Here is a 72,089-nt window from a genome sequence, read left to right as displayed (position 1 = left end):
TTTTGTAGGACAGTCAAAGCCATTTTAGGATGGTAAGAGTCATGTCACAAGCTCATCTGAAAACCATCTCTGGTGGTCAGGGAATGGTATGATTCACACTTGAAGTTCTCTGTTTTTAAAAAGGGATGAAACTGCCTTGACTTCAGGAGTACTGGAGGTGTTAGGAGCTGCCTGGCATTTTGACTGTTTTTTGAGAAGAATATGTATGTGTGACTGCCTGGGGGAAAAAAAAATCGCACACAACAGAACCTGAAGCGAGTAACATTGGGTGATATATTGCCCCTTACTGTCAGTCATATCATATGCAGTGTAAACAGAATGAAGTAATTTGCCACTTTCCTGGGTTCCATTATATATATGTGTTTATTTAATCAGAACTAAATGATATTACATGAAGTTCCCCTTGCCCTCCTGAGGAATCCAGATTCAACACTTCCAGCGCTGTTCAGTGCTGGAGAGCGAAGAAAAGTGTAACCATAGTGATGGAATGGAAATGATTTTCTTTGTTCAGAGGCTTCAATATCCAACAGACATTACAGTTTTCAAGGTCAAAAATATATTAGGATGAGATAAAAATTAAAGAAAAATGTGCTGGCTTAGCTACAAAAGCTAATTTAGTTTATGCATTATAAATTATGTTAAAATGACTAAAATGAGATTTCTCAGCAAGAACTAAATGTGTGGTTTCACAAAACTAATTTTCAAAGATGAACATGATTAGAGAATTTAGCTTTAAAAGCTTTTCAGGCCATCAGAGAAAATAGCAAAGCTATCAATTATCAGACTTTAGTGGTGCCTCTGTCAGAAATATAATGGTATTTTTAGCATTCTGCTCAGCGTTTACTAAATTAAGAATGTCTACAAACAAATCAATTAATTGGGACATTATTTAATTAAGTAAAACATGTGATCTGCCAAAGAACCTTAAGTAGACGATTATTACAAACATCCCAGTAACCTTCCTCTTCTGTTGAGGGAAATAGAAGGCCGTGCAATAAAGGGAAGATGGAAGCCACAGAGAAATGAAATGTTGATCAAACAAGCAAACACAGCCTTCATGCTTTTCTGTTTCATGCTGCATATTTATATAATTCTAAAAAGTGCTTGTTTTGAAAGTCTGTGATTTCCTTGGAGAAGGTCAATGCTACCTGCCAATCATCCCAGTCCCATTAGGTGGGGACATGGCACTGGTTTTCTTGCAACACTGCATATATAAACATAAAGAATCTGTATTCTCCTTCATGGTACACTTAAGTCTCTGGGCACTAGGAAGTTTCTGGGTTCCTGATATTTATTTACATGTTACTAGAAAACAAAGCAGTTCAGATTCGTAAAGATTTGTTTTGGACCAACTATAGGCCAGGCATATAGGATGTGAAAGCTGGACAATGATTAAGGAAGACGAAGAAATGATGCCTTTAAATTAGGGTGTTGGCAAAGAATATTGAATATACCGTGGACTGCCAAAAGAATGAATAAATCTGCCTTGGAAGAAGTATAGCCAGAATGCTCCTAAGAAGCAAGGATGGCAAGACTTTGTCTCACACACTTTGGACATGTCATCAGGAGGGATCAGTCCCTGGAGAAGGACATCATTCTTGGTGAAGTAGATGGTCAACAAGAAAGAGGAAGACCCTCAACAAGATAGATTGACACAGTGGCTACAGCAATGGGCTCAAGCATAACAATGATTATAAGGATGGTGCAGGACCAGGAAGTGTTTGGTTCTGTAGTACATAGGGTCACTATGAGTCGGAATTGACTCAGCGGCACCTAAAAGTAACACGGGCCAGTCACTTTCAAATAAAACATCATATTTAACCTTTTAACAATCCTATGAGATAGCTGTCTTGATCCTAATTTTATAAATGAGGAGACTGATGTTCAAGGAGGCTAAGTACTTTGCTTGTATTCACGCACCTGATACATTGCAGAGCTAGGGTTTAAACCCATAGTGATATGGCACCAAGTCCAGAACTCTTTCCACCATTTCAGGATCTTCTTTTCTCCTGGAAAACTAGTTCAGACTAGCCTGGATGTAAGAGGAGCTGCACCAATAAAACAGCCACCTCGTTGGCCAACAGATTCATCAGAAATATATTGTCTCAAAAGAGCATTAGCAATGATTTGGTTAAGGAAAAGGCAAAGTCTTATCATTAATAAGTACCTCTTGTACAAGCCAAAGTAACTAATTGCCTGACTATCTTAAGCTTCATGGAAAAGCTGAGACTGCCTTTTCACCTACTAGCAACCCAGAATAGAGTTCCATCCTCCTTTGAAATAATTACAAGTATGGACCAAGAATAAGTTAGATGAAGTGTGATGGGGATCAAGTGAGGTGATGCTGGGAGTGAGTGTTCAGTAGCAATGTTGTAACCTGTTAAACCAAAACCAAACCCATTGCCCTTGAGTTGACTGCAACTCCTGGTGAACCCATGCATTACAGAGTAGCCTACTCCATACGGTTTTCTTGGCTGTAATCTTTGTAATCTGCAGGCCTCTCTTCCATGGCACTGCTGGGTAGATTTGAACTGCCAACTTTTAGTTTAGTAGTCAATCACAGTGTAACTTGTTAGAAGCTTTAAAATTTGATTTCTTGCTCGCCTCTTTCTCTTTTTTTTTTAAAGAATTGGCATTATTGCTTTTTGTGAATAAGGATTATTTTTTCACACATATGAGAATGGTGAATGTCTGTATTGGGGAACATCTCATTAACTATATAAAACATCCTTGAAATAATTTTCAGAAATAATTTCATCTGAGCAATTATGATTGGCCCTACCCAGGCGAATCTTATTGTCTAGGCCAAGTGAGTCTTCTAGTCCCCTTTGTTCTTTCTTTGTTCCCGTCCCCGTCTCAGATCCAGGTGCATTTCTGATATGATTATGCAGCTTGAAGAAGCTAAAGCGCTTTCTTACCTTGCGGGGTTTATCTTCCTGAAATTTTCTCAAACAAGACATGGATATAAGTCTGCAGGTCTTTGAGACTTGATTACCTGAGAATTGTATAGACAACTTGAGAACAGAGTCCCTTCAAATTCTTGTCTCACTAAATACTACTGTTTAGTCAAAGTTTCATTATTGCTAAAACCTGTTACTAGTTATTCTTCACATTTTTATTACTAAGTAACAGGTTAAACTTTTAATAGAATGCCATGTGGGAAAATGGTGATATTTCCACTCCATTCTAAAAATAAAAAAAGTATGTTGATCATCAAACTGGAGAGGAAACATCTTATTGCTCAAATGTTACCTGGCGACTAAGGTGGATGCTGAGAGTCCTGGCTAGGGCTACAGGGAGGGACACAGATGGACTTCACTCTTGGCTTGGGATTGATGGCATGTGAGCAAAGTCCTTTGCTATAATTAGAGCAATTTGTATGCAGTGGGGGGAAAAACAACCCCTTAAATATCAGTGTGGGATTCAACAGCAAAATATGTCTAGACATATAAAACCTTCCAAACTGAAAGAAGTTCTTAAAAAATGATTCATTTTCACATCTTCCACCTGCTGCCTGATTCTTCACGATACTGGTTTGTGAGAGAAATAACTTCTTCCAAATAACAGTACTGAGATGTGTTGCTAATAAGATACATGGTTTTTAACCTGCAGCTTTTATTGAGCACCAACCATGTGCTAGGTGTGTTTAGACAAATCAGAAAAACTGTGTTTGTCTTCATAATCCAAAGTTTATAAAAACTCTTCCTTTTGTCATTCATATTAATCTGACTTTAGAATCAGCTAAACTTGAACAGTATTTGATCTTTTTTTGAAGCAGGAAATTATGACTTTGGAAATTTGATTATTTATGTAAGGATATACATTTATTATGATAAAATTAAAGGTGCTTTTCTCTGATCTCTCTTTGATCTGGACACTTTAAAGACAATGTTATAGACATTTTCCTACATCAGTTGCTGTTTTAGCTGCAATAAACAGAACACCTGCCTACTAGTGCCTGAAGTGAACAGGAGTTTGTTCTCCTCCCACAGCAAGAAGTCTGCAGGTAGGTGAATACACTTGTTGTTTGAGCAACTGAACGATGTCCGGAGCAGCACCTCTGTAATTTTCTTTACCTTTTCCTAATGGTCACAAAATAGCTGCTGCTGCTCCAACATCATGTCCATATCCAGGCATAATGATGAAGGATAGGTGGGGTGCCCAAGATATATGCTTCTTTTTACCATAAAGCAAAGTTTTCCGGATCCTCCAGCAAACTTCCACTTTATAAATCATTGGCAAAAACTCAGGAACCTGGCTGTTTCTAGCTTCAGGAGAATCTGGGATAGTAAGTATTTAGGAGTTTGGGGCTGGGTCTTAGATTAACTATGCAATAGTGCCTGCCACCTCTGGCAACTAAATTTGTATTTAATGACTAGGGTTAATATGGTGAATAAGCGAAATCAGCTGAAGTTTGAAGCTTTGTTAAAAAGGAAAAGGAAATGGACTTAAAGTCAAATCATCTGGGTTTAAATCTCAGCTCTATAGATCCTATGTTGTGATCCTAAACAAGTCACTTACTTTTATAAGCTTCAGTTTCCTCATCTCTAACTGGAGATAAGAATTCCTTTTTCACATGGGTGTGGTGAGGATTAAGGAAACCCTGGTGGCATGGTGGGTAAGAGCTACAGCTGCTAACCAAAAGGTTAGCAGTTGGAGACTGCCAGGCGCTCCTTGGAAACCCTATGGGGCAGTTCTACTCTGTCCTTTAGGGTCACTATGGGTTGGAATCAATTCAACGGCAACAGGTTTGTTTTTTGTTTTTTTTTTTTTTTTGGTGAGGATTAAATAAGGTAAGATGTCTTAGAGTATCAAGCACATATTTGAATACATACAAATTTACCAAATTGTTCATTTATTCATTCATTCCTTCATCCATACATTCAGAAGTAATGAGAAGAGGGCACCACTGATCAGGTTTTTATCTATAAGACAAGAGTTGCTCATTTCAGGGTCCTGTTCCTGACTAAGAAACTAGCAGTTGTGTGTGTGTGTGTATGTGAATGTGTATGTTTGCTCCAGACTGGATGGTAGTGATGGGGCAGGAGATGGGAGGAGAAAGGAAACCAACACTTGCTGACCATCTCCTGTCCTATCCATCTCTTATCCTCATATCATTTTTACCTGATGAACCAGGCATTTCTTTTCTTCCAAGTTAAACTAGGCTATTAAGCTAATACTCTCATATTCCTAAACTGCATTTATTATATGACTTTTCTAGCTCGTTCACTCTTCTGTTTCTTGGGAACGCATTATAAGTCCCTGGGAGCTGGACAGAAAGATAGTTTTGACAAATACTGCTCCAGGTTGCACACCAAATCTTTCCCTCCTTTCTACCTCCAACTAATATTCCACAAACACTTTGGCACCCAGTTATATCTCCTCTGAGAGTATATTTCTTTCCCTATCTAGAACTCCTCCATCCAATTCTATCTAGGGATGAAATATAGTCATTACTCAAAGTCTAATTTGGAGTCTGAACCTTAGGAGCTGTTGTCCTCTTCTTCAACTATTGTCTCTTTCCTGCGGTTTATTGTGCCATCTTTGCTGCTCTGCTGGTCTGCTCATATGTGGCCAACATGGGGTACCCAAATTTGCTGTGGGTTTATTCTTTCAGCTTGATCTGAGAACCTTGCCATACACAAGTTAGATAACACTGTGTCATGCACAATGCTTTCTAAATGTGAACGTGACTATACGAACATAAATACATCTTCTGAACAGGGAAACGTAACCACTCTTTTTTTCTCTTTGTTTCTCCCTCTATTCATCTATCCATCCTTCTCTCCCTTCTTCTATCCTTGTCTGTCTCTGTTGTTCACTCCTGCTCTAGCTTCTGCTCTCACTCCCTCTCCTTCTCTCTCTGCCTCCCTCATATCTGGGTAACCGGCAGCCTCCAAACTATAACTGCATTATTGACAAGGGGAGCACCCCGATAGGTGACTATTAGTCTGAGTATAACCAACTGATATGTTACAAACTGAGAATTCAACACTCCTGAAGGATTGTACATGGAATCAAATCAGTCATTGAATGGTTACTGGCGTTGCTGTAATAAGTCTTGGTCAACAGATGGAAATAGGCTTGACGAAGTTGAGGAGGGCTAAGTTCTAATTCCAGGCTTTCCCCTAGAGGGAGCTGATGGTCAGGCTTGAGGAAACCAACAGTTAGATTGGTCAAAAACTGTGAGGAAGCTTTAAATGTAGACAGTATCACAGGACTGGGTGGGGCTGAGCAATTTATTCTAAACCCGTGGACTTAAAAGACAGCAAAAACTCAGAATAATATCAGAGAAACAACTGCTATGTACCTCACCTTAATAGTATTAGCTAATGCTATAGAAAATATTACAGTGTAAACATTTTAATTTTAGCCCCGGAAACTAATTCAAAGATGTTATGAACATTCAGCCAGTCATCCATTCATCTATCTACTTCCCATTAGATATTTCTTGAGTTCACATCATGTGCCCGATGCTATGCCAGATTTTTGGGATACAGAATTAAAAAAAGACATTTTTCCTAACCTCAAGAAACTCACTATCTAATGGGGAAAATAGATATAGAAGCAGATATTTACAAATCAGTGCAAAAATGCAAATTTAAAGATATGTACATAACACAATAGTAGGGATGAAACCATGTGGGTGATTAGAATGAAAGATTAAAGTGTACACATGGTCAAATTACCTACAGGCTATCTTAGGAAACTAGGGAACAGGCTGACAGAACAAGAAGAGGATGGTCACGAAAACCTTGAATCAGGGGCTCTGCATCACCTAACAATTAAGTACTTTGCCTGATAATGCAAGGCTCTTCAGCTAACTGTACAATCTCATCTCCCATTGGTGGCTCCCAGAACACGCCATGTTGTTTTATCCATTCATTTCTTTGTATATGCGCTTTCCTTCACTTGATATCCTCTCTTCTTTCATTCTGCCCTTTTTTGTCCACCTGGAAAATTTTAACTTCCTCACACATGAGTTTGAATAATTAATTTTCTTTGTGAAGATAGTCTTTATTTTCTCTCTTTCATGCCTTCTTTATAATTTATAATAACACTTTCCCACCTCAATAATAAATAGCACCTGTTACACTATTCCGAGCCCTGGTGGTACAGTGGTTAAGAACTCAGCTGCTAACCAAGAGGTCAACAGTTCAAATCCGCCAGCTGCTCCTTGGAAACCCTATGGAACAGTTCTACTCTGTCCTATAGGGTCCCTATGAGTCGGAATTGACTTGACGGCAACGAGTTTATTACACTATTCAGTATTTTTCTCCAAAAGGTAGTTATCTGTACCCCATCCCTAGTTCTAGCCTTCCAGTGGCTTGCTCTTTGGATACAATCCAAACTCTTCACCATGCCCCCCAAAAATTAACACCATCTGGCCCTGACCAGTCTTTGACATTACTGCCTGATACTGTTTTTGTTACTCCTTATGTTCCAACAAGAAGTCCGGGTAGCACAACTATTAAACAGTTGGCTGCTAACCGAAAGGTTGGCGGTTCGAACCCACCCAGAGGCTCTGCAAGAGAAAGACCTGGCAATCTGCTTCCATAAAGATTACAGCCAAGAAAACTCTATGTGGCAGTTCTACTCTATCACATGGTGTCGCTATGTGTCATAATCAACTCGATGGCACACAACATGCTCCAACAATGTTCTCCTTAGTTTCAGTTCCTCGAACACACCAAGAGTTTTTTTGCTGTTCCCACTGTCTCTAGAACATGCTTCCCTAGGATTTTAGATTAACTGTCTTGCCACCATTATTGAGTGTCAACTCAGTTATCACCTATTCAGAGATGTCTTCTCTTACTACCCAATCTAAAATGGCAACTCCCTCCCCACTCACCATCACATCACTTTTTCCTATTTTCATCTTGATAGTTCTCTGTATCTGAATTTATCTTGTTCATTTATTGGTTTACTGTGTGTGTACACCTCTTGATTAAGTAGCAAATAGTACTGCTGTATTTTCTGAATCTAGAACAGTGTCTAGTAAAAAGTAGGCACAACATATATTTGTTGAGTTGATGAAATAATTAATAGACCTGTGTTCTCTATTGGAGTACATGCTGCTTGGGTGAAGGAATAGTCACTTTTTGTCTATGTATTCCATATACCTGGTACAGTCCTTTATAGGTATTAGAAACTTGGTAAATATTTATTGAATGAACGAATGGAGGCCGACAGAGTTTTTGCAGATGACTCCAGGGCTGGAGTTAAGGTGTTAATACTGCAGTTCTTTCTGGAACATGAGCTAGCTGCTGAGCTAGGGTGATTTCAGAGTGATTGATGCTCCAATTGGAGCATGACCACTGACCTGAGACTGCAACCATGTCTGCCTCAGTTGACAAATTAGGCTTGCCAGCCCCGAGCACAAGAACAGGTTTGCAAACTCAGATGGCCAGGGGAGGAGAAGACAGCCACCATGCAGCCCTTTTTTCTCCCACACTGACGGTTTCCGCAGTCATTACAGTATTGACATAAAACCTGTAGGAATCTCTAAAAGTGAAGTTATGAAGATTTTTTTGTACACTATCTTGAGAAATGGTACTCAAATTTGGAGGGTAGGACCTAAGTTAAACCTGGCAAAAGTCAAATGAGTGGTATCAGAATTCCCGAATACCTGACAAGAGTTGTTCACTGTGTTTAGGACACAGTTTGGTGTCCTATAAAAGCAAATAGTCAATATTTTAGTGTCCCCAATTCATACGTTCATCTCTTCTTTTTAAAAATAAATGACTTCTAATATGTACAATGTGTTAACCTTGGTGAAGAGTTTGCCTGTGACCACATGGAAATTTTAAGATGCAATTGAACCACAAGTTACAAGATCCAGTAAAAATAGAAAATTTGAAAGATGGAAGATATTGTTTACCTTACTCAGACTAGATTGTGTTGAAACTGAGTGTTGATGCTGTTGAATAATAATATGAGAAGCTTCTTGCTTCATGTATGTATAAATTACTCTGAACAAAGCTTATAGGAAAACAAATATCATCTTGAGCTCAGTCTTTAAAAAAAATACAAAACTTTTAGCTATAAGAGTGATTTTTTTTGTTAAAATTAATAACAATAAAAATGGGAAATAAAAATGTTTCAAAATAGATTTGCCCAAAGAGATTTCCTGTGTATTGATTCTGATTTTTAACACAAATCATATAATCTGTGTGCCAAGTTGTGTTGAAGAGCCTTAATTTAAGGATATTGGAATGAAATAACTAAATTAGTTGGTGATAGAAGGAAGAATGATTTAGCAGCAGATTTCTGGGAATAGGAAGCTTCACTGTTTAGCTTTCATTTCTACAAAGGCCTAGGTGCGGAGTGAGTGGTATGGAGGTCATGTTCTTTCTAAAATACCCTCACTTGAAAAGAATGTAGTGAACATTCTTTCAAATTAATCATACATTTTGATCTATAAAGTCCTTGGAGATATTTTGAAATATTTTATAAATCTGAGTGAATCAATTAATACGGACCCTAATTTATTAAGACATTGTCTTGAGACTTTTGGAAGGTAAGAACATGGAATCCTTGCCCTCAGGAAGCTCATAATCTATTGATTCAGAAAGAATATTTCCAAATAAAAGGTGGTAGTAGCCTGCTCAAAAAATGGGTCAATCATGAAATGATAGAGGAATTCAGAAAGAATGGCTGACATTTCTAGATCTCATGCTGAGCAAAATTTAGGAATTAGTACAACTTGCCTTTCCTTTAAACTTTTCATACATATTGCCAGTTGGAGTAGAAATATCGGAAGTAAGGAGCATATGTTTAAACTTTTTGAATGATTTGAGATATATAATGTTTCCATGTAGATATGATTTTTAAGTAATAGGATTGATTTTTTCTTCCACAAGAAAACTGTGTATTATAAGGATAGTGAAGTTAAGAAAAACCTTCTGAAAGCAGACCCCTGCCCCCCAACACTACATGTTTCAATGGCTTCTTGTACTCCTCCCCTATCAGCTTATACATTGTGAGTGTGTATCTCCTTCACTTGAACATAAACTGCATGAAGTCTTGTTTGTCTTGTTCTAATAGAGTATTTGACAGCATAGGTGGTAAATAAGTATTCATTGAATTAAGAAACTTTTTTTTCCCTCCACTGTGACATGCCTGACTTAGAATACTTGGTAGCTCCAACTACACTGGCTTCTCTTTGGTTCCTTGAACATACCAATTTCTTTCCTGCCTCAGGCTTTTCCAAATACCTTCCCTCTGCTGAGAAAACTCTCCCTGTTAATTCTCTATAGGAGTTCTGGTGGCGCAATGATTAAGCATTCAGCTGCTAACCGAAAGGTTGGCAGTTCAAACCTACCAGCCGCTTCTCAGTGGGAGAAAGACGTGGCAGTCTTTTTCTGTAAAGATTTACAGCCTTGGAAACCCTATAAGGAAATTCTACTCTGCCCTATAGGGTCCCTATGAGTCGGAATCGACTTGACAGCCATGGGTTTGCAAGGGGTTTTCTCATTCTCTAGCTGTGTCCTCTTGTACCATCACTACCTTAGAGAGGCCATCTGTGACCACCTTGGCTAAAGCAGATCCTTTCTGCTGCTCTCTAACCCATTTCCTGTTTATTTTCCCCGTCATAGCATATATGTCTTATTATTTAATTACTTTTATTTCTCCCTGCTCTAGTGTAATCTTCACGATGGCAGCCATATGTCTTATTGTCCACGCTGCACCTACAGTGCCTTGCACAGTGCTAAGTATCAAGAAACGAATAAATATTGGTTAAAGGAATAAATAATGTGAAGGATATCTCATTAGTAACATTCAGTCTCAGGATAGAGTGTATATCTGTATGTTGTGTCTGTTGTTATGTGCTGTTGAGTCGATTGCAACTCATAGTGACACTGTAGGACAATCGGTTAGCAGATGAGTGCTTAACCACTGTGCCTCCCTCTTCTGTCCGTTCCCTCCCTCCCTCCCTTCTGTTTCTTGAGCTAAGAATGTTGAAATCCTGTATCAGTCTCATTTCCCAGAATATTATACTTCCCATACATTGTTTTTTCTGCTCGTGCAAGATTGTTGTGTAGTAAAAATTGTGTCCCACTTGGCTCTCCAACTTTACCCATTCTAAGAAAATATCCTGAGTGTGCCCTTGCGCACAGGAATGGGAGGCTTGGGGAACACTTTGTTTCCAATGACCATTTCAGGGATATCTTCCTCTTATAATGAGGATGCGGATCCTAATGATGATTGTGACAGCAATAACATGTAGATGATCACATAGCCCACATTTCCCCAAATGACATCATCCTGAGGCCAGCAGGCTCACAAAAATAGCAATGAGTGTTCTGACTCAATGCCCTGCATCAGTATTGCTAGACCCTCAGTCCAAACCTCTTAATGATGGTCCTCAGGGTGTCATCGCCAAGTCTCATTTGCTCTTGATTGGTCATGACAATTCCCTTCTTCACCCTCACATTGGTGACCATTTTTTCTGTCCTGCCAACACATTAGCTCCAAGAGCAGTTCCTACTTATTATCACCTGTTTGGACATTACTCACTCCAGAATTTACGATGTCGGCCGTTTCTTCTCCCCTAGAATCCCCTGTGACTTGCTAAGGTGGGGAATACCCAGGGGCGGATTACCCAGTAAGCAAGGTAACCACAGATTTACTTGCGTTTACTTACTAATCTGTAATGAACAATTGCACTTTTTTTTTTTTTTAAACCACATTAAAGATTCTGCTTCTAGGTATGGCTGGCATGTGTCTCTCTCCCAACCCCACAGCACCTTCATACAGAATCAAAGCCTCTCTTCAAATTTACAATCCCTGACAGGGACGGATTACCCAGTAAGCAAGGTAAGCACAGGTTTACTTGTGCTTACTTACTAATCTGTAGTGAACAATTTCCCATGTTTTTCACCACACAAGTAAGCCCACGCTTACCTTGCTTATTGGGTAATTTGCCCCTGAGAATACCCCACCAACTTTTACATGTTACGTTCCATGACCATAAAGAAACGCAGCCCTGAATTTTGCTCTCTGTTTCTTAAAATGATTCTAGTGTTTCAGATCTCTAATTTAATTCTTTGCCCTCTCTCCCTAGGCCCTGGCACAAATTTCCTTTAGGACTGGTCTAGAATAGATCTTTGCTACTCCAAATGTGGTTCCTGGACCAGTAGTATAGGCATCACTGGAGAACTTATTAGAAAGGCAGACTCTCAGGCTCCACCACAGTCTTACTGAATCAGAATCTGCATTTTAGGAGATTCCAGGTGATTTTGAGCACATTGAAGTCTGAGAAGCACTGATAGATGATTGGATCAATATTTCCTGCATCCTCCCCCCATGATTGTCACTAAAGTAGCTTGTTGGTCCCCACTCTCTCTTGTCTCAGTGGTTATGGCATAATTGAGCTTCTTAGTGGCTAAAAGGTCTTAGTCCTCTGGACAGCCATAAGCCCCCTGTGATGCCTGCCTAATAGGCTTTCCAGATACACAAAACTTCCCTAAGTATGCAATAGATGTTTTATGAGACCTTGCACTGGCGCTTCAGTCACATAAGTATACCAAATAAGAGAAATAATAGCAACTATAATAACATGGAGCCCTGGCAGCACAGTGGTTAAGAGCTCGGCTGCTAACGAAAAAGCTGGCAGTTCAAATCCACCAGAAACTCCTTGGAAACCCTATGGGGTAGTTCTACTCTGTCCTATAGGGTTGCTATGAGTTGGAACCAACTCGATGGCATCAGACAACAAGCAACAACATAATGACACAGCCTTAAACGTCTATTATAATTTTCTCTTTTCAAAGCATTTTATTTGGCTGTATTCGTTTTGTTCCCTAAACAGCTCAGTGAAGTGGGTGGCACTGGTATAATTATACCAGTTTTGCAGATGAAGAACTGAGGCTCAGAGAGATGAAACTTAGTTCCCAGATAACACAGCTGGAACACCTTTTGACTTATTTTCGCCTTTCACTACTCAAACTAAGTCAAGTAAAAAAAGAACAGAGAGAAAATGAGAAAGCAATGACAAAATGTGGCGGCTGTCTTGGAGATTTGTTTAGGCATCAAGAACTTTGTATATGTTTTACGGCCCCAAGAACGTGCCTTCATGCGTTGAAGCCATTTAATGCTAAAATATTTTATTAAACAGAAGAAATTAACTGAGAAAAATATTTAGAGTGAGGTATGCTGTTAGAAAACAAACGAAAGTAATATTGCCAACATTTTGACAGGCTTACTTTGGCTAAAGCAGTCACTATATACTTCTATTATCTTTGAAATGTTAAAGGAATGCCAGCTTTGTATTTGCATCTCTTCAATTTATGAACTCCGATGAATTTTAGTTCAAATGGTACTGGTTTGGAATGAAATTTCATGTGTCAGCTTTGGAATGAAAACTCAGATATATTCCAAACACAGCTTTACTTTTTAGCAGTGAGGTAAACTTTGATCAGAAAGCAAGGCATTCTTTTAAACTTTTATCTGCAATACACATATGAAGAACTGTTTTTATTTTTAAATGTTTTTTACCATGTTTTGTACTTGCTCAGGGAGAAATTGATTTTGCACCTTTGGAAACGATTAAACATTTTTTTTTTTAAGTTTTCTTCAGAACACTGGTTGCTTTTTTGTGTCAAATGTAATAAACCTCTTCCTATTGCTGGAGCTTGCCTGACTGCTCGGGGCAGCCAGAGATGCTCTTGGCCATGGAAAATTAGGAGCCAAAGGACCAGCTGGGTACGGGCTCAGCTCGGAGATGTTTCTTACTAAGTTTTCTCTGTTCTGGACACCCCGATGTGAGTACCTACAGTTACGCTATCCCTGGGCTAGATCTGACTGCCTGCATTGCCAATAAACCTGCACTCTTTTCTGCTTTTCGAGTCGCCTTGGCTCCTGTTTCGATCCTTTCTCTTAGCTCCTTCGGCAGCATTTTGGTCCTCGGCTTTCCCAGAAAGAATGACTCTTTTTTCTTTTTAAAACTTTCTTTTCTATTACCTTCCTTCCTCGCCTCCTCCTTTTTCTTTCTTTCTTTCTTTCTTTTTTTTTAATAACAATCCACTATCTCTTCTTTTAGTTTCTCTGTGGTCAGTATTTTTATGTAGATGAAGCACTGATATTTTCTCATGAGATCACAGAGATCTTCATGATATTAATTCACAATCTGGGAACAATCCCTGGAGAAATCTTCCGATATTCTAGGGCGCCGCATAGTTATTTCAATGACATCCCAAGCTTGTACATTGTCTGCCTGAAACCTGTTTTTAACCTGGGCTAACCACGTCTGGAGCCCCAGGGTGGTGCAGATGGTTAATGTACTCGACTGCTGACCCAAAGGTTGGAGGTTTAAGTCCACCCAGAGGCACCTTAGAAGAATGTCCTGGTGATCTACTTCTGAAAAATCAGCCTTTGAAAAGTCTATGAAGCACAGTTCTTCTGTTCTGACACCCATGGGGTCACCATGAGTTGGAGTCAACTCGAGGGCAACTGGTTGTTTAACCCACCTCTGGACCAGGTGGCTAGCATCCAATAATAGAGAGGTCCAATAGAGAGGTTCATGGTCCTCCAGAAATATCCATGTCCTAATCCCCAGAATCTGTGAATATGTTATGTTACATGGCAAAGGGGAGTTAAGGTTGTAGATGTAATTAAGGTTGCTAACCAGCTGACTGTAATTTAGAGAAATTAGCTTCGATTATCCAGGTGTGCCCAATATCATCACAATGCTCACTAAGAGTGGAAGCTGTAGGCAGAAGAGTCAGATAAGCAAGATAGAAAAACCAGCCAGAGAGATGCGGCAGAAGGAGAGATGAAGCAGCAGAGGAGGTTAGAGATAGTCAATTCAAAGCATTGATGACTTTGAAGGCACAGGAAGGGGACATGAATCAAGGAGACATGAGCTGAGAACAACTCTGGGTCAACAGGCAGCAAGGAAACCGGGACCTCAGTTCTACAACTGCATGAAAATAAATTGTGGTATTGGTGAAGAATATTGAATATACCATGGACTGCTAGAAGAGCAAAGTACAACCGGAATGTTTCTTAGAAGTGAGGATGGCAAAACTCTGTCTCATGCACTTTGGACATGTTATCATGAGGGACCAGTCCCTGGAGAAGGACGTCATGCTTGGTAAAGCAGCGGGTCAGCGAAAAAGAGGAAAATCCTCAACGAGATAGATTGACATAGTGGCTGCAACAATGGGTTTAAACATAGCAACGATTGTGGTTCAGGACTGGGCAGTATTTCGTTCTGTTGTACAGAGGGTCAGTATGAGTCAGAACTGACTCAACATCACCCAACAACACCACCAACAACAACAAATTCTGCTAACAACCTGAATGAGTTTGAGAGTGGATTCTTCTCTACAGCTTCCAGTAAGGAGCACAACCCTGCAGATACCTTGATTTTAGCCTAGTGAGACCTGGGTCAGACTTCAGACCCACAGAAACTATGAGATAATACACATTTGTGTTGTTTTGAACTGCTAAATTTGTGGTAACTGTTACGGCAGCAATAGAAAACTAATATACTATGAAATTGGAGGTGGGCAAAAATATGCTGATTCGAAGGGCTAATACAGTTACCATGATTGAGGATTAACCTGGCTCTAAACTTCTTGGCAGCCAAGGCAGCAAGGGAAGCATAATGAACAACAATTTTATTTACCAGATAAGAACTCAGAAGAGTCCCATGACAATTGCTTTAACAGGGATCAGCAATATTTCCTAACAGACCTCTTTGCCTTCCTCCCTAAGTTCAGTCCTTATATTTATTGCACACAGAATGATCTTTTAACAATCAGACCTAATTATGTTATTTCCTGCTTGCTATCCTCCAGTAGCTCCCCGTCACTTACAGGATGAATTTCAAGCTGAACATACACTTGAGAGTATGGCCACATCTATTCCTACAGACATACTTCTAATGCTATCATGATTAAATAAGAAAAAAAAAAGAAAGAAAAAAAATGAATATATAAGCATTAAATAAAGAGTTTAGAAAGGGTAAAAAAAAAACATAGGAAATAAGATCGCTATAAAAATAAAGTTAGATATCAATAAATTAGGGAACACAAAACAGAATTTCTCAAGAAATCTAAAATTTAGTACTTTGGGGAAAAAAACTTCATCTATTAAATGGCTTAATTGATGAATAAACTTTTCAATAAAAACGAATGAGGCAAAGCACAAATACTGTATATAATACTAGGACTCAAAATGCTTATAAAAACACATGTATCAACACTTTTCAGAGAAAATAAGAAGTATCAAAATGATGGTAGATGAGGTAGCAAATTTGAATGGGTACAAAATCATGAAGAAATGGAAGGGAAAAAAGTTTCAGGCCATATGGTTTTATGAACATATCTCCTAACTTAGGGACCAATTAATTTCCATATTTTTAAACTAATTTCCATATTTTTTAACATTAGAAGATAAAAAAGATTTGCTGTATACCTGTTCTTTAATACCAATATTCACCGTGATAAAGATGTCCTCCTCCTACGCAAACATGTGGAACTATAGATAATCTCATTTATAAGTAAACACAAAACTAAGACCTAACTGAAATATTAGCAAATCACATGTTGTTCCTGTTCTTAGGTACGGTTGAGTCAGTTCTAACATATATGTCAAGAAGAATAATTATTCTGACATATATTTAAAGGAAAATAGATTGTGACCAAATGGGACTTATTATAATACCATAATAACTGATACAGTGTTGTACAGGTATAAGAACAATGGAACAAAATAACAACCTAGAAATAAATTAAAAAATATACAAGAAATTGGCAAATAATATAGGTGATAAAAGAAACCAGTGAGAGGAGGATAGTTATTCAAGAAATAGTGCATGCCATTGGTTAGTGATTTGGCACAATACAAATTTTGATCCTTATTTCATGCTTTATGTCAAAAGCAGATAAAGAGTTACATGACAAAAGAAGGAAGAGCATAAGGAAAGGAGAGAAGGAAAGAGAAAGAGAGGTGATAGATGGATAAAGGGATCAAGAGAGGAGGGGGGAGAGAGAAAAACTGTAGGAAGGTGAGAAGGAAGGATATATAGAGAGAATACAGAAAAAACTAGTAAATTTCCATGCAATTGTAGTATGGGTGAAATATCTCTCTGGGGAATAGGGAAGGACATTATAAGCATGAAAGCAATGATGGAAAGCACAAAGAAAAATATCAGTTGATTTAACTCCATGAACATAAACATTTTTGTACATACAAATCCATCAGTAAACAAATTTAAATATCAAGCAACAAAGTTTTTTGTTTTTTGTTTTTAAAGTGCCACAAATACAAAACTGGGTTAACATCCTTAATGTATGAAATATAGATTCACATAGAAAAACAGGCAAATCACAGAAGTAAATTGATCCAAGTATTAGGAGAATACTTTCTTGATAGCTTCTGGACTAGGCTGAAAAAGTAGGGTCTAGGCAAGAACATCTTGGAACTATGATATCAAACCCCAAATAAGAAAGAATTAGAAATTAAAAAACTTTACAAAAGGTCTCAAACAAGACAAAACAGAAAGACCCCTTATAAAATGTTTTTGGAGGAAAATTATATCTAATGTTTATTTTTAATTAAGGTATGCTCAGGTGAAAAATCTGAGCGTGAGAAGAAAAATTTGGTTACTTCTAGATACTCTTCCTCATGAAAAACAAGCTCATAGATTTTTAAACTATAAAGCATAATTTATACATGTTTCTAAATTATTACATAATTATTTTTCTTGACATAGGAAAAGCCCAAATCATCATCTAGGGTGATCTCAGGTTAATTGGCTTGAGCCTCACTAAGAAACACACAGAATCCGTGTAACCAGAGGGTGGGAGGGGCTGTAGTTGAGAATATGGTCTTCAGCAGCTGTTCACCCTGGGCTGGTGATTTAAAATCTGCAAACCTCATATTTCTTCATCTGAAACATCGACGAATACGGTTGTTGAGAGAATCGAAGTACCTAATCCACGGTAGAGTGCTTAGCATAGTACTTGACACTTAGTACGTACCCAATAAACGCTTATCGTTATCATTCTGAACACACGGGAAAAAATTCATCAAGAAATACAACTTGACCCTACTTTTTGAATAGTTATTGAAAGGAGGCAATGTAAAGCTGGCTGGGAGACTTTGAGACTCAGTTTTTTACGGAATGAAGTCTCACCTTGGCTGAGTCATGTTACCTCTGTAGTCAATCATTAGTTTCCTTCGGTTTAAAACGAGAATACCACCTGCCGTGCTCCCTCCTAGAGCATGTGCAAGTGCTTTGTAAACAGTAAGACAGCGTCAGTGAAATTTTCCGCTGCTGATGTGCCGCCACCATTACTGTTGCTAGTATTCCTCTTTTACTGTATCACTGGCACCATTTCCCAACCTATGATGGTAATTCACACAGTGACGTCGGAAAACGTTCATTCAGCATCTCACTAGTGTGTGGTCCAGTAAAGGGGTAGTAGGGTTTAGAATGAGACGTAAGATAGACTCTGATGGCAAGCAGAGATGGTTATCTACCAGATTAGAGAAGGAAGAGATTGGACTTGGGAAGACCAGTCTCAAGGACATTACAGTAACACAGGTAGGAGGTAATGAGGGCCTGCTGTAGGATGGTGACAATGGGAAAGGAGATGTTTATGTTGAGTTTTACCTGAACCCTGTGATACTGGAAAATAGCAATGGTTAAAAAATCCCTCCCCCTCCACTTTGTGTTCAGGAAAATGGTTTACTGCAAATAACCACCCTTCCCACGTAATTTAGATAAGATTAGCGGGTGCCCCCTTGTTTACCTATGATAAGACCAGATGTAAAAAACTCATTACTGTTGAGTCGATTTGGACTCATAGCAACCCTATAGGACAGAGTAGAACTGCCCCATAGGGTTTCCAAGGCTGTAATCTTTATGGAAATAGACTGCCACATCTTTCTCCCATGGAGTGGCTGGTGGGTTTGAACCACAGACCGTTCATTTAGCAGCCAAGCGCTTAACCACTATGCCACCAGGGCCCCTGTGACCAGACGCAGACCCTCCACATTCCCATTCCTTGCCTCATAAATAAGTGATTAAATTACTTGTCCCCATTGATTAATCAAAGTGTTTATTAACCAAATTTTGGTTAAGCTTCTCTCCTTTCACCGTCAGTTGGAGCCAACATACCACCCCACTTTAAGGGCCCCTCTTGGAGAATAGGCTGAACTTAGGGTAAAACATTCTGCTTTGCTATCCAGTGATGATACCCCTTTATCCCGCTTCTCCACACCTGGGTTTTTTTATAGCCTTATTTACTCTCAGTCTCTGTAAAAGAAAACATTTTTTCTCTAATTCTTTGAGACACTTGCTGATCTTATGGTCAGAATATTCTTTCTATCATAGCAGATATTTCCCCCCCATTGGAGTAGTCCTTTCTCCCCTTTCTTTTTTGAAGAAAGCTTATCCCTATCAAAGTCTGAATTTGCTTTTTGTTAGACAGAGATGAAGGAAGTGGCTGAGCCCGTCTGGCATAGTCTGAGCACTGCGGGTGGCTGGTGAGGGCTGTGCTTACACTGCCGCTACCTAAGGCCGTTTCTGGTGCTGGAGCTTAGAGCATCCTCATTCAGTGAATTCCCCTCAACTCCAGATCCTGGGACAGAGATGATGGTGATAGCAATAATGACCATGATGCTGTCAGCAGATATTAATGGAATGTTCATCATGTGCCAGGCACAAGTTTTACTTTACTTATATTAGCTCTTCCTAGCCATCTGCTATTGTAAGTGCTATTATTACCTCAATTTTACAGATGAGTAAATGGAGGCGAAGAAATGTTAAATAACTGAACCAAGAATACACAGCTAGTAAGTGGTAGATTTGGGACTCAAACCCAGGCAGTCTGGCTCCAGAGTCCACACTCTTAACCATTGTTCCATGGTGACACTAATGATGAGGATATTAAGAACAAATATTGAGGGCTTCCTTTTTTGATGCCCTGTGCTGAAGACCATACATGAACTCTTCACTTTATTGATCAAGTGATGGCAGCTTGATCACATAAGCTCTTTCAGCAAGGCCTCCAGTTGTATATTCAAGCATTAAACCAGGCCAGCGCTCCTGAATGCAGCTACAATTCCTCTGAGTGCATGGTCCACATCCAGAGCATGGAGCATTCAGGGGTGGAAATGGGTCTTGCAGAAAAGCATGTCCCTATTCTCTGAAGCTCTGTCTGCTGCCAAGAGCCTTTCAGGTCTCATTCACATTTACTCCATCCACAAGGAAGCCCGCCAGTGCCTTGACCCGGTATTGTAACATCCTTAAACCAAGAGTCATAAACCTTACGCCTGTGCATGCCTTATGCCCACTGCTAGCATGGGGCACTGGAGCATGTTATGCAACTTATCACTATTAGTAGTAATATCCTTTCCCATGCACTGTTTCTTTTAGTTTTCCCTTATTTATTTTTTTATTGAATCTTGGCTAATTCACTCTCTTTGGCAGGTTAATTAATTTATCTGAGCCTTAGTTTCCTCATGTATAAAATGAGGATAATAGTTGTCGTGAGGCTTAAATGAGATATCGATGAAATACAGTACTTACAACAGTCTTGACCCAGAGTAAGTAGCCAATGGATGTTAACATCTTCATTTTTAACAACCTCACTCTATGTAGAAGGTATCAATAGCACTTTGGTGTAACTGAAAAACTTGAATAAATATAAGGATTTTCCCAAAGAGCTATCTTATATAGAAAAAAATCAAGGAAGATGGGGTTCTTTTTCCCATCTGATTTCATATACTTTAGGGCTAAGGATAATTTAGGAACACAGATTGGTAGGGAATTAACCAGACTTCTGAAACATAATCTAGATTTCTAGAGGAAAATTATTGCATATTTCCATCCAAAAGGCTTGAGGGAGCTATATTTATTGAGATATTAATTATTTCAACTTTGCCCATCCCCATCATTAACACTTTGGTTTTACTTTTACAGGAGAAAGGAGGTTGAATTTTGGGCGGTGCTTTTGGTGAGTTAGGAACTTGGAGAAGAGTGAAAGGGTGGAGGAAGTGTTCCAGAAGACTGAATAGACTTTCAACCAAAATAGTCTCTATGAGAATGCCAACGTAGAGAAAAATTCCCAGGCAAGAGAACAAAATCAATTAAAGGATTTAAAATGCAGATGGTTTAAGAGCAGTGGTCCATGGACCTCAAGGTACAAATATCTGACAAGCAGTGGGAGTTGGAGTCAGGTGTTAGAACCTTTGAACACTGGCTCCTAAGTGTGTGAAAGGGACTCTCTTGTGCACCTGGGACTACTTGGCCAGTTGGCTCCAAGCTGCCCCTAAGGGTGTTCCCTTAAGTGTCAGGACCGAGGCGAGGTCTACCGGAGGGTAGTGGCTGATCTGCCCCAGCCCTTTTAAACCCTCATGTCTGCCCTGAGGTCACAAAGACAGAGCCATCTAAAGGTACAGGTGTCACCTCAACTTTCTGATGTCCTCTCTATTAACCGGCTTATCATGACCCCCTTTACACTCAGTTCAACACTTTCCAATCTTCTCAGGTTTCACTCCATTAATCTGATAAGTATTTTGACTTCACTTTGCCCTTGGACCTATAACTTCTTTCGACGGCAGATTGGCATCTCCTCAGGCCACACGTGCCTTTGTCTGTCCCGGTAGAAAAACCAGTTTCCGGTGAGCTGATTCCAACTCCTGGTGACCCCATGTGTGTCAGAATAAAACTGTGCTCCATAGGGTTTTCAATGGCTGATTTTTCAGAAGATTGCCAGACATTTCTTCAGAGGCACCTCTGGGTGGACTCAAACTTCCAACTTTTTGGTTAGCTGCTGAGCCCAGTAGCCATTTGCACCACCCAGGGACCCCCAGGGGTCATGATAACTTGGTGTAAATAACTGCTGGATGCCCCTATAGGGTTTGTTCTGGCTCCACACAAAGGACCAGAATGGGTAGAAACTATTAATCACTTTCGGTAAAGTTTGTGGAGGCTTTGATAACCCTGTGGCATTAGGAGGGGCATCAAGCAGAGCTGTTAAGTTGCTTTTCTTTACTCACCTGCTCCAAACAGATCAACCCTCCATCCTTGCCATCTAGGTACAATTGCTCCAGCTCTTTGCATATCTATATAGCTGGTCATGTGCATTTTTGAATTGCATTAATGTTAAAAAATTCAAATGAACAAATCCAGCGAAGCAAAGACTTTCTAAACTGGGCTGAGAAGTAATTTGAAAAGTGAATACAAATGATTCTGCTATATTTTTTTGTTAATACATAATATGCTCAGCCTGAAATAATTTTTAGCTTCCCAGGGAACACAGAGATTGATTGATTTTATGAATCCAAAAGCAACACCAGTTAAATTTGGTAAAAGCAGACATTCTTATGAAAGAGGAACAAAGAAAACAGAAGTCAAATGAGAAAACAGCCCCAGATATTAACATATGAAGAAATAAAAAAGAGGCTTCTCTGCTTCCAACTTTCCTTGAAAGTTTTGGAGTTGAGAGCAAATGAAAAATTCTCAGCTCTTTTATGTCACTTGATTACCTTTTCATATCTAAAACAAAGAAAATACTTGAGAGTAGAGAAGATACTGGGAAATGAAAAGAGTTTCCATGCAGCATTTTCTATTTTTAAGTGCAAATCTCTCAGACTCGAAAAGAAGTATATAAACGTGGATCAATAGCTCTGATATTTACCTTTCCTTGTGGAAAAGATTACCGCAATCTACAATATCCGATTAGTTGTCTACATAGTAACCTCTATGGTTGCCAATGCTGAGAGAGCTGCATGTAATTCTATGCAGGAGTGACTTTTTACAGAAAGCAAAAACAAAAAGCTTCCTACACCCTGGAAAATATCCTTAGCTTTGTCTTTCTGAAAATAGCATATGAAGATGATTGCACAGTGACAAAAGTGTCCCTTGATTTCACTCAAATATAAGACATGTAAAAATTGAGCTAAAAGATTACATGGCCTAATAAAACGATTGATAAACACAAACCAATGGGAGTACATACAAAGGAGAATGGACTATAACAACCCTAGAAGATTGTTTAATATAATGTCAAAAGCTACCAATATAAAAGACTCCAATTTACTCCTGTCTCCAGATGCTGGAAAAGCTTTTGACAGTTAATTGGAGGCTTTTATTTTTGACATCGAAAAGCATGAGCTCGCTGCAAGAATTCATTTCATGGGCAGAAACATTATCTGATCATCCAAAAGCCAAAATTAAGGCTAATGTGTATAATTGGAGACCCCCCCCCCCTCCACCTTTTCTTCTGACAAGGAATCAGCCACAAGGCCATCCACATTTTCCCCTATTATTTGGTTCATCAATAGAATCTCTGGCAGGCAAGATGAAGGAATAAAAATGGGTAACTTAAGGCCCACAATTTTATTGTGAGTAGACAATGTGGCTCAATTCTGCGTTGCAGGTAGACTTGTGAAATGCACTTCTGGGGAGTGAAGTGGGAGATGAATCGCCTCTCCTAGTGGAGGGGCCTATTTGGTTTTAGCTCAAGAGGTATTTTCCTCTTAGGAAAATTATTGCTGAATAAAAATGTGTATTACAAGTGGTGCCTTCTTTCTCTCTAAGAGCAGTAACAGATCCTTATTTTAGCCTATTTCTTCCTATCTTACCCAACCTTTTTCCAAAGAAATATCTCTATGGAGCAGGAGAGCAGAGCTGCCAGTAACAACTAGGCAGTGTTACTTCTTCTACTCCTTTTTTTCTTTCTCAGCAGAAATATAAAGAACTCAGATTACCTGATGAGCCATTGGATAAAATGAGAAAAGTAGGTTCTTCTATACAAACATAAAACACATATCTTCAGCAAATTAAAAAGCGGTGTTGTCTTAGTCATCTAGAGCTGCTCTAACAGAAATACCACAAGTGGATGACTTCAACCAAGAGAACTTTATTCTCTCACAGTCCAGTAGGCTACAAGTCCAAATTCAGGGTGTCATCTCCAGGGGAACACTTTCTCTCTGTCGGCTCTGGAGGAAGGTCCTTGTGATGCATCAGTCTTCCCTTGGGCTGGGAACCTCGGATCCAAAGGACACACTTTGCTCCAGGCACTGCTTTCTTGGCGGTGTGAGGTTCCCGTGTGTCTCTGCTCACTTCTCTCTTTTATATCTCCAAAGAGATTGGCTTAAGACACTATCCAATCTTGTAGATGTCATCAGTATAACCTCACCATAGAGATAGAGTTTACAACAGATAAGGAAATCACATCAGATTACACAATCATACAATACTGGGAATCATGACCTAGCCAAGTTGACAGATATTTTTGGGGGACACAATCCAATCCATGACAGGTGTGGTAGGGAACTGATTTAAAACTAGTTTCCTCTCACTATACACATATGGGAAGTCTAGTGCACTGCATATTTCTCATCCTCCTCTTTCTTTTCTTAAACAGCTTTATTGAGCCATAGGAGTCCCTGGGTGGTGCAAATGGTTAAGTGCTAGGCTACTAACCAAGGAGTTGGTGGTTTGAATTCACCCAGAGGTGCCTCAGAAGAAAGGCCTGTGATCTAGTTCTGAAAGGTCACAGTCATTGAAAACCCCATGGAACGCAGTTTGACTTTGAAACACATGGGTTCACCATGAGTCAGAATAGGTTCAACAACAACTTTTTTCTTTGTTTTGGTTTTATTGAGTGGTAGTTTATGTATCATGTGATTAATCTATTTAAATTGTACACCCCAACAGAGATTCACAACCGAGTTGTGATTATGGTGATTAAGTGATTATAATGAAACCATCCATGATTATGGTGACACCACTACCATAATCAATTTTAAAATATTTTCGTCAACTGAAAAAGAAATCCCATGTCCATTACCAGTCATGCTCCGTTTTTTCCCAACCCCTTAAGTCCTAGGCAACCATTTATCCACTTTGTTTTCTATAGATTTATCTATTCTGGACATTTCATATAAATGAAATCATAACAGTAAATATGTGGCCTTTTGTGATGGCTTTTTTCACTTACTATCTTTTCAAGGCTTACCATGCTGTAGCATGTATCAGTAATTCATTCCTTTTTACGGATGAATGATATTCCACTGTATGGGTATAAACCAAAAAACCCAAATCCATTGCTGTCGAGTCAATTCCAGCTTATAGTGACCCTATAAGACAGAGTAGAACTGCCCCATATGGCTTCCAGGAGCAGCTGGTGGATTTGAACTGCTGACCTTTTGGTTAACAGCTGAACTCTTATGGATATAGCACATTTTATTTATTCTTTAGCTGATGGGCATTTGGGTTGTCTCCAATTTATGGCTATTTTGAAGTTTTTGTGTGGACATATGTTTTCATTACCCTCACATATATATCTAGGAATAGAATTGATAGTCATATGGTTACTCTTACATTCCCACCAGCAATGTGTAAGAGTTCCCATTTCTCCATATCCTCACCAACTCTTGTTATAATCTATTGTTTTAATTATTGCTATCCAGGAAGATGTGAATTGGTACCTGATTGTGGTTTTGATTTTCATTTCCCTGATGCTCATGATGTCAGTCATCTTTTCATGTGCTTATTGGCCATTTGTATATCTTCTTTGGAGAAATGACAATTGAGACTCTTGCTCATTTAGTTGGATTGTTTGTGTTTTTATTATTGAATTTTATGTAGATACTTTTATCAAGTTGAGGAAGTTCCTTTCTATTACTAGTTTATTGAGTGATTTTTATCATGAAGGGGTGTTGAATTTTGTCAAATGCTTTTTCTGTGTCTGTTGAGAGTTCTTGTCATTTATAGATATGGTATATTACATTAAATTGATTTTCAGATGTTAAACCAACTGTGATGGTTAAGATTGTGTGTCAGCTTGGCTGGGCCATGATTATCAGTGGTTTGGCAGTTGTATGATGTTGTGATGGGATCTGCTGTGAGTAGCCAATCAGCTGAAACAGAGTTTCCTTGGGTGTGTGGACTGCATTGAATATAAGTGGATATTTTGGCAAGGATTGTGGCTTTTGCTCATGCTGGATCCTGCAGATGTCTCCTGTTTTTCTGACCTCCAGCTCTTAGGACTTGAGCTAGCAGCTTACCTGTGATCTTGCCTGCCGATCTCGGGATTCGTAGATCTTCACAGCCTGTGAGCAACAGCCCTGCTTCCTGACCTGCCTATCTTGGGTTTGCCAGCCCCTGCAGCTACGTTAATCAGCAGAAGTCTCCAGTCAGACCCATGGACTTGGGACGGGCCAGTCTTTACAACCTCATGAGCCATTTCCTTAATATAAATCTCTCTCTTACATTTATATGATTTACTGGTTTTGCTTCTCTAGAGAACTCAGCCTAAGACAACAACCTTGCATTTCCAGGGTAAATGTGACTTCATCAAGATGTGTAATCTTTTTTATAAGTTGCTGGATTCAGTTTTCTAGTAGTTTGTGGAGGATTTTTGTGCCTATATTCACAAGAATATTGGTCTGGGTTTTTTCTTGTGATATCTTTGGTTTTGGAATCAGGGTAATACTGGCCTCATAGAATCAGTTGGCAAGTGTTCCTTCCTCTTCTATATATTAGAAGTGTTAAGATTATCATTAATTCTTTAAATGTTTGGTAGATTTTACCAGTGAAACTATCTCGGCCTGGTCTTACTTGTTCTAGGTTGTCTCAGTCATCTAGTGCTGCTCCAACAGAAATACCACAAGTGGATGGCTTTACAAAGAGAAATTTATTCTCTCACAGTCCAGTAGGCTACAAGTCCAAATTCAGGGCATCAGCTTTGTCCGTTGGCTCTGGAGGAAAGTCCATGTCATCAGTCTTCCTTTGGTCTGGGAGCTTCTCTGCACAGGAACCTCAGGTCCAAAGTACGCGCTCTGCTCCCAGCACTGCTTTCTTGGTGGTATGAGGTTCCCATGTATCTCTGCTTGCTTCTCTCTTTTATATCTCAAAAGAGATTGCATTAAGACACTAATCTTGTCAACCTCATCAGTATAAACTCATCACAGTGATAGAATTTACAACACATGAGGAGATCACATATAATCTCATCATAGTGGTAGAGTTTACAACACATAAGGAAATCACATCAGATAACACAGTCATACAATACTGGGAATCATGACCTAGCCAAGTTGCTACACACATTTTTGGGGGACACAATTCAATCCATGACATAGGTGTGTTCTGATTTTCTATTTCTTCTTGAGTCAGTTTTAGTAGTTTATGTCTTTCTGGGAATTTGTCCATATTTTCTAAGTTATCTGATATGTTGGCATTCATGATATTCCCAAATAATCTTTTTTATGTCAGTAAAGTCAGTAGTAATGTCTTTTGTTACGTTCCTGATTTTAGTAATTTGTTTAATCTCTCTTTTTATCTTGGTCATTCTAGCTAATGTTTTGTCAAATTTGTTAATTTTTTTTGAGGAACCAACTTTTGGATTACTTGATTTCTCTGCTGTTTTTCTATTCTTAATTTCATTAATTTCCACAGGTTATTATTATTTCTTGAAAAAAGTTTTGTGGTCAAATAGATTTGGAAAATATGGGGTTAAACACAATTTCTTTAGCACAAGATCTCTTGGAATCTTTAATGTACAAAGGTAAAGGGTGAAAATCCAACAGGAGAATATGGAATCCAGCATATTTTCCAGGAGCATATATTAATCAGTGTGTCAGTAGAATTTTCATAAAACCAAACCAAACTATGTTAAATTAAACCAAACCAGATCAAACAAAAGCTCAGTGTTATATGTCCCTAATTCAGCACAGTTTACTCTAGAAGTATTATGTAATAAAGGCTTATATCAATAGCTCTCTCTAGAGAGACTTCCACTTATTTGTCTTAGAAAGGAAACCAAGTAAGCCAAAAAATCCCATCAATTTCTGCAGTATCAGATTAGGTGCTATGAGTAGGGAGGTTAAAGAATGACTGTTTGTAGTGTTAAAGTACGAGTGTGGCCCTCAAGGAGTTTCCAGTCTAACAAGACTTGTACCAAGTGTCTTACTTTTGTTTTAAAACGATAATAAGACCACTTATAACAATCTTTCTTTTAATCAGACGAGAAAACAGAGGCACAGATGGGTTGCTGATGAGTTCCAGTTCATGCAAAGAGTAATGTCAATTGGGAATAGAACAGATTCATTTGGGTACACTTCCATCACCTTAGTTGATTGACCTGACTTCCCCTCTTACCAAGTGGATGTAAATAAGAGATTAACTGTTGGAAAGGGAAAAGTGAGTAGGTGGGAGCTAAGCATTTTGGAATATCAAAATAATTGGATCCCAAATGAATTAAGATGTGTGGGAGTCCAAATTATACCCGACCTACCAAGCCTGCATAAAGCTAATTTAAAAATAATTTAAGTGAGCTAAATAGAATGACTGTCTCATGCTAATCGGAAGAATGCAAAAAAAAAAAAAAAAAAAGAAAGAAAATCACAATGAATACGCTGAAAAGAATTTTATTCACATCAAATCATAATTATTAAACTTGTATTTCAACAAGGTGGAAAAGTTTGGAATCCACTTGAAGTATAAAAATGCCAGTCATCTCTAACTTAATATGAAATACCTTATAGGTATTACTGAACAGTGAGTAAATCTGTTGGTTTGGTTCATTTTAATGACCAACAAGTATTTCTGAAGGTTACTCTAGTTCTTGTCAAGGAGTGTGTGTGTACACATAAAATTGTTTGAGAATTCTAGTGCCACCTTCTCTTTATTAAACTTGAATGTAGAAGGAGAAGGTCCAGTTTCTCTTTTGGCTTTCTCTCTCCCTTTCTCTACTTGTCTCTCAACTTTAAGGCTCTCTCTTGTGCCCTCTAGCAGCCCAGCAAGTCGTTCTTTTGCTCTATCTAAAGCCCCAACTCCATGCTCTTCTCTCTCCTTAAGAGGTCTGTGATCCAATATTACTTTTTGCTCAACCTTGAGCAAGTTGTTACACATCCTACATGGCAGAATCCCCATAAGAATGCCTCCCTTTTGGGATTGTAGTAAATAATTGACACATGCAATTGAAGACAGCATATGATTTTTTTTGTGACCTTCATTTGGGAGAAAAGGGGAAGAACCAGGATAGAACAAAATTATAATCTGGCTTTCTCTTGTAATTCCTGGATATCTTGCTCAGACAGTGAAATGGTAGGGCCTTCTTTCCCTATAGGTCTTCCATGGCTTAATTTCTCCAGAATTCCCTAGTTGAGAGGTCAATCTACTTCTGAAGAGATCAAAACAACTGGCTACCTATCATACTCTTGATGCTGCAGTGGCCTCTCCTGACTCTTCTTCAACTATTGAGTGTTACCTAAGAACTCGCAGGCTCTGGGCTTCAAAAAGAAAGCCAACTGGGGAGAGGGATTCAAAGCAACAACCAACCTCTCCCTGTTCTTCTCTTGGGCAGGCAGTGGGATTAGTGAGTGAACCAGTAAATGGATAAGAAAAAGGATATTCTGTGACTCTCAACACCTGAAAGTATAAGATGCTCCTGCCTCAGAAACAACTCCAGATCCTAGGTAAGGAATCTGGCAGAGCAGCCCTCTTCTCTGCCGATTTCTGTGTTCTCCTCCTCTCAGTGGTTCCAAAAATGATTCGCTTGCCTTAAATAAAAGCAACATTAGTTATATTCATTTATGTTAATTGTCTGACGTTTATGCCCAGTGAACTTATGACACTATAATGATTATTCATATCATTAAGTATGAGTTGGATTAAAAAAACACAAAATAATAAATGCTGGAGAGGTTGTGGAGAGACTGGAACACTGATACACTGTTGATGGGAATGTAAAATGGTAAAACCACTTTGGAAATCAATTTCGTTCTTCCTTAACAAGCTAGAAATAAAAGTACTGTACAATCCAGCTATCCCACTCCTTGGAATATATCCTAGAGAAATAAGAGCTGTCACACAAATATATATATGCATACCCATGTTCATTGCAGCACTGTTCACAATAGCAAAAAGATGAAAACAACCTGGATACCCATCAACCGACTAATGGATAAACAAATTATGGTATAGCCACACAATGGAATACTACACAACGATAAAGAACAACGATGAAGCTGTGAAACATCCTATAACATGGAGGAAGCTGGAACTTAGTATGCTGAGTGAATTTAGTCAGTCACAGAAGGACAAATACTGTATAAGACCACTATTATAAGAACTCAAGAAAAGGTTTAAACACAGAAGAAAACATTTTTCGATGGTTACGGGGTGGGGGGGAGGGTTATTTACTAACTAGGTAGTAGATAAGAATTATCTTGGGTGAAGGGAAGGACAGCACACACTACAGGGGAAGTCAGCACAACTGGACTAAACCAAAGCTAAGAAGTTTCCTGAATACAATCAAACACGTTGAGAGATAGTGTAGCAGGGGTAGGGGTCTGGGGACCATGCTTTCAGGGGACATCTAGGTCAATTGGCATAACAAAGCTTATTAAGAAAACGTTCTGCATCCTACTTTGGTGAGTGGCGTCTGGGGTCTTAAAAGCTTGCAAGTGGCCATCTAAGATGCATCAACTGGTCCCAACCACCTGCAGTAAAGGAGAATGAAGAACACCAAAGACACAAGGAAAGTATTAGCCCAAGAGACAGAAAAGGCTACATAAAGCAGGGACTTCATCAGCCTGAAACCAGAAGAACTAGATGGTGCTTGGCTACCACCAATGACTGCCCTGACAAGGAACACAACAGAGAGTTCCTGATGGAGCAGGAGAAAGGTGGGTTGCAGAACTCAAATTCTAGTAAGACCAGACTTAATGGTCTGAGACTGGAGGGTCCCCGGAATTCTCTATCATGGCCCCAGTTCTCATCCATGGCCCCTGGATTCTCTATCAGCCGAGAACTAAAACAATTTCCAAGGCCAACTCTTCAGACAGGGATTGGACTGGACTGTGGGACATAAAGTGATACTTGTGAGGAGTGTGCCTCTTAGCTCAAGTAGATACAAGAGACTAAATGGGCAGCTTCTGTCTGGAGGTGAGATGGGAAGGCAGAGAGGGTTAGGAGCTGGTTAGACGGACATGGGGAATCGGGTGGAAAGGAGGAGGGTGCTGTTACAGTCTGGGGTGAGCAATCAGGGTCACATAACAATGTATGTACAAATTTTTGTATGGGAGACTAACTTGAAATGTAAACTTCATTTAAACTACAACAATAAAAAAAGAGAAAAAAGTATGGGTTGGATTAATTTTGTTATTACATATGATAATAACACTGAGTTTTATTTAAATGAAGTTAATGGTATTTCTAATCAAATGTGATCGTTTATGTTTTAAAATTTTGAGGAAATTTCCAGAGAAGTTGGTAATATTTAAAATTGTTGCAATGAAATGCTGAATGCAATTATGACTAAACTATTGAACTAATTCATTCATTCTTTCTCTTATGAACTAAGCTAACATTTATTCAGTGTCTGGCACTGTATTAGGAGATAGCAACCCAGAGATGAAACCCATGGCTCTACCTTCTAGGAACTGATAGTCTAGGATGGGAGACATATAAGTTAGCAGACACTTATAATACTATATGACAGGTTATTAAATAAGGACGTGTGAGGGGCCCTAACCCAGACAGAGTGGTGGGACTGCAAGAGAGGAGGGAGGTTTCCTGGAACAGGTGACAATGGAGCTGAATGTTAGAGGACATGTAAGAGATAACCAGGTGGAGAAATGTGGAAAGGGAGATCCAGACATGGAGCAGCATCAACACGAACATAGAAGCAAGAAAGGGCATGGCACGTTTAGAGAACTGCATGAGATTGGTGGGATTATAGACTAGTAAGTGGTAGGGAGAGTGGAAGCGATGATGTTCTTGAGACAGGCAGTGGTGATATCATAGAGGACTTTGGATGTCTCATCCTTAGTAGGGAAGAACAATCTATATAACAGGTTTTTCAGTTTCTTGGGCAGATGATAGTATGTTCTAGAAAGCTTTCCATTGCAATAAGCTTCCACTGTATGGCTAGCCTTGCACTAAGCCCTGTGATGAATATACTTGCCTTTATATATTTATATTTTTCCTTACAAGGATGTCTCAAATGAAACCATTACCTGAGCATGGCTATCTGATGTATAATGTAAAATTTAGGAAGTTATAACTGAGAAAGAGTAAACATTCCTTTAGTAAATGTTCTATATTTTTAAGCAAAAGCTCGTATTTATATCTCTATTTTTCTCTTGCGCTCTCTTTCATTAATCTATCTATTTCAATCTATAAATTTGAAATACACCTATGGGCTTTACTGAAATTCCATAGTGTCTTTTCAATATGAAGCAGCTGTGAAATATTTAGTTCTTGTAGTTCTGCTTTTTAGTCAACTGGTTAAAGTATAAAATCTCCAAAGTGCAGGAGGAAAGATGGGAGACCTTAAATCACTGTCGTATATGGAGTCTCTAAGATGGACTGAGATTCTTAGAAATTAGGAAGAAATGACCTTTTACTGCAGCCACATGGTGGTGAGGAGGCAGGACCCCTTGTTTGATAGGTTCCACTATGCTTTTTCCTGCTATCACGATTCTGCTTTTGATTTTGGTGGCTGGGCAATCTGGCGATGAGGTCACTGGACACCACACATCTGGAAACTGGTTTGCTAACCTAGAACCAAAAACCAAACCCATTGTCATCGAGACGATTCCGACTCACAGCAACCCTATAGAACAGAGTAGAACTGCCCCATAGTGTTTCCAAGCAGTGGCTGGTGAATTCAAACTGCCCTTAACTACTGTGCCACCAGGGGTCCTTGCTAGCCTAGAGGGTTAGGGAAATCTCATCCTAGTTGTGAACCTTTCAAGTTCTGTAATATTGTTGAGTAATTGTTTATTGAGGATCTTCTTTACAGAAGATGATTTATACAAGTTATTTATAAACTTCATTACAACATTTTAGGAACACTCTTTTGTAGGTGAGGAAACCATGGCCAGGAGAAGCAAAGTAATGCAAAGTAATGGTCTGTCTTATCCTGAAGACAATGATATTTCTCCCATGTCACGCAGACTCTCACAAGGAAAGCTGATTCTCTACAGGTCGAACGGCCTTTCTATACTCTGCTAAAGACTTTGCATTTTTTTTTTCTTTTAAGTAACTATTTTTTTAAATTGAGATGTAATTGACACATCACAAATTTCACCCTTTTAAATTGTACAATTCAGTGGATTTTAGTATATTCCCAAGGTGGTACAACTATCCCAAAACCAGTCAATTCTGACTCATGGCGACCGTATGTGTTTCAGAATAGAACTGCACTCCATAGTGTTTTCAATGGCTATGACCTTTTGGAAGTAGATCTCCAGGCCTTTCTTCTGAGGCACCTCTGAGTAGATTCAAACTGCCAAACTTTGGGTTAGTGTCTGAACACCTAACTGTTTGCATCACCCACGGACTCTGTACTACCATCACCATTATCTAATTCCAGGACATTTTTATCACCTCATAAAGAAGCCCTGTTCCATTAGCAATCACTGCCATCCCTCGTCCCCCTAGTCCCAGGCAACCACGGATCTACTTTCTGTCTCTATGGATCTGCCTATTCTGGATGTTTCATTTAAATGGAATCATACAATATATGGCTTTTTCTGTTTAGCTTCTTTCAATTAGCACAATGTTTTCAAGATTTCACCCATGTTGTAGCCTGTATCAGTACTTCATCCCTTTTTATAGCTGAATAATATTCCATTGCATGGATATACCACATTTTTGTTTACTCATTCATTAGTTGATGGAAATTTGGGTTATTTCTAGTTTTCGGCTCTTATGAGTAGTGCTGCTCTGGATTTGTGGTTTTGGACTGCACCAGGAACCTACCATCATAGGGTATATCATGCTGCATCATAATTACCTGGTGCCTGTTCTCTTTCTCCTGTTGTTCTATAAACTCTATTAGGGCAAGAAGCATATTGGTCTTGTTTACTATTATATCTCGCATAGTCTATCCTTGGAAGGAACTTTTGAATGAATAAATGAAGGCAGGTGGTTCTGCAGCTCTAGGTAAGGACTTTGAATTGCTCATCTAGCTTGTTTCATGTCACTGAATTAAGAGCTGTATCCTTCTGTTAAGAGTACCGGTTTGAGGGCTAGGATTCTGCTCTAGATTTTTCCTGACATTTTTTATTGTTGGGGGTGGACATTACATTGATATAGCAGCCTCATAATTTGGTTGAGTTGAGTGTTATCAGCTATCAACACAAGTCAGAGAAAAGCTTGATTTGTTTTGATAGTTCATGCTGGGAGCATTTGGGATATTTATTAGTCAGGGAAGTAGACCATGATCCCACGTTTGTCTATCGTCTTGCCAATTAAACCTGCCTGCCTGGGCATGTGTCACTGTCCCACAATGGGATTCTCCCCATGTGGCATACTGGAAAAATCTATTGATGTTAAATTTATTTTCTGTTTCGCTTGTCTCACTCCCTCTTTGCCTAACTCTTCCTTGCTCCTTTCTGAACTCATTCAGGCAGATTTTCTGCGTTTAGTGCAAAATGCTGCCTACTTCCCAATTCTTTTAAAGATAAGAGGGTTTAATCAGGGCAAAATCATCTTGTTTATTTGTTGCTTCAAATAAAGCCCCGGTTGTTGGGGGCTGCCTTTCTTGTGGGATACCTTGCTCAGTTCCTTAGACCTATTTCTCAAGAGCTCCGGAGGTGAGCACTGAGGAGGCCTGTAGTGGCAACTCCAAATGTGGGAAGTGCTCTGGCAGCCTCTGCTTCCCCCTCCCTCCTGCATCTGCCTCCTCCTTAGCCTAGTGAGAATGACAGGAAGGGAGAAGGGAGCTGCCAGGTTTCCTGTATGCCTGTCTGTGGGAGGGAAACCAAGAGGGCTGGCAGCCACGAACTAAGTGGGCTCCGTTCCATCTATCTTTTCTGATTAAAGTGGAGCAGATTCAGGCTGCTGCCTGCGAGCTGTGGTGGGAGCCATCGCTCAGAGACAATTCCTGGAATGACTGTTCTAGACATTGCACCCATTTCTGTCCCTGAAGCAATTTACAGGCTGAGGGGTTGAGAAGTCTAGAGCTGTCTGGAGTGTATGCTTGGTATTTGGATGATAATTTCTGTGTACTATTTTATAAATTTCAAACAAAATACTGCAAAAGTATAAATAAAGATGCCGTTACAAGTATAAAGAGTTTTTGGTCTGGGATCCTGTGACTTCAGTTTCTATGCGATTATACTGCTGCAGCGATTTCCCAGTTGAGGGAAGATGGGTTTGGCTTCTAAGCAGTTGTCACTAAAGGCTAGACTTTAAAGATCCAATGCAGGCATTGTGTTATTTAAACTTTTATACCTGATTATTGCTACAGATTCTAGATCATTCTGCGTGGTTCTATACATATTTGTCTTGTTTTACATGAATTCTTGCTCTTCCAGTCCAATCTAGGGGAGGACGGTGAAGAATCTGGCTAGCAATCACCATGACAATAAAATCATGCTTTGGATCTGAATCTCCACAATGGAATTTCTGGAAGCCATGTCTTTCTGGGAGTATCCAGGCATAGCTTACTAGCTCTTTTTGGAGCAAATGAATTTTTGCCAGAGGCTCTGGGGTTAATCTTTGCTCAGCCACTGAAGCCATTAAGGGCTACCGCCTTTACTGCTGCTCATTTCATAAGGATGTTGCTGCCATACACATGAGCAGCATTGCTCTTCCTGTTGCTGGGGATGGTGGACCTCATGTTCCCCCATCACTGTTGTTGCTTCCATGGTCACTGAAGCAACAAAGGGTGCTCCAATAAAATTTTTCTTTTTTCATTTTCTTCTCTATTACTCAGAGGGCTCCTATTGTTAGTTTTTTGTTTGTTTGTTTGTTTGTTTTTGATTAAGCTTTTAGGTTAGCTTCTCACTTTCTTGAAAAACTTGAAATAAATTCTTCTGGGGTATATCAGAGAATATTTCAGAGGCAATATTGTGTTGCATCTCAAAGTAGCCTTCTCTAGTAATCAGGATCCCAGGCAAGATACCAGGCACTTCAACTCCCTTGTATAGCTATATAAGTTCTTTCATCCTTTTTGAATATCTTAATCTCTCAGCATTAGCCACATCAAATTCCTTGTTACTATTCTTCCTAAGGGGGAAGAAAAGACTATCACCATTACCTCTACCAGTTGCCATCAAGTCAATTCTGACTTATGGTGACCCCATGTGTGTCAGAGTAGAACTGTGCTCTACAGGGTTTTCAATAGCTGATCTTTTGGAAGTAGTTTTCCAGGCCTTTCTTGGACTCAAACTGTCAACCTTTCAGTTAGCACCTGGGTAAGTTAACTATTTGTACCACCCAGAGACTCTCAGGTATTCATAAATAGGATTGTTGTGGCTTTACTTGGGGTACTGTTAGTCAAAATAAACTATCATATGCTGTGATAAGAAACCGATACCATTGCCGTTCACTCGATTCCGACTCATAGTGACCTTACAGGACAGAGTAGAACTTCCCCATAGGGTTTCCAAGGAGTGGCTGGTGGATACAAACTGCTGGGCTTTTGGTTAGCAGCCGAGTTCTTAACCATTGAGCCACCAGAACTCCTATGATAACAAGCAACCCTAAAATTTCAGTTGTGCAAACAGAAAAAAAAAAAAAAGGTTTATTTCACATTCATACTACATATCCAAAGATAAAGGGATTGTAGTTATTTATGGCTCAGGCTAATAGAGATTTGATCACCTCCTGATGTCTCCATCTGTCCATGACGTCCGGCGTTTGCTGCAGTTGTGGAAGAGAACAGGGGAACACCACTCACAATGCTTCTACTGGGTAGTGATGCACGTCACGTCTGTTCACATTCATGGGCCAAAGTAAGTCACATAGCCCCATCTGACTTCTAATTTCAAAAGAGAAGACTAGGGATCTTGGTGATTTTTGGAAGTAAAAAAATGAGGGCTTAGCCATCAAGTAGCTTGGGAAGAGGTTTGAGTGAGTTGGGAGTTATACTGATATGTCCAGAATTCCTGAAGTTGATGTTCTCTTTATGGTGTATAATGTTTCTTTCAAGGGCCTAAGGAAACTGAAATCAATAGGCACTTCTTTAACTAAATGATGCTCTCACACGACTATAGCTATTTGGAGGTTCACCCCTTACAAAGAGCGTGAAATGCCAGAGGAGTGGCTAGAGGGGTACAACTCAGCCTCTGGGCCCACTCTGCTGCCAGGAAGGATTGCCGGAGGGCGGGCGTGGGAATCATCCAATGCACGCAAGGTCCTACTTTTTGCATCTGCCTGGAGATGTACCATCTGCCCATAGAAGGCCAGCAGTCTCTGTGGGCTTGAAGCAAGAGTCTGTGATGAACAGGAAGCCAATCCTCAGCCACTTAGACAGTGAGAGTTCGTGAGAAAACTATGACACATCTTCTATAACTTGCTTTGAGTAAAACCAAGATGTAGGAAAAATGCAACTTTTAAAATGGTATGGAATATTCAATCCTTGCCTTATACTTCTCAAAGCACTTTTCTTATTATATACTCTCTTAACTTGGTTCTCAAAAAGTATAATATCCAATTTTGGCCTCCTTGCCTGCTTTACTTATCTCTTTAGCACTTACCACCAGCTAACATTCTAATTTTACTTACTTACTTTGCTAATGGTCTGTATCCCCCACTACATAGAATTCAACCTTCCTGAGGGCATGCTTCCACAATGCTACAGCCTCAGAACTGGGAATGGTTCCCGGCATAGTGTCGGCTCTCATCAAGTATTTAGTATAAATGAGTAATAGCGATTTTTCTATTGAAGCAAGTTTCATAGAACAATGATGCATAGTGATACCTCAAGGAGAGATGTTTTCTTATTGCATTCTTGTTCTTTAAATAAAACAGAGATCCTTGACTTCATGGAACTTTAAATTCCAGGAGGTGGGGGTGGAGGAGCTAGTGAATAAACATAATTATGTAATATTTTGTAAAGTAATAAATGTTAAAAAAATAAAGATGAATGGTGGCTTTAATATATATAATATAGCATAGAGCATAGTATAACATACACAAATATCTATATATTTACACAAATAAATATATATACATAGTATAACATACACTTATATAAATACATATATTTATATGTAATAAAGCATAGTATAACATCCACAAATATATGTATGTACCTGTGTATACACACACACAAATTTGAGATATTACATAGTAATCTATCATAATCTTGACCCCCTTGCTTTCCATAGAAATTTTGGCAAGAGATAGGATAGTTATTTTTAAACCAGTTCATTCAAAAGGAAAGAATTAAGACAGCAAAAATTCATTGAGTGCCAACTTCGAATACATTTTTAAAGTTTCATTCTTACAGCTAATCTATGGGTACTATTATTTCCATGTTGCTGCTATGGAAAGAGAGGCACAGAAAGGTTAATTAATTTCCTCAACCTCAGAGCTAGGATTTGAAGCCAGCCAGCTTTTTCTTCTTCCTGAGTTGTGCCGATAGGCTTGTAAACAATTTGCTTATAATTTCTCACATTAAATGACATTTCACCTGCAAAATCTTCCTAGAACATTCCCTCCTCCCCTCCTAAAAATATAGTTTAGATGGTTTCCCCCCAAGGTCCCCAAGTTTGATGTGTTTCCTTTTACTGTAGCACTTAACCGCATAACCTTTTTACGGACTGGAAGGTTTTTGAGGACCAAGACTTTTATTTTTCTGTTTTATCCCCATTTCCTGTCATAATGCTAAGCACGGATTCAGCGCTCACTACGTGTTTTCTATATCAAGAATTAGCCTCTTCTCTGCTTAAGTGCCCTTAAACTTATATTTTACCTTCTTTTATAGCAGATCTTCGAACTGGTTATTTTCCATTTGACCCCCTGCTGAGAATTTGCATTTCTACTCTAGATTCTGATTCAGTAAATCTGGGGTACTCAAAACCCAAACCCAACCCACTGCCATCTAGTAGATTCAGACTCATAGCTACCCCATAGGGTTTCCAAGGCTGTAAACCTCTATGGAAGCAGACTGACATCGCTCTGTCATGGAGCGGCTGGTGGTTTTGAACTGCTGACCTTTGGGTTGGCAGTGGAACACTTTAACCACTGCGCCACCCCAAATTCTCAGCAGGGAGTCGAACTGAAAATAACCGGTTTGGAGCTCAATTTTATAGGGTCTCAAGTGCATAAAGGAGTCCCTGGGTGGTGCAAATGGTTAGCATGTGCTCTGCTGCCAACTGAGCTTCCAGTCCACCCAGAGGCGCCTCGGAGAATGGCCTGGAGATCTACTTCCCCAAAATCAGCCATCGGAAAACACATAGGGTTGCCACGAGTTAGAGTGGACTTGATGGCAATTTTTTTTTTCTTTTTGAGTACATAAATTATCACCAAATGCCTTGTTAGTTTGCAACATCCATGTTCCAGTGCTACAGCAATTTTGTTCTCGAGGATTCTTGGCTAATAAGAAAATAAAGTAAGCAAAGCAAAACAAAACACAATAAAATAGTAAAACCCTAAGGAATGAAGTCCAAGTTCAATGGAAGTGTGTAGGAGAGATATTTCTGGGGAGTTGCTCGTTTATCTAAGGAGCCCTGGTGCGGCAGTGATTAAGTGCTCGGCTGTAATGGAAAGGTAGGCGGTTGGAACCCACCAGCTGCTCTATGTGAGAAAGACAGGGCAGTCAGTTTCGTAAAGATTTTCAGCCTTGGAAGCCCCATAGGGCAGTTCTACTCTGTCCTGTAGGGTCGCTATGAGTCAGAATCAATTCGACAGCCAACAGGTTTGGTTTGTGGTTTGCTCCGTTATCTAAAGAAGGTAAGCCCTGAATAAAGGGATGCAAATGGAAAATGGCTGCACTCATCAGCTGCAGATGTTGGCTGAAACTGAGCTCACTGAGGCAAGGGGGGCATTTGACAAAACACAGCTTTAAAAGTCTCTTCTCTTTGAGTTGATGTTTTCAAATGTCTCTTAACTCTATCCCAGCCACTGGGTTTTATATTTTAGATTTAATCTTCTGAACTTTGTGAAACTGTTTTTATTATCCTTTAATTAACAGATGAGGAAACTGAGAACCAGAGATGTTAAGCAATTTGCCCAATGTCACATAGCTGTTACGGGCTGAACACAGGTGTCAACTGTAAGAACAGCTACTGCAAAGCCCATGCTTTCTCCATTATATCTCACAAAGTCATGACACTCACAGGTAGTTTGTGGATTGATACAGAGTACAACCCTCCATGTTTCCCTAAAGTAATTTAATGTACATAGAAATCACCTGGGGATCTTGCTAAATGCAGATTCTGATGGTGGAGGTGCTTAGCGTCTGCATTTCTACCAAGTTCCCAGGTGATGGCAATGCTGCTGGTCCATGCTTTACTCAAAGGCATAAGAGACTGCTAGAGTTAATCTCCACCGTAATAGGTAAAATAAGGTACAAGCTGTACCCAAACAGCAACCAGTGCCAAACCTCAGGTGAAGAAAAGGGAGCCGTGGGAGTGGATCTCAGAAGCCTGTCATGTTGGGTGCTGCTCTTTAAGACATTTGTTTCTTTACAGGCAAAGGAGAGATTGATGACAGTGTGGAAAGAGAACAGGTGAGAAATAAGGTGAACATTTGCCTGTCACATCCTGCATCAGCAGTAACTGTCTCTGGCATGCTGTGTTATTGTTCATTTCTCCATTCAGGTTCACCGATGGAGCTGGTTGTTACCATAGAGGAAGAACCTCGTATAAAACCTCCTTTGGTTGTGGTTATTCCTGGAGACCTAGTTTTTATAAGTTTCTGCTCAACACAAGGCTGTGGACATAGACAATGGCTTCTCTTCTCCACAACTCTTTCTCCTCGTTTAGAATATTGGAGAGCCTAGGAAATCTTAGATTCTCAGAATCTCAGGTTTGGAGTAGAATCCCAGTGAAGATGGTTGTGCAAAAAATGACATAAAAAGCCAAAACAGCTTCTCACTCTCCCAAATGCTTTCTTATATGCTCTAGCTCTTGGCTTATGGATCAAGAAATAGTAGCGTTTCTGAGACTCTCATCTTCTTTTAACCGATAATGGATTTGGAGCTTGGAAAACCCAGCATCTCCCGCCTAGATAGTGTTACCGAACCCTAAAAGGTTGTTCCTTGTCCAGCGTGCTCAGACTTCCCAATTATCTGGACACCAGCCTTGGAGAAAGTTACTATTGCAACGCGCAGAGAAAAGAGACGAGAGAAAGTTCCTCAGACCTGGCTCACCAAGCTACAGGGAAGCAGGGCTTATATGTGATTTGGGCAGCAAGATGGCAGCCGCACAGGTGTACTGGGGAAGGAAGACTCTAGAAGGTGACCAGGAAAAAGGAAGTGATGTGGTTCGTGTTGGCCCTCTCACTTCGGAATACGGACTGGGTGATGATTTTCCTTCTGCTTCATTCCTTCTGTTGCTGCGTCCTCCGTTGAGGTCAATTAGTGCTCACAGCTGGCCCTTCTGCGCATGCGGGGCAGGCCAAATCTGGCTTGGTCTAGTTTAAGGACTAATGGAAATTTACTGGCATTCACAGGGGTAGGTTACCCAAGGAATGATTATTTAAAAGAAAGGTAACAAAGACGAGTTTATCATTTCTCTAACATTTCAATTTCTATTTAATAGTCTATTCTGTGGTGTTTGAAGGGATCCTTCAGCCTTGGTGGCTCAGTGGTTAAGTACTCAGCTGCTAACCAGAAGTTTGGTGGTTGGAACCTACCAGTCGCTCCACAGGAGAAAGACGTGGCAGTCTACTTCTGTAAAGATTACAGCCTTGGATACCCTATGGGGGAAGTTATACTCTATCCTGTAGGGTTGCTATGAGTGCAAATGGACTCGAGGGCTGTGGATTTTTTTTTTTTTTCCTCCCAGCATCTAAAAGTGCATTTCAGTTTAATCAGCATTTCCTCCTCTTCTCTCCATACCATCTCTTCTGTTCTCCAGCAGTTATGTTTTATACAGCTTTTTCGAATGGATATGAATTGGAAATGGATTGAAAGGTAGCATGAAATTTGTGGCACAAGAACTGACCTAGGGTCTAAAGACCTTGATTCTAAGGTTTGCTCTGTCATTAGCTTGTCTACCTTGGCAGTTGGCAAGGATTCTCTCAAATTTTAAGATTAATTGAAACCCTGCTCCAGGGACTGTGGAAGTCCGAAGCCCTCCCCAAGATTCTCCAGATTCCCCGGGAGTTTACACTGTGATGGTCACCTTTTTAGCCTCCCATTTCCTCCCACTGCTGAATGTGTGCCCTCCTTGCTAAATCATTTATGTCCAACATAAATGGGGACCAGTCACAGCAGCCACAAATATAAAGCTGTTGCAAAACTTTTTCTGAATGTATGTGGTGACACGGGGGGTCATGTAGCCCAGCACTAACCAATTACAATCTGTTCTATCTATGCCTGGTTTTCTCCCTGTGCTCTATTGCCCCCTCTGTTAATACTGGAGCACTTTACCATCTTTCTGTTTCTTCTACCCCCTGTATTTTCTTTCCTTGCCACTCGCATGATTAAAAACAAATTTTTCTACTTTTCTAACGCAGAGTACTTTAGCTGTCTCTGATACCTTCAGATCCTCACTTTCCATCACAGGTATTTTTCTCAAGCAAAGGATTCTGATGCCAGGTGTTACTATGATAGTTTTTTTTTTTTTTTAAATCTTTTTATTATGCCAATTAACATGAGATAACCTAATCTCTCTCTCTCTCTCTCTTTTTTAGGATACCAGAAATTAAGAGACTTGACCAAGCTCATAGAATTGGTTAGTGGCAGAGTCAAGACAACACAGAATCCTGGAAACTATGCCTTTTTTTAGTTCATAGCAGGTGCTCTACAACGTCTGATTTGCAAATCATGTTTGTGGACCACAGTCAGGTTAATATAACGAGTAGGGAAAGCATTGGGGATTTGAAGGTGTACTGCTGCCAGTGGAAGATATGGTGAATAACTACGGGACCCTGCTCAACTGGTGTTGGAAATAGGACTCATTCCTAAGTGCTATTTTTTATGCAACTGTTTCTTCATTTGGCAAAGCTGAATGGGACCAAATACGTACTTTCAGGTAATTTAAATATTTTGATGAAACCATTTCAATTCTTCACCCAAACAATGGCATTTAGAAATTTGTGAATGAATAGGAGAGCTTAAAAAATATGTTTTTTAATTATTAGAATGACATTTCTGCACTAGAGAAAATGCAGGGGAAAAAAAAGTCATTTGTAATTCAAATATCACAAGAAAACGAGCATTGTTATTTTACGTTTTCTTTTTGACATTGTCACTATGAATGCTACTTTGTTGTAATCATAATATACATCTAATTTTGTATTCTGATTTTTTCATAATCATTTTCCATGTTCCATATAATTTTCACATTGTTGTTTTATATCGTTATAAAAGAGCGCTAATTCTCCTTAGTTTATGATTAAAGTTGTTTATAATTTTTCATTATTATAAATAATTATGATATAAACATGATCTGGCAAATAGATAAAATGTATTTTCTTGGAATAAATTCCCAGAGATAGAATTACTGAACCAAAGCCTCATACCGATTTCCAATGCCTCAGCTATATGAGAATGAACAGTATACCTTTATCAAATAGAATGTTATAAATGTTTTAAAATTACTAATCTAATAAGTGACAAATGGTAATCAATTTTTCTAATTTGGTTTTTATTGATTATTAGTGAGTGGAACTTTTTATGTTTGTCTATTATTTGTACTCTGTTTTATGAATTTAGTATTTATGTCCTTAGCACGTTTATCTGTTGTCATTTTATTACCTTACCCATTTGTGGCTATCAAGAGGCCTTTTAGAATTACAAGAATAATTAAGCTAAGTGGCACTTTGTTGAAGCACTAGACTATGTAGTTCTAATGCGAGTTCTTTGCTGCTAAAAGCAAAGGGGTGTGGAATTCCATTCTATCCTGGCACGTGCTGACTTTTTAGGCAGATTTCAAAGCTGTCTCTGGGCTTCATGTCAGTGTGACCTAGAAAGGAATGAAAGCAGGTCAGCCTAGGTCGCTGTCAGAGCTATAATCTTCATTCTGATTTCCTATTTCCCTAAGGTTGGCCTCAATATAGATTCCACTTTTCTGAGCAAAGTGCATCATCTGGGTGTATTTTCTTTTTGCTTTGTCAAAGCAGATTAATGCGCATCAAGGTAGAAACTGCCCCGGAATAAGTGGTAAAGAAGGCAAAACTCATTTTGGGATCTCCATCTCATTGCCCAGTGAGCCCATGCTTTCCCCAGAAGCTTGAAGATCTTTCTGTTGTACCATATGTTCTGCACCTTTCACAGGCATCTCTTCACCATCAAAAACTCCTTGTCAATTATCTTCTTTCCGGTGAGTTCTGTTCTCTGCCATTGGTTCACTGCATGTCCTTGGGTGAATGTTTTACCCATTTTGGACCGCCCATTTTAGAGGAAGCAAGTAAGCAAAAGAGAGGTTCCTATGCTTTTGCTCATGTGCCTGTTCTGCCTGTATGCTCTCATCACTATTTCTTCAGTTAAGAATCTATATTTTAAGGTGCTTTGCACATGTTTTCTTGCTTATAAAGATGTTCCTGATTGCCTTAATTGGATTCCATCTCTTGTAGCTTTGATCCTCCATAGTATTTGTTTGCTCTTTTGTTTTGGCATGTTATGGTAATTTGCATATTTATCTTTTCCCACAATCAGTTACATACTCCAGAAAATAGAGGTTGTGTCTAATTAATTTTTGACTTTACCACAATTAATCAGTGTATTCCCCTCATATAGTGAGTGCTTAGTGGCTGTTTGTTTGAAAAATCTGAGTGATAGTCATGGTTAGAATTTTAGGCACTATGGCAGGCTGAAGTGAAGGGAAGCGTTTCTCTGCCTCACGTATTATGCTTGCAAGAAGGGCAAACGTTGGTTAAGGGAGTTCCTCAAGGAAAGCTGAAGTCAAGTTTCAGCTGGTTTGGTAATGTTTGCTCTTAGCAATATCCTCAAAAATCAGTCTTATATCTGGAGTTTATGGAAGATAAAATTGCCTATCAGAATGAGTAGGAAAGAATGAATGCTTACCCAATTGGGAGGATGTGCTTGTTCAGAAACTCGTTGAACAAAATGTCGGTTGTGTTCTTCCGGCCAAAAGTTTTGTTTCACATGACTTGGTGTTACTGGACAAGCTGTGATATTGTAAGAAGAGTACAGGTGTTTTGGTTTGCTCTTTTAGCTCCTGGATGCTGTGAAGTGCTGTCAAACTATGCCTCCAGTGTTGGCTCTTGGGGAAGACCTCATTTGGCTTATCCTACTGTGCTGAGATAATATGTCTATGCAAGAAACTTGATTTAAGGAAGTAAACCTTTATCCAAAACTGCTGCTACACTAATAAGTGTCTTGATTTTTTAACTGCAATGAATATATAACTATTTCCCAACCATATTTCTGACGATCTTGGTTTTTTGATTAGTAGAGTATTAAACATTAAGGATTTAAACTTTATATTTTAACATTTTCTAATTTTTTTTTAATTAAGGTAAAATTCACACAACAGAAAATTAACCGTTTTAGTGTACAATTTAGTACATTCAGCCACCACCACTATCTAGCCCCAAAACACTTTTCATCACTCCAAAATAAACCCCATTAAGCTGTCCTTCCATATTCCCTCTTCCTCCAGGCCCTGGAAACCACCAATTTGCTTTCTGTCTCACCTCTTTTGGATATTTAATATAAACGGAGCCATACATTATATGACTGTGTCTGACTTCTTTCCCATTGCACAATGCTTTTTGCCATTTATCCACCTTGTAGCATGATCAGTACTTCATTCATTTTTATGGCTAAATAATATTCCATTATATGTACACATTATATTTTGTTTATTCATTCATCCATTAATGGACATTTGGGTTGTTTTCACCTTTTGGCTATTGTGAATAGTGCTGCTATGAACATTCATGTACAAGTATTTCTTCGAGTGCCGGCTTTCAAGTCTCTTGAATGTATGCCTAGGAGTGGAATTGCCAGATCATATGGTAATTATGCTTGTTCTTATTGCTGTTAGGTGCTGTCAAGTCAGTTCCAACTCATAGCGACCCTGTGCACCACAGAATGAAACACTGCCTGGTCCTGTGCCATGTTCACAATCGCTGTTATGCTTGAGCCTATTGTTGCAGCCACTGTGTCATTCCATCTCGTCAAGGGTCTTCGTCTTTTTCACTGATCCTCTACCTTACCAAGCATGATGCCCTTCTCCAGGGACTGATTCCTTCCGATAATATGTCCAAAATGCTTGAGACAAAGTCTCCCCATCCTTGCTTCCAAGGACAACTCTGGCTGTACTTCCAAGACAGATTTGTTTGTTCTTTGGCAGTCCATTGTATATTCAATATTCTTTGCCAACACCATAATTCAAAGGTGTCAATTCTTCTTCGGTCTTCCTTATTCATTCTCCAGCTTTCACATGCATATGGGGTGATTGAAAATATCATGGCTTCAATTAGGTGCACCATAGTCCTCAAAGTGACATCTTTGCTTTTCAACAGTTTAAAGAGGTCTTTGCAACAGATTTGTCAATGCGATATGTCCTTTGAGTTCTTGACTGCTGCTTCCATGGGTGTTGATTGTGGATGCAAGTAAAATGAAGTTCTTGACAACTTCAGTATTTTCTCCATTGATCATGAGTTGCTTATTTGGCCAGTTGGTGAGGATTTTTGTTTTCTTTATGTGGAGGTATAATCCATACTGAAGGCTGTGGTCCTTGGTCTTCGTCAATAAGTGCCTCAAGTCCTCTTCTTTTTCAGCAAGCAAAGTTGTGACATATGCATATCGCAGGTTGTTAATGAGTCTTCCTACAATCGTGATGTGGTGTTCTTCTTCATATAGTCCAGCTTCTCCAATTATTTGCTCATCATGCAGATTGAATAAGTATGGTGAAAAGATACAACTCTGATGCACATCTTTCCTAATTTTAAACCATGCAGTATCCCCTTGTTCTGTTTGAACGACTGCCTCTTGGTCTATGTACAGGTGCCTCATGAGAACAATTAAGTATTCTGGAACTCCCATTGTTTGCATGTTATTGATAATTTGTTATGATCCATACAGTTGAATGCCTTTGCATAGTCCATAAAGCACAGGTAAACATCTTTCTGGTATTCTCTGCTTTCAGCCAAGATCCATCTGACATCAGCAGTGATTTCCCTCATTCTATGTCCTCTTCTGAATTTGGCTTGAATTTCTGGCAGCTCCCTGTCCATGTACTACTGCAACCATTTTTGAATTAATCTTCAAAAAAATTTTACTTGTGTGTGATATTAATGATATTGTTTGAAAATTTCTGCATTCTTTTGGATCTGTCTAATCTTTAGCGGAAAGGTGGACTTCGGCAGTGGCTCCTGTTCTGAGTTAAAAGGGTGTCTGAGACCATAGTCTCGGGGGTTCTTTCAAACTCTGTAAGACCAGTAACTCTTGTCTTTTTTCACAAATTTGAATTTTGTTCTTCATTTTTCTCCCACCATGTCCTGGACTCTTTATTGTGATCCCTGTTAGAGCCGTCAGTGGTGGTAGCCGGGCACTTTCTAGTTCTTCTGGGCTCAGGCTGGTGGAGGCTGTGGTTTATGTGGTCCTTTAGTCCTTTGGACTAATATTTTCTTTGTGTCTTTGGTTTTCTTCATTGCCCTTTGCTCTGGATGGGATGGGACCGATAGATGTATCTTAGATGGCCACTTGCAAGCTTTTAAGACCCCAGATGCTACTTATGAAAGTAGGATGTAGAACATTTTCTTTATGAAATATGTTATGTCAATTGACCTAGATGTCCCCGGAGACCATGGTCCCCAGCTCTCAGCCCCAGTAACCTTGATCCTTCAAGGTGTTTGGGTTTGTTTAGGAAGTTTCTATGACTTTGCCTTGATCAAGTTGTGCTGACTTCCCCTATATTTTGTGTTTGATTTCTCTTCACGGCACTTGTCTACTATCTAGTTAGTGATTTCACTGTCAGCCCTCCCTTCCCTCATAACCATCAAAGATTGTTTTTTTCTGCGTGTAATCCTTCCCTTGGGTTTTTATAATAGTGGTCTCAGACAATATTTGTCCTTTTGTGATTAACTTATTTCACTCAGAACAATGCCCTCCAGATTCATTTATGTTATGAGATGTTTTGAGGATTCATCATTGTTCTTTATCCTTGGGTGGTATTCCATTGTGTGTATGTACCATAATTTGTTTAATCATTCATCTGTTGATGGGCTCCTAGGTTGTTTCCATCTTTTTGCTATTATGAATAATGCTGCAATGAAAATGGGTGTGCGTATGTCTATTCGTGTGGTGGCTCTTATTTCTCTAGGATGTATTCCTTGGAGTGGGATTGCTGGATCGTATGGTATTTCTATTTCTAGATTTTTAAGGAGGTGCCATACCATTTTCCATAGCAGTTGTATATTTTAACATGTTTAAAAGAAACTTTCTAGACATATTCCTTCCCTATATTGTTAAATGGAGCACACTGTAAATAATTCAGTTATTTTCTACAAACAGTTTTTCAAACTGAGAAATTTTTCCCATAAATTTAAATTAACTGCTGTTTTTAACACTATTTCAAGCACTGAGGGCTACCTTGAAGATGAAGATGACCTTGTCCCTATTTAGAATAAGATTAGTCAATCTTTGTTGTTTAAGCCAGTCTGTGAAGAGCTGTGTAATAGAAGCCATAGGCTATGAAGTTACGTAGCAGATGAAGAGATGCAGGCCAGAGATCCTGTTCACAGCCAGGTGTGCCCATGGAACTTAGTTTTCAGACAGAGCTTCAGGTTTCAGCTCACTTTTCAATCCTTTGAATCCACTTAAGGGACATGGCTGAGTTTTTTTCACTCTAGATCAATGAAACAAAGGTTTAAGTTGTATTTTTCTGGCTTTCTCAACTCCCAGAAAAAGATCATCTTCTTTGTAATTAGTGCTTTTGACTTGTCAGCACTGTCTAAAATATCACCTCTGACTCCTGCATCACCTAGGGTGGACCATACCCTTTGTATGTACTCACCTGCTCCTAATTTGATTTTTGTGGTCAAAGATGCCCACCTGATTCTCAGTTTTGAGTTATTGTGGAAGGCCAATGGTTATGGAAAAGTGGCAAACATCTAATAGAAAATTGTAGAAGATACAAAACTCAAACTTTACTGTTAGATTTGCCTTGTAATTTATCTTTTTCCCTTCTCTTCTTTCTCTTATACTGCCATCCGTAAAGCTCAAAGTGACAAAACCTTTGGCAGACAGAGGGATATGATTACTGAAATTAAACCAAAGTACATTTAGGATGGATTCCCTGGGCGGTGCTGATGGTTAACACACTTGGTTGCTAACCAAAAGGTTGGAGATTGGAGTTCACTCATAGGCATCTCAGAAGGCATGCCTGCCAACCCACTTCCAAAAAATTAGCCATTGAAACCTACAGAGCACAGCTCTATTCTGACACACATGAGGTTGCCATTAGTTGGAATCATCTTGACAACAACTGTTTTTTGTTTTTGTTCTACATTGAGGTTACAAGACCAGATTGACATTTAAGTTCAACTGGATTCAACATGTAAATAGCCTCAGTTTTGTTTGAGAGGCCTGTCTTCTCCTAAGTAATGAAAGGTAAGTTCTGAGTAGTCTACTCCAGGTACAGTTAATGCATTGCCCTTGGCAAAGACTGGGTTAGAAAGGAACATATAAATATATTCTGGCCAGTGATATGGGAGGAGATTGCTGGTGGACAATTGTAAAAGGTTTCTCTTTGAGGAATAGAGATATGTAGAATAAGGTGCCTGTTTTCTTCTGGACATGGTTATATCTATATGAGATGCCTAGAATGATGGTGGGCATCTTGCCAACATGAGTAGGTTAGCCAGGGACAAGTCAAAATGTTGAGATGTGCAGAGTGCAGAGATGGGACGGTGGGCACCTGTTAGTGCTTGGGCCTTCTTATGTGGGATAATAAATATCCCTATTATTTGGGACAGCTGAGTTAGAGATTTCATTACTGCAGCTAAAACCCCCTGAACTGATGAAGTGTGATTTACTGGAGTCCGCTGAAAGGCACTACTTTCCAAATAGTTTTCCTTCCACCCTGCTAGGTTATGTGAACCTCTACCAATAGCATTTCTGTACTTTAAGGCACTGCACTGGATGCCTCTATTAACTGTTAATCTGTTTTCTAGGAGGTGTAACACATTCACATTTTACCTTAATATTTACCTCAATATTGTTAAATGGAGCACATTCTTTCATTTGTCACCAAGTTCCTCAGGGAGTGGCAAACTGAACAGCAGGCTTGGATGGTGAGAAAGGAGCCAGGATAGACTAGAGTATGGGATAATGCCAGGAGGAGCAGTTTGAGAGGCTGGGTTTCAAACCAGGTGAGCTATGAGTGGCTTTGTGACGGCACAGTGGAAAAGTGAGAAGACACTGAGCAAAGGACAGGGGGCTGGGGAGGGGACTAGGGTGGGCACCATAGGCAAATCTGGATGATCCCAAATATAAATTTTATAATCCAGTCTTGCTAAAAATGGCATGGTTTGGAGCTGGAACACAGCAAACTGCAGGGTTTCCCGTTTAAACCTGTAGATTCCGTGATTCCTGCGTCTTCTACTGTATTGATGCTCCAAGTTTCAACTGTCATGGTTTCTCTGGTTGGCTGAAAAACCCTCAGCTTATGCAACATAATGGGATTTAATACTAGGGAAAAATATTTCTTCCTAACAAGTAGACCCTGGGTTTAATGACTTTGGCATGTGCAATTTGATTTGGGTTTGATAAGATATATTGATTTCAAGTCTGGGAAAGAACATTCTCTTCTCCCCTTTGTTGACTCCCTCCAACCACCCGCCATGTATTTCAGAGTAACAGGAAAAAAAAAAAAAGTCCTATTCTTGGTGGACATGGAATGGAAAAAACCCAACTGGAGTAGACTCAGGGTGGAAAAATATATTATGTAGAAGCTGAGGACAGGTGCAGCTTCTGCAGTCACTCTAGGTCTCATTTTCTAAACAGAAACTTCCCAAGTCTCGGCTTTAGTCTGAAGCTGATGTGCTCCCCCAGGTGCTGCCCACACGAGCAGAGCATATGGTTCTGCTAACGTGCGGTACAATTTGAGAGAAACCATTGAAGCCTGCTGTCTTCTGGGAGCAGAGAAACTTTCCAGTCAATTCTCTGATGATCCACTCATGCCCACTTGGCACCTCCTTTCTGGGTCTCGCCAAGCAATAGCTCATGGCTGCTTTTCATTTCTGCCTATTTACTCCTAAGAGGCTAATCCCATGAATTCCATTTGCTACTTTTAGAAAGGGGAGGAGGAGGTAAATCAAGAGATGAAGTTGTTTTGGAGATCACCTTAAGGCAATGTCAATAATAAATGACCACGGGGCTGAGTTTCACAAACTAATTATAAATGACTACTTGAGTGGATGGGCTCCTCTACAAAGGAGCTATGGTGCACTCTTAGCTTGGTATTAATCCAAAAATACGCCTTAGCCTTATTATGCAGCCCACGTGGAGTGACCGGTATAATAAGTTGCCAAACAGCATTTTCCCCCTCTCCTCTTTATCACCCTCTCCTTTTCAATTACTGCAAAGTTTCAGAAAAATTCAGCTTGGTGCCTTCAACTTCCTACTTGGTCCAGGCAAGCGAGGCCAGAGTAAACAGATGGTGCTGCCACTGCACCTCTGCAGGCAAGCCAGCTCCGATGCTGCTGGATAGAAGAGGGAAATGAATGGGTTTTAGTGCTTTGGAGCCCACACTGTAAACACCTTTCGTCCCCAATTCAGCATTAGGAGTCTTTCAGCCTGAAGAGTGGGACCGTCTAAGTTCTCTGAAGAGTGCCTAGAGTAACAAAGAATTTATAAGGGTGTCAACAGAGGAAGTAAAAAATTTAATAAATAATTACACACATATTAAGGTGAAAATTAGTTAATCTGGTGCTGTATCAGCTTGAACTCTCAATTAAATAGCAATTTTGCCCAATTATAGTAAAATATAATTAGCGCCCTTAATGAGGGCCCTGACTCCCTGCAATTATTGGAATGCCTTCTGAATCATCCAGGAGGGATGGCCACTGTGATCAGCACAGCTAAGGTTGTGTTTGTTATGTGTGCCATTTCTTAAAATACGGAACTCTGCCCTTGACTTACATTGTAACTCAGTCATAAGAAACTCACTAGTGTACCCTTTGTAAGGATGTTGTTGAAAATATTGTGTGCACATGGCATCCTGTTTATAAAGATCACAGGAGAAATGATTTTAGTTCCAAGGATCACCAAGATCTGTCTGCCTGGGAGGTGGAGGTGCCTCGAGCCCACAGGGGTGGCAGCGCCGTCCTCTACGCTCGGTTCCTGTGGCCTGCAGCCGGAAGCCATGCATCCTTCGCCCCCGGGCCCACTGGACAACTGCCTGAGGACTGGGACAATCTGCAGCAGGACTTCAAGAGCATACAGGAGGCCCACCGGCTGCACTGCCTAAAGCTGGAGGAGTTGACCAAGCTGCAGAACCATTAATACCAGCTCCATCAGTGGTTAGAAGAAGTGGCTCCAGGAGATGGCCCTTGTCCTGAGGAAATGCAAACCATCTAGTCAGGGGCTGAGGAGGCTGTGCAGGAGCTTGAGAATGATATCAAAGAGCTCCAATGGTTCTTCTTCAACATGGAAGCCTATTTGCCCAAGAAGAATGGGTTTTACCTGAGCCTGGTTCTGGGTAACATCAAGGTGACACTCCTTACCCAGCAGGCTAAGTTTGCCTGCAAGGATGAGTATGAGAAGTTCATGCTCTACCTCACAATCATCCTTATCCTCCTCATCTCTTTTGCCTGACGCTTCCTCCTCAACTCCAGGGAGACAGATGCTGACTTCAACTTCCGCTGGTCTGGTACTACCGCACCCTGACCATCAGACAGAGCATCCTCATTAACAATGGCTCCTGGATCAAAGGCTGGTGGGTTTTCCATCACTACTTGTCCACATTCCTGTCCAGAGTCATGCTGACGTGGCCCGATGACCTCATGTACCAGAGGTTCTGGAACCAATTCCTGTCCTTTTCCATGTACCAGAGCTTTGTGCAGTTCCTGCAGTATTACTACCAGAGTGGCTACATGTATCACCTGCGGGCCCTGGGGGAGAGGCACACCATGGACCTCATTGTGGGGGGCTTCCAATCCTGAATGTGGCAGGACCTAACCTTCTTGCTGTCCTTTCTTTTCTTTGAACGTTTCTGGCAGCTTTTTAATGCACTGACCCTCTTTAACCTGGCCCGGGAACCTCAGTGCAAGGAGTGGCAGGTGCTCATGTGCGTCTTCCCCTTCCTCCTCCTCTTCCTTGGCAATTTCTTCACCACCTTGCAGGCTGTGCACCAGAAGTTCCACAGTCAGGGGCCTGGGAGCAAGAAAGAATGAGACTGGGGCTTCCCCAGCAGCCAGCGTGTCTCCTTCAGCAGTTCCTGACCCTAAGGGGTTGCTTCATCACACATTGTCTGATGGGTGGGAGGTGCCCCTCCTATAGGAGAGTCTCATCCATTCTCCCCTGAGTTTTGTGGGCTCTGTGGGCCCTGAAGACTATGCTGGAGAGGAAGACCTGGGTTTGTGTCCTGACCCCAGCAAGGAGCTGGGGCTCAGGGGCCTCCATAAAGGAAGAAGGCACAGAAAAAAAAAAAAAAAAGATCTGTATTTCTGAGCAAACCATTTGACTGACTTGCATAACCTGTCACATTTCTTACTTTGCTTTGGCCCCAAGGAAACTTAGTGGATGCTATTATTGGGTGTATGGAATGTGATACTAATCATTCCTTGATTTTATTCTTTCACCTCTATTTTTCCTTATTCCTTATTCTCTCAACCACTTATTTCATCCTTCTTCATATGAGTTTTGGGAAATTGTCTTATCTTGGCTGTGGGATGATTGACCGTGAAAAGGCTGTATTTCCTTAATATGGGTCAGGCCAGATAGTAAGTATCTTGCTTTAAATGCAAATCTGCACTTTAATTGCAGTATTTGGTTGATAGCTCATGCCTGGTATTTGTGCCATGTTTTTTGTGGGTTTTCCCTAGGCTTGTTTGCAAAACATACCCTCTAGAGGCATTTAACCAGTTGCCATTGTGTTAACTCTGACTCATGGTGACCCCACATGTTGTCAGAGTAGAACTGTGCTTCATAGGGTTTCCAATGGTTGCTTTTTCAGAAGCAGATGGCCAGGCCTTTCTTCCAAGGCACCTCTGGATGGACTCAAACCTCTAACCTCTGGGTTTGCAGCCAAGTACTTTAACAGTTTGCACCACCCAGGGAGTCCTATAGAGACATTAGCCTCTGGTATTATTGGTTACTAGTGATTATGATCCATATTCCTTTCACTTTAGCTTGAACACAGTGCTAGTACCTACATCTGGATTGTGATTTCTATCACATTCATCTGAGGTATGGGCAGTGTTAACCAGAAAGTCACAGTATCAAATGAAGTCATATCTACCCAGGACGTTATAACCTGGGAGGATCTTGCTGTATGATTGTGTGGGAGTTAGGTAGCTTGGCCTTTTCCTTCCACCTTTCCTGCTATGGGCTGCTGACCTCTCCAACCAGCTGGCTATAATTAATGCCTCTACAAAGTGGAAAGTTGTATCAAATAATGATTGAGTGTGGATAGGCCTGGGTTTAAATGCTGATCCTGACTCCTATAGTTATAAGCTATGTGAACTTGAGTACGTTATTTAGATTTTCTAAGCCTCAGTTTCCTAATCTGTAAAATGGGGAGATAATAAAGATGTAGTGGAGATGCACTGTTTGACACAGAGTAATTTCTCAATAAATGTTAGTTATCATGATGATGAATTGTTTTAATACCAAAGGATAAGGAGAGAGAATTCTAGCAAAATTTTTTTTTGTTTTCCTATTTCATATGGACACTGGGAAAAATATTTGCCTAAAAACATGTTTGGAGCAATTTCACTGATTAGTCCTTCTATCAATGGTGTTTATTACCCAGAGAAATGAGTGTACATTTTAATTCAGTTCTTGACCTGTGGATCTGAGTGTAAGTTCCAGATCTGTCTTGCAACACAGTTGTGCCTCCGTTTCTTGATCTATAAAATGAGGTAGTGATCCCTACCTAAGACAGTTATTACAGGAATTAAATGATGTATAATTTATAAAATCATAAATCTAACTGAAGTAATAACCCAGAGTTGTGTGAAAGCCACTTCTGTGTTACTTGTAAAGCTACTATTATAGAGTAAATTCTTATAAACAAGATGGAAATAATATAGCCTTGCCTACAAGCGGGGTGTCCTAAAAGAGCTCAATGCAGTTTGTAAGAAATCTTTCAGTTATTTTGTGAATGAAGCGTCACCTAATTTTAAACAGTATATGTCTGCTAAGAGTCAGATTTTGTGGGAGAACAAAGAAATGGAACTTTTAGTGTCTCCATGCAATTTAATGACTAGATAGACTCCAATTTCCATAGATTTTTGCCTCTGCATACATGAATATGACTCAAAAGATGTAAATGAACACTTGCCACTACCAAGCTAGGAGGTTCAAACCCTGTTTTTCTATGACTTGTCTATTACTTAATATGGACCATTTTGTGTGGATGTAAGTCACAGCAATCTGATTCTAATACACAAAGTCTGATTCATGGTAAGACATTGTAGGATGCTGTATGAAGAACAGAATAAATTTTGCAGCTACTTAAACTTGAATTACCTGGTTGGTCATGATCTCATTATTCTTTTTTTTTCTAAATTGTATTTATTTTGTTGTTGAGGATATATACAGCAAAACATCCACCAATTAAACAGTTTCTACATGTACCATTTAGTGACATTGACTCTACTCTTCGAGTTGTGCACCCATTCTTACCCTCCTTTTCTGCATTGTCGCTCCCTCATTAACATAAACTCACTGCCCCTTAAGGTTCCTATCTAATCTTTCAAGTTGCTGTTATCAATTTGATCACATGTAGATAGTTCTTAAAAGAGCATGGTGCTTAAGGCAGGCCTTTTTTACTAGTTAAACTATTGTTTGGTTTTGAGAGACTTCAGGGCATATTTTTGGTTTAAGGTTTAAAGATTATCTCAGGGCAATACTTTCAGGTGGTTACCTGCCCTCCATGGATCCAGAAAGTCTAGAGTCCATGCACATATCATTATAATACTTTACTTTGTCTTCTCGAGCTGCCCTTTGAAGTCTTCTGTTCAGCTCTTTCACATCATCATTTCTTCCTTTTGCTTTAGCCACTCGACATTCAAAAGCAAAGTTTCAGGGTCTCTTCTGACATCCATTTTGGTCTTTTCTTTCTTTCTTGTCTTTTTAATGATCTCTTGATTTTTTCGTGTATGATGTCCTTGATATCATTCCACAACTCGTCTGGTCTTCGGTTTTTAGTGTTCAACATGTCAAATCTGTTCTGGAGATGGTCTCTAAATTTAGATGGGATATAGTCAAGGCCGTACTTTGGCTCTCATAGACTTCTTCTAATTTTCTTCAGTTTCAGCTTGAGCTTGCATATGAGCAATTGATGGTCTATTCCACAGTTGGCCCCTGGCTTTGTTCTGACTGATGGTATTGAGCTAGATTCTCTGTCTCTTTCCACAGATGTAGTCGATTTGATTCCTGTGTATTCCATCTAGAGTCCATGAGAATTTGAAATTCAGTTCTGCATTTTCCCCCCTTTTGATCAAGATTCTCCTATGGAATCTTTCATCAAAATATTCAGTAATGGTAGCCGGGCACCATTCAGTTCTTCTGGTCTCACGGCAAAGGAGGCAGTTATTCATGGAGGCAATTAGCCACACATTCCATTTCCTCTTCCTATTCCTGATTCTCCTTCTAGGTGAATTGAGAGCAGTCGCTGTGCCTTGGGTGGCTGCTGTTTGTTAGCTTTTAAGACCCTAGGCACTACACAATGAACTAGGAGGTAGAACAGAAGCACCAAACATGTTATTAGGCCAATTAACTGAGATGTTCCTTGAAACCATGACCCTAAACCTCCAAAACAAGGAACCAAATGCCATGAGGTGTTTGGTTATATATAAGGAGCCTCGGCAGCTACTCTCTCTCTTTTTTTTTTGTCATTGTAAGTATATCTATTACATACCCCTTGCCAATTCAACTTCTTACAGGTGTGCAATTCATTGACAGCAATTACAATAATCGGCTGTGGAATACCCTTAATCAATGTGATTTTTCCATTACTGTTAACCCCCGTTTTTTCCTTTTCTAATGGAGCATTATACAGTATAAATACTCATTTTTCAAGTCTGTACCCTTTCTGCAAAACATGTTTACACAGAAAGGCTGAGGAAGAATTTTTTTTTTTTCCTGTTTAAATTGATGATGAATAAGTTGGTTATATGCTTTCAGTGGTGTATTTTACGGTGAAAGAGCGAGAACAGTGTGAGAATAACAGGGTATTAGGGTGAAAGCTGGAGCCATCCCACTTTCCCGTGTCTCCCAGGAACAGTAATCCCAACTCCATTAGTAGAGAATGAGAGGCCATTTGGGTAAATATAGTCACATAAATATATCATTAGGCAGTTTTGTAAAATGCACATTATTTACTCAAGCAAATATGTAATTAGAACATTTTTTAAAACACAGATTATCTACCAAAGAGACTCAAACTGTTCCTTTGGAGCATTTAAGCCTATTGGGTAAAACTGTAATTAGGCCATTAATTAAACCCAAATCATATTATTTATTAAAAGGCGCTTTACTGATCTGATAAGCATTTTCTTTGCTCTTTTAAGGCACTTTAATAATAGATTACTGTAAGCCCCTTGGCTATCACTTGCCCTTCATTCATTCCTTTCTGATTTTCGTCTTGTTTCATTTTATGATGATGGTTATAGATTTAGATTTCCCTGTGGATAGTATGTGCAAAAATGCTTGATCTAACATTGCTACCCTCTTTTCCTGAGCAGACCTTCAAAGATGTGAGGATGAAAGAACTAGCTCAGTTTTTTAACTATATCCTCTTTGAACATATATATATATATAGGGTTAGTGGTAATTATCTCTTTATTTTATTGTTACTCATGGACTTGATGAGATGAAAGTTCTTTCAAGTTCTAAAACACCAGGGTTGTGTGAATCTTCTAGAGATGGATTTGTTTTGAACCAGGTCACATTCCCCTTTGGGCCATTTTTATGACTAAGAACATATACCATATTTTTTGCAAATAATGTGTGCGTTATATGTTTTTTGCCAACTGTGCAATACCCCTGTGTTATTTTCGTAAGGGCACTATGCCAATTTTTTTTACATGTTGCTGACTTGCATTGACACTAAGAAGATATCATTAAACTATGAAATAAGAAAAACTAACATAAACTAATGGTTTCACTTAAGACAATCTCATAAGTTTTTCAAATTCAACTGTTGAGCCAACGCACTATAATTATTGACTTAATAGAAACAAATGAGAAGTTTCAGTTGCTTATTTTCTGATTACTGGGGGACTACGAAACTTGATCCATGACTTCTTGACCATGGCTTATACCTTTATTATATAATTATGATCAAAAAGTAACATTTTCAGACTATTTTTATACGTGTAAGTAGGAGATTAAGGAAAATGAACAGAATAAAAGAAAATTAACAGAACGATATAATTTACCCGTAATATGGGAGGATGGGTGAATGAGGCCAAAATTCAATTCGGGAAATGTCACGAGACATGCACAGTATATGCATGGGCATGGTATGCCAGAAATGTTTTATTTAATTTCATCATTTCTGCTGTATATGTGTGGGTGCCTTATTTACGTGGGTACTTTATTTGTGAAAAAATAACGGTACTTATGAAATCTTTAATTCGATGTAGTGTTTTGTTTGTGGTCTTGAAAAGGAGTGATGACCCGTATAGGGACTGGATCTATAACCACAGTCTCTGGTTTGTCTAAAGCAGTATTCACTGAAGGTCTTTCAAGCAACACATATACCAAAGGATTTTAATTGGTGGGGTGTATGGAACCTTGGGAGAAAGGCCTGACAACCTGCTTCCAAAAGGTCACAGCCACGAAAACCCTATGCAGCAGTTCTACTCTGTAACACATGGGGTCACCGTGAGTTGGAATTTACTTGACAGCAACTGGTTTGGTTTGTTTTTTTATGGAAAGAGTTACATGCTTCTGGCTTGCTTGTTCCAATCCAATCTCTACATTATAGGTAGTTCCCCAGCCTCCTGAAAATGCAGTCGGATCAGTCAGTTTCTCAAAAGCTCAGAGTTCTTTTTTTTTTGCCTCAGGGTCTTTGCTTTTGCTCTTCCCTTTGTCTGGGCCCTGCCTATCTCTTGCCTCCTCTTTACCTAGACAGCTCCAAACAATTCAGTAGTGTGGTTAAGAACATGAAATGAAAGCCAGACTTCCTAGGTTTGATTTAGCTCCCCTTATTATCAGCTGTGTGATCTTGGCAAGTCACATACACTTCTGGCTCCTCAGACTTTTCAACAACCTCCCTGTAGATAAGATCAATGTGAGTTATTATACATAAAGTGCTTACATAGTGACTGTTATTATTTAGGTCTTTTATTTCTGGGAAGTCTTCTTTAATCCCCCACATCTTGGTATTATGGCACTGTTAGGTTCTACCACAGCACCCCTCCTGTTTGAACACCTACCACACATGCCATTGCCCTTGCTTACTGATTACTTTTCTCTTACACCAAACTGACAACTCCATGAGCAAAGAGATGTGTCTTCTTTAATTTATATCTACAGCATCTAGCATAGTGCCTGGCATAATAAAATAGTACCTAGCTCCAGGAATGCCTGCATTGTACCAGGTACTGTGCTTAGGTGCTAAAGATACATGAAGAGCACATTGCTTGCCCTCATGTGACTTATAGTCTAGGTAGGCAGATAAATATGGGACCCATAATTATACAGCAAATGTAAAATAGCAAATAACACAAGTTCTATAAAGGATGAGTATATAGTTACAGGCGAGTCTAAAATAGGGGCACTTGGTCTCATCTGGGAGTTGGAGTAGACATCCCTGAGGAAGTGATGCTTGGCTGAAATCTGATGGATGAACTGTCACTAAGAGATGAGGAAGAGAGAACAAACAGCTTGTGCCAATGTCCTGTGGTAGGTGGGAGCCCAGCAGGTATGATAGATGGAAAAAGGTGAAGGGCTTTCAATGGAGACACTGAGGGAAAGAGAAATGCTAGATAAAGCCTGAGATATAGTCAGGGGCCATGCGTGGAGGACATTGAAAGTCATCTTAGAAGGTTTTTCTCTATAAGAATTTAGAAACCATTTATATATTTTAAGCAGAAGAGGGGCATGATCATACTAGCATTTTAAAAAGGTCATTCTTTCTGCAGGGTGGAGAATACTTTGGATAAAGTGTGTTGTATGCTGGGCCTTTAGTATACCATAAGGCATGCTACAAGAAGGAATTCTATGGAAGTCATTCTTAGGAGTTCCCATGGGAGATTTTTTCGCTGATGTACCTTCTCACTAAACACCAGTATGCAATTAATGATAAATGCCATGAGTTTTGGAACTAATTATGTTCCGCAGTTTGTTCTGGCTGGTTGCTAATATGCCCAGAACTGAATTTGAAAGCTTATAGCATGTGTTGTATATCTTCTCCTTACACCTCTTTTTGGCACCTTGTATTGTGATCCAGGACCTGACCCGTGTGGACTGTGTCAAGGGCTTCTCTTCCACTAGAGCTGGGGTATGAGAGGTACCAGAAGAAGCAAAGGTGAGAGGAGGGTGAGACCAGGTACTTTTTCCCTAAACTCTCTGCAGATTAGAACGTGGCTGGTTAGCTACTGGTAAGTCCACAGCCCCAATCTCCCTGGAGTTCTTTCTCAGGGTACTGCTAACCACTTCCTCACCTTGTCCTTCAAGCCTAGGGTAGTAAAAATTCCCTGCTATTATTATCCCAGGAGCACCGCACTTCCCAATTTTTTGTTTTCTTAAATGCTGCCAACACCTTTGCAAGTAGTTCCTTTGGTAAACTCTCCTTAATCGATTCAGTGTGAGTGTGCTGTCAGATTCCTGCTGAGACCCTGGCTGATATACTGTAGCAACTGTACTGGGCATCCAACTAATCACCTCTTACTTTTACTCTGCCTTATTTTATTTATGGATTTATCTTCTATTCCTTTGTGTTGCAAATAGCTTTGTTCTATAAACTTCTAAATATTCTTTTCAAAGAGTCGAGGTGTAAATAAATACATGCATATGCAAAAGAAATACGCTAGGTGTTCTGCTATATGCTGGTAATGAAAAGACAATTAAGTCTTAGTCCTTAGGGAGATCACAGTCTGTGAGGAAGACATCCAAAGAAGCAAATAATCACTAGGCATTGTGGTAAGTTCTAAGGGGATATAGACAATGTCCTATGGGAACATGGGGATGATGTTCTTTACTATGCTTTGAGGTGGGGGAGTTGGGTGGGGACTCGAGTGGATGTGGCCAGAGGGGAGGAGCACCAGGGTGGTCACAAAAAGTGGGGTATTAAAGCCAGGTGAACAGGAAGATCACGGGCTCTTTATATAAGGGACCAGCCATTTATCTTCCTGAGACATCGTGTTGGTGTGTTGGAGTTCCCATTCATTTTCTGCAGGGTTGATTGTTTATTATTTTTAGAATCTTTTAATTTCCAAGTCTTGATCTAGGAACAAAAAAAAAAAAAAAAAACTTGGAAAATGCAAAATACTTTGTTATTCTCCAAAGATTTATGTTTAACTCAAATATGACTAATGAGCTTTGCAATAAATGCCTAATTCCTTTCCCCTTTCATGTCCCAGAAGGCTTACGTAAATCTCATATCTGCTTCATCAAAAATGTTTTTAAAGAGTAAGATGGATTATTACTGGCAATATGAGAAGTGGGTAATTTCCAAGTAGTACAGGACACACACCTTGGTTTCCATAAGGGGTGAAAATTATACAGTCCTTTAAAAGGAAATTGTGATTTACTATCTGATCTTAGAATAAGCCTAAGAAGGGTCCACAAAAGAGCCTGCAGGCAAACACAATGTAGCCTGCCATGTGGGTTAGAGATGGCTGTTTATTATCTGTCACATATGTTTAAAAAAAGACAAAGTGATCAAAATCTCTGAATTGTTTAATTTTGGATTAATCAGAGGATGAAATGTGAGCTCTCAGTCTTTCATCAGCCTTCCAAATGAGTTCTGGCCTACTCTGCTAACTTAAAAATAAAACCAAATGCAAACCTTCCCTGCCGTGTGAAAAGCTTTGGCTAGGAGGCCTCCTGGACTCTTTTGTCTGTTGGGTTTTTAATGAGGACCACAGTCTAGGCTCTGGAACACTGTGAATTTTGATTACAGTGGGGTTCCAGCCTGGTTGGAATGGGGGAAATGTCAGAAACCTTGTGAGCTTACCAGCCAGCTTCTAGATGAAAGACTTTGGAGAGGCTTCTCAAATGCTGCTCAACCCTTGGTTTTTATCCAAACCCAAACTCTAAACCCACAGAAGTTCAGCAAGCACAAAATTCCAGCCTATCATTGGCTTCATAAATGCCAGTTCCACTTTCAGCAAACAATTATAAGGCATAATTTCTAGTAGAGGATATCAATTGACCTCTACCGTTTTAACCACTGCGCCACCAGGGTTCTACATAACAAGAGATAAATATTAAAAAAAATAAAGCATGGGAGTGTTAACATAGTAGCCATTAGTTACTGGAGCACTTAATATGTGTCAGTCCTTGGGTGATGCAAATGGTTAAGTGCTAGGCTTCTAACTGAAAGGTTGGCAGTTCAAGTCCATCAGAGGCACCTCGGAAGAAAGACCTGGCAATCTACTTCTGAAAAACCAGTCATTGAAACCCCTGTGGAGCACAGCTCTACTCTGACACACACGAGGTCACCATGAATCAGAATTGACTCAAGGGCAACTAATAGTATGTGTCAAACTTTGTGCTAACACCTTTGCATACCTTATCTTGCTCCATCCTCACCACGACCTTAGGAGATAGCTACTCATGTCATTTTGTTGGTGAGAAGTTAAGGTTTAGAGAGTTTAAGGACCTTGCGCAATATCACACTATCAAGATTAGAATTCAGTTCTTGGACCTGAAGGGTAGGGTTGTTTGCCATATGGAAGTGACAGATATAGAGGACAGGGAGGGAAGGGAAGGAAAATATAACTCCCCTACCGCAAGCAAACATAAAATTAACTCTGGAATATTGTCTCCTCTGATTCTTTGTTACCTGAAAAATACCTGTATTTCAAAGAACTATATCTGCCCATTGCTGTAGTCAGCAATAATACTCACACTTTTCCCTATCAGCCGGGTCTGCTTTTATTCATACAGAGGACCTCTCCCAGGTGCTTTCAAGTTTAACCTAGACTGTTTGTTACTTGGCCATTTTACATGCTGTTAACTCTTAAAGGCATGTTATGGTAAAATGCTACTAAAACCTAAATGTTTCTTTATGCTTCTGAAGAAGCTTGAAAATTTCAAGGCTCAGTTTCATTTCAATAAATTTGGTCTATTATCCTGGCATCTTAAAATTCTGCAAGTGTTCAGATAATTAACATTTTTTGCCATTATAAGATTGCTGTAGTTCTCTGGATAGCGTTTCTGTGATTGTCGTACAGTTTCCCAAACTGTAGGTTAATTTAATTTTGCTCAGGATTAAATAGAAGAATAATGATTTTTGGACAAAACTCGAAATGAGAATGTGAAAGGTAATACTTAATTTTATTAATGGTTATAATGAAATGATCAGAAAGAATGCAGTTTTATTATTTAATTGCTATACTCAGAGTTTCAGGATGAGGGTAACTTTAAACATGGGTGCCATTCCAGTGGAGAAATCACAAATTTGAACAGTAGTCTGTGGATGTCCATATCTCTTTATTTATTCTTGGTATGTCTAGAACACTTAGTGGTCTTATTTATTTGATCGTTTGTTTTGGATTTGTTCATGTGAGAACTATTCCTTTAGGGATGAGTTTTATCAGCTGAGAGATTTCTGAGCAGAGCATTTCCTATAGAGAAAAGCAAACTTTGGCAGCCATTTTGGGTTTGGTATTTGGGAATACTACCCACTGCCAGAAGATACAGGAAGTGAACTTCATCTGTGGAAAGAGAGGAAAAGACAAATGCTAAAGAAAACAAGATGTAACTGTAACATTAAAAAAAATTTTTTTCCATTGAGTCAGTTCTGACTCATGTGGATCCCATGTGTGTCAGAGTAGACCTGTGTAGGGTTTGCAATGGCTGAAATTTTAGAAGTAGATTGCCAGTCCTTTGTTCTGAGGTGCTTCTTGGTAGACCTGAACTGCCAACCTTTTGGTTAGCAGCCGAGCATATTAACTGTTTGCACCACCCAGGGACTCCCACTGTAACTTTAGGAAAATGATAATTAACCAGCAGCTATCCACAAACCCTTTGGATCCTACTTATTTACTAAGCAATTGCTTATATGTATAATTGCTCGTCCATTCTAACCCCACCAAAGCAAAGCAGGTGAGCATTTTCTCCCACATTCTAAAAGTTATATTTTGTTCTGTTTTTACAGGCTCTTTTAAACTTCCACCAGTATGCTGATGGGCTAGAGTGGAGGGAGAGTTTTATAATCCTTTTAGCTTGGTAATTTATTAGCTCATGAATGTGTCTGAATCTGGAATGCTAGGTCTTCACACAATAGCTCTGAAGTGGAAGAGTGTAGTGGAGTAAAGAAAGAGTAAATTAAGAGATGAGGTGTGTGTTTAATTCCCATATAGAGAAGACTTCAACATGGAGACTAACATTTATTGAGCATCTGCTAGGTGCCAGCCACTATGCTGAGCACTAGGGACATAATATATAAGACAGACTTGTACCCTGTGCATTAAGAGAGATATTGGACAAGTAATTAAAAGTGTTTTGAGAGTTTCAGAAGGCAAGCACATGGCGCTAAGGAAATACATACAAAGGGGATTTAACCATGTCTAGGAAGACTGGGGAGCCCTGGTAGTGTCATGGTTAAAGCGCTCACTTGCTAACCGAAAGGTCAGTGGTTTGAACCCACAAGCCCCTCCACAGGAGGAAGATATGGCAGTCTGCTTCCATAAAGCTTTACAGCCTTGGAAACCTGATGGCGCAGTTCTACTCTGCCCTATAGGGTTGCTCTGAATTGGAATCAATGGACGGCAGTGGGTTTTGTTTTGAGGAAAACTGGGAGTGATGAAGAGAAATTAGTCAAAGGAATGGGGTGCTGGGAAAGGGAACCTTCCGGGCAGACATGGCCTCTACCTCCATGCAGGAGAAACGTAATAAGAAACACAAACGTATAAATGTTAACTGTGAAAAGACCTATGAAGAAAACAAACAGGCTACCATGGCAAAAATAAGGAAAAGACCTATCTGATAAAGTGGCTTGGGAAGACTTCTCTGAGGAAGTGATACTTGAGATGAAGTCTGAAGGACGAGAAGGAATTAGCCATCAAAAAAGGGATGAAGGTGGAAAAGACAGGATGTGACAAGGCCTTGAGATGGGAAAATCCTTGATATGTTTAGGGAACTAAAAGTAGGCCAGTGTTCCTGAACATGTTGTGTTAGGAGTGGAGTACCATGATACAGGATTGAAGAGGTAGGAATGGGCCAGGGCTAGCGGGCCTAGTAGGCTCTATATTCCTTCACTGCGGAGGGATTGAGGAGTTTTTGACGCGGGCTCACAATAACTGAAAGATGAGGAAATCGAGGCTATAAAAAGTGAAGTAATTTTCTAAATGTCTCGCATATTGTAAATAGCTAGTTTTTCAACAGATAACAAAGTTCGTGCCATTGGAAAGTATCTATGAGTGAAGCACTTAGACTAATGATTGATGAGGAAGAACCCCAAGAGAAACATATTCAGAAAGAACTCTCAGATTTTTGAAAATTTTCAGTCCGCAGAGAAAGATCCTATGAAGGGACATTCTTGACTTTTTTGAACCAATTGTACTCAGAGCAAATGCTAAAGGAATAACAATCTCTAATTAAAAAATGCTGCTCTTTATTAATTTAAATATGTAAAGGCAAAGAAGACATTTTGAGACTGAGCAATGTTGTCATTTTTTATAAATTCAAATGAAGTGAATTCTTCCCTTCTTTCTTACCTCTTTGTGTTCCATTTATCACTTGTTTCTGGTTTACTTATATGTTGTGTTTTGGCTTTTGGAGTCCCTTAAAATTATGTTGTGTCCTTTATTGATGGTGACAGCCAAATACCTAGTGAGCTGGCATTTGCTCCCCAATCCCCCATTTCTATTGGCACAAAAGTGTGTACTCCACTGGACACTTTGGAGAGATGACTGAGCATGGAATGGGGCCATGGGCAATGAATAACTTATAGATGTAGACTTTTTATCCCTAACCTCAAGGTAGTTTCAGTAGTTTTCACACTTGTCTTCTTGCAAAATCCTTCTGGTTAAGAAATTTCCAATGGGTCTTTTCCAAAGAGTCTTTGAAGAGAGAAGAATGGATTAAATCATTAGACAGAAGAAAAGGGTTTAAACTGAAAACACAGCCCCACCATTGTGGTGAACGCTGTCTGTTCATTGGTGATCTGGGCAAGTGTGAGAGTCCTGGAGACCTGACAGCTGGCTGGAAGATTTCTGAATGAGTAAGGAAATTTTCCAGTTCATCTGTGGAGAATTTAGTCTGACATTACAGCATTAGGCTACCCATCTGCAACCTGCAATTGGTACAGACAAGAGAATCACTATTACTTTGTGGAGACAAACCACAAATCTGGAATGAGGCAGGCTGGCATGCCTCTTTAGGGTTGGCAGGACCGAGGTTTAGTCTATTGTTGCAAAGCCTGTTTTGCCAAGGGAGAGCGAGAGTCTGATTGCATTATGGCCTCATCACACACAATGTCTTAGAATGGGCAGAATGTGTGGATGAACTGAGAAACGCTGATTTTATGAAGGCTGTTGATCACACTCCTTTGCTTGTCGTTTGTTGCCCTTCTGCTAGTGTCTTTTCCCTCTAAAGGCCATTTCTACTCAAGTTGGATGACTCTGTTTTGCTGCTGATATCAGTTTATGGGTTATTATATCCATTTGCAAATCATGATTCAAAAGAAGAAATTCTGGGATGCAAAACACTCCATATGCCCGTAAATCACATACTGAATGAATGTTGGCAACATGAAAGTGATTGTGTTGGGAGTTTGAAAGCCTCAATCAGCCAAACTTTATTGAACCTCTAATGTTTTATGCTACATGGCTTGGAGAGTTGCGAATGAAATAAAGAACGTCGAGGAGTATGGTATGGAAGGGAACTGGGAGGTCACGAAGTCCAAATGTCCATTTGATGACGAAAACCAAAGAAACAAACCCATTGCCATCAAATCGATTACAACTCATAGTGACCCTATAGAACAGAGTAGAACTGCCGCGTAGGGTTTCCAAGGAGAGGCTGGTGGATTTGAACTGTGAGCCCTTGGTTAGCAGCCGAGCTCTTAACCACTACCACTTGTTCCTTGAAATTGGGCTTATAAAGTGTCTATCCACTCCTTGGAAACCCTATGGGGCAGTTCTACTCTGTCCTACAGGGTCGCTGTGAGTTGTAATCGACTTGACAGCAATGGGTTTGCTTTTTTGGTTTATAATATAAATAATATATACTATATTATAGCACAATATGAAACAGCCTATGTGATGGCCAAATACACCAGATAGACTGTGGTTTTACATTTTTTCTGCATTTGGGTGTATCTGATTGATTCATTCTAAAACACTTACACTATTACTAGTATTAGGAATCCCTGGGTGGTGAAAATGTTTAAGCACTCGACAACTTACTGAAAGGCTGGTGGTTTGAACCCACCCAGAGGTGCCTTGGCAGAAAGGCCTGGTGATTTGCTCCCAAAAGGTCACAACCTCGAAAATCCTATGGAGCACAGTTCTACTCGGTAACACACATGGGGTCACCATGAGTTGGAATCCACTCGACAGGAACTGTTTGTTTTTAATTACTAATATTAGTGAAAAAATAATAAAAGTGGTTGCTCTTACCAAGCGTTAGTTACTTTACAAGCATTGTATCATTAATTCTCACAAAACTCAATGAGGTAAATGATGTCGTTAGTTTCCATTAAGATATATGAGGATTTAAGGCTTCTTTGGATTTAGTGACTTGGCACAAGAGAAAGCAGCAGAGCAAGCCAAGGTGTAAACCCAGGTGAAGAGCCTTGGCTCTCTCTTCTACGTGGGGAAGGAAAAGAGATGTAGAGTCACAAGAACTGAGATAAATGTCTTTTTTCAGCTCTTATAAATTGTGTAAACTACAGCAAGTCTTTTCCCCTCTCTGAGTCACGATTTACTCTTTTTAAATGGCAAAAATAGTTGCCTGACAACATACAAAGTTACTGGGATGTACATACTGAATAGTGTTCGTGGACTTCATTTAAATTTTTCAAAGCATTTCTAACATATTCTTTCATTTAGTAAATAAACATTAGTTGTATGCCTCCATTGTTCGGCACTTTGTTAGGGTAGTGGTATAAAGAATAATAAGACACGGTAGAGGCCACAGAGAACTCGTTCTAGTGTGGGAAGAGGCAAGCACATGGTTACATATGTTGCAATAAGATAAATGCCATGGAATCAAGAGAAGGAGAAACAATGAACTCTGGCTGGAGAGGTTGAAGAAGTGATGTCTTAGATTTCATCAAATGGAGAAGGAAGTTTTATGTGACCAAGAAAAAATCATGATGCGATGAGGACAGATGAAAAGAACATATTATATTAGCATAAAGGTGACAATTAAAATTTTAAAAAAAAGCTTCTTATTTTGAATAGTTTTAAATTTACAGAAAAATTGTGAAGATAGTAGAGAGTTTCCATATATCTCAAACCCAGGTTACCCTGTTATTAATATCGTACATTAGTATGGTATATTTGTCACAACTAATGTACCAGTATTGATACATTATTATTAACTAAAGTTACTTTATTCAAACTTCCACACTTAATCTAATACCCTCTTTCTGTTGCAGGATCCCATCCAGGATACCATATTACGTTAGACATGTTTCCTCCCTAAGCTCCTTTAGGCTGTGACAGTGTCTGAGATTTCCTTGTTTTTGATAATCTTGAAGGTTTTGAAGAGTACAGTTCAGGCATTTTGTAAAATGTCCCTCAATTTGAATTTCTCTGATGTTTTTCTCATGATTAGACTGAAAGTATGGGTTTTTGAGAGGAAGACCACAGAAACAAACCGCCATTTTCCTCAGTTCCTATCAAAGGTGCATACTATCACCACGACTTTGTTGTTAGGTGTCATGGAGTCGGTTCCAACTCATAGCGACCGTATGTACAACAGAACGATGACTTACCACTCTTGATATTAACCTTAATCGTCTGACATAGTGTTTTTCAGTTTTCTCTACTCTAAAGTTAACTCTCTTTCCCCCATTTTCATTGTACTGAATCTGTGGATTAAGTTGAGAAAAAATGACATCTGAACAATGTTGAGTCTTCCAATCCATAAAAATGAAATTTCTCCCAGTAAATCTCTCCATGTATTTAGATTGTATTTGATCTCTTTCGTAAGTATATAGGAGTTTTCCACATACAGATCCTATATATATTTTGTTTGATATATATAAGAAGCATTAGTGGCGCAATGATTAAGTGCTCTGCTGCTTACTGAAAGGCTGGGCGGTTCGAACCCACCCAACAGTTATGCAAGAGAAAGACCTGTTGCTCCGTTCTTGTAAAGATCACAGCCTAGAAAACCCTATGGGGAAGTTCTACTCTGCCATATGGGGTTACCATGAGTTGAAATTGAATTGAGGGCACCTAACAACAACAACATAGGTATTACATTTGCTTTTGTTGCTATTGTATGTTGACCTTGTGTCCTGTGACTTTGCTATATTCTTACTAGTTGAAAGAATTTTTTTGTAGATTTTCTCCATAGGCAGTCATAATCTGTGAATAATAACATTTCATTTCTTCCTTTCCAATCTCCATATATATGTTTTTCTTGTTATATTGAGCTAGCTAGGACTTCCATTAAGATGTTGAAAAGGAGTGGTCAGAGAAGACATGCACGTCTTCTTCTTGATCTTAGGGAAAGCAGCATCCAGTCTCTCACCATTAAGTATGATTTTTTAAATCGTGCTTATAAAGTTCTCCTCTGTTACTAGTTTGCTGAGAGATTTTTTTTTTTCCATAAAATCACGAATGGATGTTGGATTTTGTCAACTACTTTTTTGATGTCAGCTGATAAGATCATATGACTTTTCTTTTTTAGCATGTAGATATGGTAGATTGCATGAGAAAGCTGGACAATAAATAAGGAAGACCGAAGAAATAATGCCTTTGAATAATGGTGTAGGCAAAGAATATTGAATATACTATGGACTGCCAGAAGAACAAACACATCTGTCTTGGAAGAAATACAGCCAGAATGCTCTTTGGAAGGGAGGATGGCGATACTTTGTCTCACGTACTTTGGACATGTTATCAGGAGGGGTCAGTCCCTGGAGAAGGACATCATGCTTGGTAAAGTAGAGGGTCAGTGAAAAAGAAGAAGACCCTCAATGAAATGGATTGACACAGTGGCTGCAACAATGGGCTCAAACATAACACGATTGTGAGGATGGTGCAGGAACAGGCAGTGTTTTGTTCTATTGTACACAGGGTCGTTATGAGTCAGAACCCACTTGAAGGCACCTAACAACAACATGTTAGATTATATTGATTGATTTTTTAATGTTGAACCAGCCTTGCCTATCGAGAATAAATTCCACTTGGTTGTGGTGTATAATTATTTCTATACATTGTTGGATTTGATTTTCTAATATTTTATATCTAAGTTCTTGAGAGGTATTGATCTGTAGTTTTTTTTTTTCCTGGTAATATTTTTATCTGGTTTTGGTAATAAAGCAATGCTGGCCTCATAGAATGAGTTAAGAGGACTTTTTTCTGCTTTTATTTTCTGGAAGAGATAATTGAGAATTGGTATTTTCTAATGTTTGGTAGGTATTACTAGTGAAACCATTAGGGTTTGGTGATTTATTTTTTGGAAAGTTATGGCTTTTCAGTTTTCCCAGGTTTTTTTGTGAGGACAGGAATGACAATTTCCAAGTTATTTATGTGTTGGCGCTGAAAATGAAAGCCCATGAGACAATTTTCATAGGCTGGAACATAGGAGGTATAAGTGAGGTGTGGGAGGTAAGCCTGGAAATATAAGCATGGTCACACTTCTGCAAAGCTTTGTATGCCCTTCTAAGATTTTGAACTTTATGTGACAGGCCAGAAATGTGCAACAATGGAAGAGTTTTTGCTGGCTAATGACATGACCAGAAGGATTACTCTGTTGGCAGAGTGAGGATGCATCTCTTGGGGCCTGGAGGCACAGACATGATCTGGAATTGGTCCGAAGTATACAATGGCATCACACATACTTGTCCCATTTATATATCTTAGGTGCATTTAATGCTATTGTTTAGTTGTTATTTCAGCAAGGCATATGTCATTGTCTACTTTAATTGGACTAGAGAGAAAGCTTTCTGCGTTGTCTTGTTCTATACTGCTTTCCCAATGAACTGGGCAGAGCAGATACTTAAATAGCAATTGAATTGAGTGAACTGAATCATTCAGGAGTTTCAATGCAATTTCAGCCCAAGCTATCTCCTGCAGCTTTGTTGTGGGAAATATAGGTTAGAGGTGACTTTATATGTTATTTTCCATAAGCCCTAAAAGCCATGTTAATTTCATACTTTTGGGTGAAGAGAAGGCGAAGGGCATTTTCCCTGTCCTGTTGCTTTTTTCAGGGATTATTGTATGCACAGCTACAAAGAGAACAATTTATATTACCAGACATATTTATATTGATAAAGTAGCACACATGATTTCATAAACACAAATCAACTGATACGATATATTGGCACACTTTCTCAGCAAAGTCTAGAAAATCACTGTACCAAATCAAGTGGACTTGACTCAATGAGCATTTGCCTGGCACTGCTGATGAGTCAGGCACTGTGCTAGGCACGATGATAAAAATATAAATATGATAGACTTGTCCTTAATGACTCAAAATCCAGTGGGTTAAGCAGGCATGCAATTATCTGTACTACAAATCATATAGTGATAAAAGCTGAAATCATAACAAAAAGGTTAATGTAAATGTCTTCCTTTGAGTTTTTCCTATGTACTCAGGTCCTGTGCTAAGAATTTTGTATACATGACCACAGCTAATCTTTACACGAGCCCTGATGGTGCAGTGGTTGAGTGCTCAGCTGCTAACGGAAAGGCGGGTGGT

General features: G+C 39.5%; 1 pseudogene; it reads left to right on the top strand.

Annotated features, from left to right (window-relative positions):
• The first annotated feature begins 52,224 nt into the window (after positions 1 to 52,224).
• Positions 52,225 to 53,254, top strand: LOC101351404 (transmembrane protein 120A pseudogene; annotated as a pseudogene).
• Positions 53,255 to 72,089: the final 18,835 nt, after the last annotated feature.

Source organism: Trichechus manatus, unplaced genomic scaffold (assembly GCF_000243295.1).
Source record: "Trichechus manatus latirostris isolate Lorelei unplaced genomic scaffold, TriManLat1.0 scaffold00025, whole genome shotgun sequence".
NCBI classification, from domain to species: domain Eukaryota; kingdom Metazoa; phylum Chordata; class Mammalia; order Sirenia; family Trichechidae; genus Trichechus; species Trichechus manatus.
Note: the sequence above shows the minus strand (reverse complement) of the source record. Positions and strands in the feature narration are given on the sequence as shown.